Genomic DNA, 72089 nt, shown 5'->3' with positions numbered 1-72089 from the left:
TGACACATGTTCCGATTCAATTCAGTTGATCAGCCATTCGATATTTCAATTAGATTTTTTCGATGGGTCGATTCAAAAATACAAATCAATTCGAATTGATATATCGATTTATTGCACACGATTAATCGATACGAATCGATTTTTCCGACGAATCGAAAATCGATTAGTTATTCCGCGAATCGCACAGGCCTAGTCCATTTCTTTTTTTGATCGATCAACTTAGTGTTCCCATGAGCATTTTTATTAAACTGTATTGATCGTAAGGGTGGGATCTCAAATAAAAGTTGACATCGATTAAAAAATTTATCTAACCTCGCCCTTAAAAGGCTTATATAAAAATATTATTACTTACACTTATTCTTTATCTAGCATGTATTCCGAACATATCAGAAGTTTAAGACCACCCTGTAAGGATTGTTTCTAAATTTTAACATTGTAAAACAATGTTTAAGCTTGTTTCTGCTCGTCCCATCTTTATAAAAACAATTTAATCAATGTTCCTTGATAACTGGTGAGTTCTTTTTAAAATAACAGTGTAAGCAATAGAAAAAGTCAAATAAGATTGCTGATTTTTCTATTTGAGCATTCAGAAACCGCTTCAGAAATCACAGGAATTAACAAATGAAGGACTAAACATTATTTCAAAATGAAAGCGTTTACAAAATTTCCATGGTAAGTAATATTACAGGCAAATTTACTATTTGAAGACCACGGGAAAAAAGGAGGTATGTCACAATATATCGTAATGTCGGTTTACCATTTAGTAGACAAAACTTTATACATATTTTTTTACAACTTCATTGTAGAAAGCAATACAGTCGCTCAGTATTTGTTTGTTTAAAAAAAAATTGACTTTCCAAATGCAAATTTTAAATTAGCTGCCTAATTATGTCAAAAGTTAGTCTTATGTTCTCAATGTTTTTGTTAACGATGTATGTCGAAAAATATTCATAATCCGTGTATTATACAAGGTCATAATGTCATTAATTTATTGAAAATACTTTTTTTACCCTAAATATGCATTTAAAATTTCACGTTTTCGTGTTCTACTCATTATTCCCTATATTCCCTTAAAATTAATGGCAGTATGACTGAATCACCCTGTTTAAACCAGATAGAACAAGATTCGTACATGTGCTTGGTGTTACATGTGTACAGGTGTTTGAAATTTGGAACGTCGAAAGAGCATTTTGCAATCCAAACGGCATTCTGGGAAACTCAAGTTCAATTCTTGTTAAAAATGCTGTTTCAATATCACCAGGATCCATTGACATGTTTCAATACTGACCTCGCCCTTATTTATGCAACATATCATTTATGTTGGGTGCAGGAATTGTATCTGGTGCCGTTTTTCATTCAATTTTTTATAATCTATCACAATTCTGAACGTTCTATTTCCGATGTTACCAATTTTGTTGGAAATGGGATATGGGGGATCACCATGTTTTGTTCAATCAAGCATGAAACGTAGGTAATTGTTTTCTTTTGACTGTGTAAAACTGTTAAATTTTAATTAGTATTGTTAAAGACTATTTCCATAAATAAAATTAGTTTCGTGACAAACCTTCTTCTTCCCTTGCGGTCTTCATTTCCGTGATCTTATACAATTTATTGTTTGAACAGTTAAAAATACTCTGAAATACTTTTTGAAACGGCTTCTGGCCTACGCCTCGGCCGCGAACGAACTAAGAGGACCCTAACAAAAATCACAACTCTTAAAAAAAATGGAAGCATCAAATTATCACCGTTCAAATAAGTTAACTAGCAGTCCAACAGCCATACGACGACCTCCCCTAGCCCTATGAGGTAGGCTTGGTGGAGTGCATCTCCTGCAACTCCTCCTCCTCCTTGGTGAGGGGGACGGTCGAATGGTTGTACAAGCCTTGGGCCATCAGTTGGAGCGCCAGGGGATTCTTCTGTCCGGAGGCCTTCTTGATCTTGGCGCGCTTGTTCTGGAACCAGATCTTGATCTGGGCCTCGTTGAGACCCAGCTCAGCGCTCAGCTGCTGCCTTCTCCGTTCGGTGAGGTAGCGGTTCTCGGCGAACTCGTGCTTGAGTCTGGCCAGCTGGGCGCCGGAGAAGGCGGTCCGGGGTCGCTTTTCTTCCGGCACGGTGGTACCCGTGGTTTTCGTTCCGGGTTTCTTCGGCCGCCTCGTCCTCGGACCTAGAACGAAGAGAAAAGAAATATTAGTGACGGGTTCGACCATGTATTTGGAAAAGCGTTTATACAGTAATTGAAATGTTTCCAGAAATAAAATATATTGTAAAAATTAGAAAATGTATTGGAGGATGAACAACGGAAAAGAAAAAAAAACATGTTTAAATCTTTCAATGTCTTATTTACTATTCGTGAAAATTAAGATAATCTCTGTCCAAAAGTACAGATGGTGAAGTTATTAGTTTGTTATTTGCATGGTAGGACTGGACAGGCCCTGGTAGGGCCCAAATAGCCCTTACCAAGTGGACTGTATGTTTTTAAAATAAAAGAAAAAAAAATAAACACCAAAAATCTGATGCAATTGATTATTATCTATTTTTTGTGTCGAGGGTAGAAAGGAAGGATAAAAGGAAATGCGTTCGACAAATTGATGTGGTTCACTTATACCTATGTGGCGACATGTTACAATTACATTTTTATATTTAATTAGCAATAAATTTGTTTTTGTAATTAATATCACATTAAGTATAAAATAATTAATATCACGTCGGGGTCACCAATTTATGGGGTGCTTCGTGTTCATCCAAAGGAAAACGCAACGTGTAACAATATAACTTTTATTGACCGCTTCTTTACAGGACAGCACGACGTGATCTGCCATATAGAGAAGATAGTGTAGTTCAAGTGAACCTAAAAGTTTTTTTCACGAAATGCCTAACACCAACAGTAACGATAGCGACATCGCCAGAAACCTCGCGGAAGGAATGGACAGTGCCGAGCTACACCGCGTGAGTGTCCGCGTACCGCCGTTTTGGAGTGATAAGGTAGGACTTTGGTTTTGTCAATTGGAGGCACAGTTTAGTATCGCCGGCGTAAGGCAGAACGCGAAAGAGAGACACCCGACAACGACGCCGACGACAGCGGCGTACAATCTTAGAACAGGCAAAGAAGCGACACTATCAGTATGGGTTAAGTCTTGCTCCCGATCGGTCGTGCTGTCCTGTAAAGAAGCGGTCAGTAAAAGTTATATTGTTACACGTTGCGTTTTCCTTTGGATGAACACGAAGCACCCCATACCTAGTTATTAATTTTTACTATAACGAAATTTCTATCAAAACGTTATGAGCGAGAGCTTTATATACATATAAAATAAAAATAAAAAATTCTGCAAAAGACCGGTGGCCGAACGCAATCGGTTTGCCGGAATATCATCTTTACATAAACCGGGTGTATTCAAGACCGCTGACTCACGATTGCGAGGGGCCGAAGAACCTCCACCAGAGATCTAAAACTTCCGGAAAAATTGTGTGGAGAAAAATTTAAAAAATATAGAAAATCATCAGCCCATCTCAACTTTTAGAGAAAATAGTTATATATTTTGAATATGGCCTAATAAATTCTGGTAATTTATCAATATGAAAAAAAATAATAACAGCTTGCCAAGGTACCATGTATGTATCACCAAGATAATTCTTATGAAGGTACTCGTGAACTGGTTGAGATGTTTGCTCAGTATTTTAGTAGTACTTTTGTTTAAGTCCAGTTTCTCTTGACTCATTAACAGATACTGGCACTGCATTGTTTCAACTGAATCAGTTCACAGAAGCAGAGGTGATTTCAACCTTAAAAAAATTAAACCCAGAAATACTATGGGCCCACATAAAATCCCTGCAATTGTACTTATTCTTACCATCTTGTTTATTTTGTCTAATAGATGTAATATTTATCCTAGTGTATTAAAGAACTCTAAAGTAATTCCTGTTTATAAACAAGGTGAAAGAAATAAAGTTGAAAATTACAGTCCTAAGTATAGCAATTGTCAATAATTTTTCTAAAGCTTATGAGTTTCTTCTATACGATTTTATTTTTCATTTGAAAATAATCGATTAAGTGAAAATCAACATGTTTTATTAAGGGCAGATCCACCACCTCCATTATATTCGAATTCGCAAGTAGATGTAGTATACACCGATTTCACAGGCTTTTGATCGGCTTGATCATGGTGCTTTATTGCCTAAATTAAATAGTTTCGGATTCTCAAAAGACATACTACACTTCTTTTCATCTTATTTATTAAATCGGCATGCATTTATTGAATATCATGGTCGGCTGTCGAATGAATTTGTAGCTACTTCTGGTGTACCACAAGGATCGGTTCTTGGTGATCTTTTCTTTAATATGTAAATGATATTGTGGTTGGAACTGATGTTAATTGTTTATTATATGCTGATGACATGAAGCTCTATACTAGTATAAGTAGCGGAAATGACTGTTTAAATGTACAATAAAATTAAAGTTAAATAAAATTGTTTTATGGTACAATAACTTACAGCTTAGTATTAAAAAGTATTGTGTCATGACCTTCTCTCTCAAACAGCAACCGGTTGTATTTGATTACTGTATTGATAATACTATGCTTACTAAGCCACATACCATCCGTGATTTGAGTGTAATTTTTGATAGTAAATTGTCTTTTTCGTACCATGTTAATATGATTACGAACGAAAAGCTTTAAAATGCTTGGTTTTGTACTAAGCTGATCTAAGGATTTTAATGATTCCTCTACTTTTAAATTATTATATTCAGCTTTTGTTAGATCTAAATTAGAGTACCCCTGCATTGTGTGGTCACCCTACTATAATATTTACATAACTAATATCAGTGACTATTCTTGTTATAGTCACTGCTAATATTGAAAGAGTTCAGAGACGTCTCTTAAAGGCTGCAGTCTTTAGAGAGGATGGCAATTATCCACCTATTGGTATCTCTCAATGTGATCTTTTAAATAGATTTTTATTTCGCAGTTTAGAGGAACGTAGAACGATTGCACAATTGATATTTTTATATAAGTTATCACATAACGCAATTGACTGTCCTTCGTTACTTTCATTGTTAAATTTTCATACACCTAGATTATCATCTCGTTTTTCTTTATTGTTTTATTTACTTGTGTCAAGAATTAATGTTCAAAAATACTCTCCTCTTTTTCAAATGTTTGTTAAATACAATCTGTTTCAAAATCAGTTTGATATTTTTAATTGTAATAAAGGCATGATTAAAAAAGTTACAATCACAAATTAAATTATATTTGTTTTACATTTATCTCTTTTGGCTAATTGTTTAGGTATGTAATGTTTTGTGTTATCTCATACCATGTAGTGTATGATGTAGTTTTCAGTTCATCAGTTCAGCATCTACCCTGTAATTGGAATTTCTGTAGGGTAGTGTATTGTCTAAATAAATAAATAAATATGTTCAGGATAACCAAGAGCATATTGTTCTGGAATCAAAAGATTCAGAAGCATCAGATACGTCCACAGATACTGAAACGCCGTGGCTCCAAGATCGAACCTTGAGACACACTTGGCATCGCTCCAATTTTGTTGAATATGAAAATGTCAAATATAACCATTTGATGTATGGGTGAGATAATGTACTTTTTAACTTCAGCTGATTACCCTATTTTAGATTCACTATAAAATTTTGTTCAGCGAAATCATTACTGTCATTAGGTAAATGGTGAAGTGAACACTTTGAGCACCTATAAAACAGATTTCCAAAGAAAATATTAGTTGTTTATTAAAACTTGTTTTCTCTTTTTTTTATTCTGGCATGGCATAATCAAATCAAATCAACCTTTATTCATCCAATTGATCATACAATGATATGGGATATGTCAAAAAAATTTTTATAAATTTTTTTTTAAAAAGAAAAATACAATAAAACCACACAAAAAAGATATGTACAAACCAACACACTAAAATTCCAAATACTCCCTAACCGAATAGAAGCTGTTTTCTAAAAGAAAATTCCTTGCAGCACACTTAATTATCTACTACAAGTTGTTAGTGATTTTATACTAGTTTGTAATTTATTATGTATAAAGAGCAGCACCAATGGATCGGCTCTATACAATTCCAAACAATAGGCATCATATTGCAAATCAAGACCATATCGCGTAAAATAGGGCTATTGTTTTCATAAAATATCTAGGACATTAATTAAAAAATACATATTTTCGTTTCCATGCATTTTTATCAACCCTGAACTACTATCCTCTTTTATTTCCTGTAAAAACACTAATAATAAAATTATATCATATCCATATCGTCCACCTTGTATTATTTTAAACATAAATATCCATAATTTGGGGCCTATTTTTTTTAAATAAATTTGAGAATACCTAGTAAAAAGTTACTTTGAAAGTTCGATATCTCGAAAACGTTTAATTTAGGTACATGATACACTACAATTATGAATTTTGTTTAGAATTTCGAGAAGAATCGAAATATGGAATAATATACAAGGTGTTCCGTTACAGAAAAAGCAACTTTGTTTCGTCATGACTTTTTGACTGATCCTTTATACTTAAATGTTTCTTTATTGTAATAGATTTTTAAACACCTTTATATATCGTATTAGCCAGTGCTCTCTCCTGTGCGTCATATTTTTTGATTTTTTTTTAATCTATATTTTGAGATATTGTTGTTGAAAGTTGTTCATTTTAACATAGGTTTATATGGCGAAGATGGACGGTGCGGCTCTTTTTTGCCCATAACTGAGAAAAAATGTAGAAATTGTGAAATAAAACTTTTCCATAGATAGTAAACAGTATTATATTCTAATGTAAGTTTTGAACATAGTACAGCTGTATTAATTAGAAACGGAAACCAATAATTGCATTTCTGTCTGACTTGAGGATTAATGTGGCAACGTCGCAATCAGCTGACAGCAAGGAGGGGATACATTTGAAAGACTTAATAAAAACGAAATTGATTTCAAACATATACATTTTTCCTAAATCCCATGTACATTGTTATCAACAATAAATTATCCACAACAGATGTTTTTTGTAATGTTTTTAAAAAACTAGATTAATTAAAAAAGACTAGGAAGCTGTGATATATTTATTGGAATAAAAAATACAGTTGATAAATCCTTTTAATATATTTAATGGTTTATAAAAACATAGTAATCATTACCCAGCAATATTTAGGGTTACATAAAGTTTTCTTTACTTGATTAATATAATTAGTAATACTTGAGATAAAAGCATTTGTACGGAATAACAAAGGAACGTAAATATTTCTCAGCAAATTTTATATCTAAAAAATTAGTTATAGATGCAAAACTTTTGTAACATTACTAAAATAGAGATTAAAAACACGAACAGTGAGTAATAATGTAATTTCTATCATAGAACCTTCAAAATTGCATCCAACATTTTCTTCGACTTGGACGAGAGATGAACGCGAGTGTCATTTCATTTCTTTAGAACTAAATTAACATAATTCTCGTTGTTTTACCGGTACACATGATTTACGGATTTTAAATAAATGATACAAATCTTCGCGAGGATAATACGATATATTTGCTATATATAATAATTATATTTTACATAATTTACACACAATACATTTTTGAACGCGTACGCATCTTTACCCGAATTTGATGCGCAATATCTCCGATGTCCGAGGTCTGTAGGTTCGCAGTGTGTACAACTGCTAGTCAACTGTTGCCACATCTACATAGTCTTTATGCGTTCATTAAATATAATTTAAAACTACTTAAATATATTTTTATGTTATTAATTAGTCAATATGTAGTATGCTATGTGCATATGAGTAGATTTCTTTGCTATATAGATAATGTTTATCGCAAATAATTTCAAAAGAATTTAATTTTTTCAAATTGGCAGCGGGTTTTAGTCCCATAAGAAAAGCATAGGACCCCCCTGCGCTCCTCACTTCCCTCGGGCCCCGATATACCCCCTTAAGACGTTTTGTATCTCACGATTTTTCGATAGCTAGGTATCTTACTTTAGGAGATAATCGACCGTTTCCGTACGTCTCAGCTACCCTGTATAATAAAGGGACAAAGTCAAACGGCACTTCATTTTTTATATAATCTATTATTTCAATTACATTCAAACTGTCCAATTTATCCGTTGATTTATGCGTCTGTGTAAACAAACAAATAAAAAAGTGATTACATAAATCGGATTGGGTCCCGCGAAAGGTTATTCAATTCGGGGATCATTAAAATTCCTGATCAGTCATAAAGACATTCGGGTGATCCGACTAATACGCTCAACAATTTAACCGCATGACCCAGGACGGAATAAATTTCGTGAATTTACATTCCGTCATAAATTTCAATTTAGCTCCGAGATTTTTAATGCCTGAATAAATCTCCGAAACGTGTTACTAAAATATAATTAATCGCGTATTAACATCGGTGCGGATGTAAATATTAATTACGACGATTTAATTGTTTTGCTCTTACGTGGTCCGACATTAATTTGATTAACTTGACAAATACGTTTTATTGTCGGTACTAATGTGTCCACGGAAAATTATTAATGTCCTCTTCATTAAACAATTAAGCCAGAATACATTTAATCACAAGATTTATCTAATGTACAGCCATTAAACGCTATTAACATTTGTCTTTCGATATCTAAATCACTGAAGTCGCCGAAATATTTGGTATAATTGCAAATATGTTGAAATTGACTATTTTTTACTTAGAAGCAAATTAATGTAAAGGTATAATGGAAAAATTAAATAAATTACAACAAGGCCTGTATTCTACTTTCAATCTTTTAAAGAAATAGTTGGTCATTTGCATAATGTTTCAAGCAATTGCTATAATCAACGATCATTTCATTTTCCAGTAAAAACCTCAAATCACATGCTTAAATCTGTAAAGTAAATAATATGTTTTAAGTCTATTTTAACTTATTAAATTAAAATAATGCCCAAAAAAATCATATGGGCATCATATTAATTTTACTAACCATTCATTTTCACCTTTAAACAATAGCAAAATTCTTCATAATCATAATAATTTTGGTTTTCATAAAATTAATTTATTGGAAGACTTAGAAATTCTAAGAGAAATTAAAAGGAACCCTAATAACTGTGTTAATACTCAAGTCAATTTAAATTGTAATTTTAACCCTTTATATCAAGTATCTTTGGGAATCTCATTAATTCACAGCTGATAGTTTGTTATTAGTAGATATATTGGTAGTTTAACTTTAAAAATTTTTGTTTTCACTCAGTTGGTAATCCTTAGAATTGTAGAATGTTAATTTTCAATTTCATTTAACATTTAATCTCACTTTATTTCACTCCACGTATTCGACATTGTTAGTCAATTTCTGTTTCTTTCTCTTGTTATTTACCAGTAATTGATGTTATATTTAATGTTGTATATTGTTATGTCGAACTTATTAAGATTTTCAACGTTTCCTAAATATTTTTTGGTATCTAAAATTTAACGTAAGTAAACATTTTTTGCTTTATATAATGTCATTTCAACCTCTTGTTGATATTTTAGGAATAAAAAAAAACGAGCAATCAAATTTAATAAGTTTCATAGGCGCTCCTAGAAAAGTTTTCTGTTAAAAGTAAAAAATTATAATAATTTGTATATAATGTGTAGAAATTTTCTATTATATGTTCATTTGGCCAACAACATATTTTAATTTATATCCTCAAACAATTTTATTATATTGGTGGTAAATGTCGTTTTGTTCCGTTTGAAAACATCTCCAAAATGCCATGTTGTGATAATATTAGTAAACAAAATATCCCTCTTATTTCTCGCTTTCGCAATTGTAATATGAATGATTCATAGAAGGTGCCTATAATAAATTTAAATTACCTGAATCCCACCAAATTCCGCATTGATGTACTGCACTGCTGGGCAATTTATCAACCACTGCTGAGATTTATTGCCCAGTAGCCCAATGCAACTGTCTTTGTTTTCCTTTGCCCGCGCTCGCACGTTTAGTTCGACCAGACCTGTATATGGGTATGGCTAAATAAATATGGGAACAAGTTTTTCAAATATTTCAATGCCGAGTTGCTGCGTCAGCGACCGAACCTGATACATACTGTCAATCTGTTGGTTCTTCAGTTGATATCGAAAAGACTATAACTAAATTTGTTGTGGTCTTCACATATGTAACACAGCTCAATATATACAGGGTGGCATAAAAGTATGGGAACCCCAAAAAATCGCGCGAGATATGAATCTTCCCGAAAAATGAAATATAGGGAAAGTTAGGATTTTTCCCTGGCTATTCAATGGTGACCATGCCATGACCACTGACCACGTGGTCATTATGGGGTCAAAACGATTTTTTTTAATGGGAACTCCTCTTTTTGACCCCGGAAATGGAAAGAACGGAAAATTTTACGTTCAGATATGACCTTGACTATTTCAATAATTTCAAAATGGCGGCGAAATTAAGATGGCGGACGAAATTTTTTTAAGTGAACCGATTGTGACCAAATTTTGTATACGGAGGTTTTCGAGGTCGCTGATCACGTATCCGCGGACAGATTTTCAAAATTCAAGATGGCGGATCCAATATGGCGGATGGGGTAAGTTTAATCAATATGGACCAAATTTGATATACGGGGGTTTAGGGGAACACTGATCCCATATTCGTGATCAGCAACCCCAAAAACGGCCGTATACCATCTTTGATGCAAAGCAACAGGTTTTGAAAAAATTCGTCCGGCATCTTGAATCCGTCATCTCCAATTTTGCAAATTTGACCTCGTTTTCATGATCAGCGACCCCAAAAACCTCCGTATACAACGTTTGGTGCAAATCGGTTGATTTTCGAAAAATTCGTCCGCCATATTGGATCCGCCATCTTAATTTTTTAAATTCGACCTCGGATTCGTGATCAGCGACCTCGAAAGCCTACGTATACAAAATTTGGAGACAATCGGTTAACTTTAAAAAATTTCGTCCGCAATCTTGATTTCGCCGTCATTTTGAAATTTTTTAAATAGTCAAGGTCATATTTAAACTCGTGTTGTTCCTAAGAATCGCATCATGTGAGAACGACTGGACCGAATTGGCAAATTTTTTTAAATGTCCGAATAAGATTTTTAGGGAAAGAGAAATTGGAAAATTTGCCCGGAAAATTGGAAAATTCAGGAAAAACTAAAACTATGGGAATGGGATTTTTGTATGAACTCAAGATCATAACTCACGTTTTGAAGGATGGATATGCGTAACTCGTTTTATTGGTTTGTTCGTTACGGTCCTGAAAAAGTTTTCAGGAAAAAAAAATTCGGGACAATTACAAACGAGTCGGAAAATTCGGAAAAAATGCAAAAATCATCATTTTTATATGCACTCTCAATCATAAATGACGATAGCGACATATTTGGTTGATTCTTTTTTTGTTTTGTTCGTTATGCTCCCGGGAAAGAAAAAAATCAATTGAATGATTTCAATAGAAAGAAGATCTGGAGAAAATTCTGGAAAAACGCATTTCAGCCTAAATAAAAATAAAATTACAAACAAACGTAGTTATTTTATTTCTATTACAATTTGTTTTTTTATTTTACTTTTTATTTACTATTTTGCTATGTTAGCATTTCATCTAGAACAAGAAGGCACGGAAGCTTCAATTGACACTTCTACATTTTCAGTAACGTCCGTCGTCCGTGTTTGTTACTGTTTAAATTCTTTTACTGCCATCTATTGTTTTTTTGTGCAGTTCTTTTCACAATTAAACTTTTTGGCAGTTCGTCGAATTACTGATAAGTTGTAACAGAACAAAATTTTAAGTTTAAGTTAATAATATTTTTATGTCAGATCGCATTATACATTTTACTCCAGAACAAGATGCCTTTATTGCAATGGCTCATTTTCAAAGTGGAGCTCGAAATGGACATACTCTTTGCAACCAATTGACCAATTTAGGACGGAACTTCCAGACGTAAATTATAACACTTTCTTAAACCAGAAATGTGATATTGTCAAAAGATTTGAAACCAAACACTGCGGTTGCAAAGGAAAATCTTGCAAATCTACATACCCACAATATTATTTGAGAATTAACAATTGATGTAAGTATGGGTATAAAATTAGATCATTCTTTAAAACATTTTTCGAGGGTTTGGAAACATATTTCGGCATTTTTCAAACGATTCAATAGAGTCAAGTAGTAGCGAGTCAAACCAAGTAGTAATGCTAAGAAACGGAGGCAAGCTAAGTAGTGATTTTTTTTTCAATAAAGTTCAACTTCAAGTCGAGTAGTTTCCGGAAACATGAAGCCACTCGACTTGATGAATTTACTTCCAACTGTGCAAGTACGAGCACACAGAACCGAGAACACTTCCGCTATCGATTCCCCATCCACCGACCAACCGGCCGTTCCCAAACTCCCAAAGAACGCGTTTCTTGCAAGTCACCTCCGCGAGCAGGCGTCGGGCAGAAAGCGCGAGGCGGGCGAAGAGGAAACGTGCGAGGAGGGCACTCCGGTGAATTAGCCACCACGGGACCGGCCATTAATCACCCGGCACTGCCTTTGTGCCCGATGCAAATGCCCGAAGGAGGAGGCGGCGGCGGCGGCGGATCGCTTGCCGCTTCTCGCCGTGGCATGAAAAGCTGGAATTACCTTTATTAATTTCACTCGAATCGCGTCAGGAGGATAAATCGAGGGAGTCGTTTGCGCCGAATGGCCATTTAGATAGCGGCCAATTTGAATTATCCGCGTGGAGATAAATAAATCACTGGCAAATTAAGTAAAAAGCAGTTCCATCAACGAAAGTTACCTACACATAAATTATTGAGAGGCAACAATAGGGAACTCGCTTGAAGTTTAAATTCAATATACAGGGTGTATTTAAATGAAGGGGTACAAATGATACCAGATATTCCTTGGGTGAAAATAAGTCGATTTAACCTAACATACCTATATCCCAAGTCGCATAATAAAAAAGATACAGGGTGTCAAAGGGAAAAATAAAAAATGGTTTTTCCTTAATAATTCCTATAATTTTAGTCAGAAATGTTTCAAATTTTCAACAAGAGGCTTTTTAATGATGGGAAAAATAATATAATAATGATTTTTGAGTGTGGAGTACGAGGCGCCCTCTGCAGGCAATATTATGCATTGAATATGTAGTAACTTTTTTGCCAACCCTCGTAAACAGCTTTTAGTAACAAAATATGAAATATTGGACTAGCATGTGTATTTTATAGTAAGAAAGATAAAGCAACAACATTTATAGGGGGGATAGCTAGACCCCTACGCTTCACATCCATACTTTCAAAGTGGCTTAATTGCATACATTATTTTTTTTTTTGTACTAACAAACAACATACTGTGTATCACCGGATTGGGTATATAGCACTCCTGTACTTTTTTATTGTTGATTTTTCGACAAAAAGTTTTGCTTATCTTGGGAAGCCATGTCAGTAATCAAATATGTAATAAAAAATAAAGGGCCTCCAAAAAATTTCAAAACGAAGTTTTCCTTAAGCAAAATGCCTTTAATTTTTGTTTTTGTTAAAAACTGTATTTAACAAAGTTGTTCGAGAACTCAAGAAATGCTTAAATACGGGGTTTAGTCAAAAACGGAGATTAATCGCATTGTGCAAATAAGAAGACGCGATATTAACTATCTTAAAGCAGACAGAAATTTTTTAAAATAAGTACTTTTAGTTTAAAAACAATATAAAAATAGCTTGGTGGAACAATTTCCGGGTTGGTTGCCATGTCGTCGGTTTACGTTTCTTGTCGTTTCGAGAGACATAGGTATCACTCTCTGCCTCAGAAGTAACTCTGAAAGTTTTCGAATTTTTGGACGGGATCATTTCTTCGTTTATGGTGACAGCTGCCTGAATTGTTTGCTTAAGTAAATCAATGTTATCGTCAATACCGCTCCGATACACTTTTTGCTTTAGGTATCCCCATAAGAAATAATCTAATGGAGACAAGTAGGGTACCCGTGCAGGTCAAGGCATTGGTCCATACCGTCAGATGCACTTGTTTGGGAAGTGAACGTCAAGCCAGTTTCTTACTATTATAGAAATGTGGAATTCGCTGTCTAGTTCTACCGAAACAAAATTGTTGAGAACTTCCAAATACGAATTTCGATTAAGATTTTTGTCCAAAAAGTAAGGACCAAGTATTTTATGATACATTATGCCACACCAGACAATTGCTTTTTAAAATTTTTCACTATTAGTTATCAATGGAATATTTGGATTATCTTGAGCCCAGTATTTACAATTCTAAGAGGAAACCACGCTATTATTTGTGAATGTTGATTCGTAAGTAAATAAAATATTGTGATGAAAGAATCTGTTATCAACCGTTTTTCGCCCATTGTTAAACAAAGTCCAAACGACGACCGTCATCCCCATCAAGCAATTCATGATTAAACACTGGTTTGAATAGACTTTGTTGGATATTAAAATTTATTGAATGAGATCTTCTAATATCTATGTTTTCTGACCTTTTCCTGAGTGACATTTTTGTATTTCCATAACTGCAACAGTAGCAGCATCGTTATCATTGTATTCTTTTTTTATCTTTTTAATCGCACATAATTGAGAAAGACTGCTGAGAAATTGAGTCAAATTTTATGGTAATTTCAAATGGTTTTAAGAAGATTTGCAAGATTTACGTATGTTTCGAAGATTCTATCTATCGCATTTTTTATCTTGATCGTTACAAATAGATTAATCACGAGAACAAATATATATATAATAAGTTAGAACTATTATTAGGTGATGCTGTTAAAACAATACTAATGAAGAAAATTCTAATGTATCAAATATTTTCGAAGGCAGATGTCTGACAAAACTCATTACTCAGATTAGCATTCGCAGTAAAATGACGTTTTGGAATGGGGAGTGTTAATAATTGAATAATTATAAGCACTACTCGCGCAGGCGGAGGCCTGAGAAAGAAGGTATGAATTCATAACATGGGTAAAATATTCGTTCGTGATGTTGCCAGATATACGTATCGTTATTGTAATATTTTTTCGATATCATTCCAAAAACTTTTGCCTTTTCAATTGATTAATACTAGAAAAATCTGAAAATGTAATACTAGAAGCGCTAAAAAAAAAAGAAAAGAAAAACAAATTGATTTTTTCCCCTAAATCAGTCTCAGTTTATGCCCTCGCTGAGTTTTGAAGAATGAGCGGGGAGTAGAAATTAGTTTATTGATTTATTTGCGATTTAATTTTCATTCCTTTCAATTCATCTCAATTTTAATTTTGACGTCTTTTTGGAGGACAGTATTTGGGCAATTTGCCTCAACTACAAAGCAAAAGGAATGTGCTTTTCATAAAAATATATTTTCTGAATATTTTTGGTGAATAAATTACTAAAATGACATACCTAGTAATATATGTATTTGAATTTGAAATTTTTACTTTACATAAAAATTAGAAAAATCAATTTTGTGTAGACGTACTTTTTTTGATTTTTAATAAAAAAAAAATAACTGATAGGTTAGGTTTTTTATGTAAACGTACCATAAAGACCTAAACCGTAAAAATTATTCCAACAATGTTATCTCTAGCCTACGTGACATAAGAAATGCGCATGCGTAGTCTTGAAGCAAAGTATCAGCGGTCTAGATATTAATTTGATAAGCTGATATAATTTGATAAACTGATATGCCTCGATTTTTTAGGTTATTTCTACGTGTAGCTTCCGATAATTTCTGAAAATAGAGGAAAATCTTAAATAACAAGTACGGCCACAAAATACGTGATTTTTCTAATATCTAGAATTTCTGATTTTCATTTTTGTCTTATTTGTAATTTTTAACGACATCACTTTTTTTATTCCAACTAAAAACCTTGTTTATGTGTCAGTATGAGAGTGAAACTGACAATGAAAGAATTTGCTCATAAAAATGCAAAAGCAGTGATGTTGACTTGCGCATATTGCCACTACGATATAATAAAAATATTCTAAAAATTACCAATTTGGCTAGGGTTTTGAAATTTCAGCTTAGTGACGTCACACCACGTGTTTTAATTAATTTAGTATTCAAATAAGGTCAAAATTGAAAAAGAAACGGGTCCCACTTTTTTTAACTTGTTTTAAATTCTGGATGTGCTTAAAATTTTGGAAATTTTCAATGGTATGTGTCGTCAAGTTGTTAATTTGTGTCAAACTGTAAGAATCCGCTTTGAGAAGGCAGGGCAAAATATTTTCCCAAATAAATATTACTCTACAATCTATTCCAAAACATGTTTAAAATACAAAATTTTGAAAAACTCTGAACTTGGAAAGTGATAATAGTCAAATAAGCAACATAGCAAAGTTATGGAAAAACTTTTAGGTACCTTCTATTATACTGGTTGCTTCAATGCATGTGGGACCGTCAATTGTTTTTAATTTTTTAAAAGGACTTTCGGTGCACAAGCATCAAATATTCCAGAAAAAATGTAAGCTTAGTTTTTCCAGTACCATCAAACAAACAAAAAACGTAGGACATTATCTATTGTCATATTTTTCGCTTGTTTAAATCCGTGCAGATTCCAACACCGCCCACTTCGGAGACGTGGCATCGCTGTTTCCGCATGCAAACGAGCCACCACGGCCCACGGAGCAGGTACTAATAATACTAAGATGTGACTGCCGTGACAGTTATATTGGTTCATCTCCAGACAATGCGGCTGACAGCCGTTCGCAATTAGAGGGGATGGTGTAGTACGTCAGGAGGCCGAAGTAAGAAAGCACTTGATTAGTTGTGTGGATGACGGGAATATATTTCATGGATTGAATCGGGAAGCGGGACGTTATCATTTGCTGGTAGTTTGTTGAAGTGAAGCAAACGATGATTTATACAGGGTGATACATATTAGTAAGGCAAGCCGTTAACCACATTGACCGTTATGCCTTGAACTAAAATAATGGGACTTTCTTATGCCACTTTTCATTTCGGAGCCCCATGTTCAAAATACAGGGTGTCAAAATCAAAATTTTGAAAATTATTCTTAAATTTCGGTGATTTTAGAGTCATTTGTTTGAAATTTGGCACATATTTTTATCGTAAGTCGATACATTTTCTGTGTGATTTTGGTCTAAAATTACACAACGCAAACGAAGGAAAGGGAGTCATAGTCCACATGGACCCCTTCAACTTTTTTTAGTACGCCTATGGTTTCAGAATTATTATTATTTTTTTGAGAAGAGTGTTTCTCTACGAGATATTGCAACTATTTTGGATATATGTATGACATCGGTTTAGTCCGCTTAGTCGACGTTTTTTAAATTGTCCAGTTTCTTTTAAAAGAACTGTTTTAACAAAAAATGTTGCTATTTGCTTTCAAACATCGTTCTCGTATATNGAAGAGTGTTTCTCTACGAGATATTGCAACTATTTTGGATATATGTATGACATCGGTTTAGTCCGCTTAGTCGACGTTTTTTAAATTGTCCAGTTTCTTTTAAAAGAACTGTTTTAACAAAAAATGTTGCTATTTGCTTTCAAACATCGTTCTCGTATATTATGATGTTAGGAGAATAAGTGATACTTTATGTGCTAAGCGAGGAAAGTTCCATCCAAAATCCATGCGAAGCACATAAAGTATCTTATTCTCCGAACATATACTCTTTTTTCTTCAAACGTTATAAATTCTAAGTAAAATGATTAAAATAACTAAGAAAAAGACGAATTTAAAATAAAGATTGTAACATTGAATCTTTAACTTATTTTACTGTACCATATATACCTTTACTTATTAGATTATATTTGGGTGAATCGTATATCCACTGAGATTTTTGGCTTTTTGGCTTTCAAATATAATTAGAAATGAAAATTTTTCTATGCACATAAACGTGGGCTTAACTTTTGGCGACACAATATGTTAAAAAAATTCGAAAAATGTCATATTTTTCTTCCTATTTAAATATGTATCTTTTCAAGAGTTGATTTTAGGTGAAAATGGAAGAGGAACAAAATGTTTGTAATTAAATTTTACAAAATATGACTCGTTACAAATCGAATGAATCATGATTATTATTGTAAAAATCGAAAAAATCGCCAAAATTGGGGTTAAAAAATATTATCTTTTAGGGAATATTTTTGGAGTCTTTATGTTGGGTATAGGACCTTCATACTTGACTCAAGAAAAGTTCATGTTGTGTAGAATCATCACAACAAATTTCATCAAAATCGGTTCTATAGATTTTGCATAATGATTTTGCAATCCAGATTTTGAAAAAAAAAAAATGCAAATTTTCAAAATTTTGTACAGCAAAAACCAAGGTCCTTAGATACTTGAAAATTTTATCAAATATAGAAGGGTTTTCAAGCTTTCAAACGCTATTTGAAAAATTCGAATCCGTCAATTAGGAGAGCTCTGGCGCATGTTTAAACATTGGTCGAATTTTTATACTTATAAACAATTAGAATCTCTGTGAATATTCAATCAAATCAAATTTTTTAAAGCAGGTTTTAAAAGTTATTGGAAAGACGCTTCTTTAAAAAAAAAAACAGATCGATTGGCCAATTAGTTACGTAGTTATCGCCGATCAAAGTTAACCATCATTTGCACTAAATGTACTGGGACATCCGGGCTAATTTTTCGAAAAATACCTTTGGTATTCCGAGTACTTACCAGGTCTAAGTTTGCAATACTTTTCTTCATTGGCAACCTATTTTAAAACGCGTTTAAAGTTATTTATGCAAGCGAGAAATTCAAGAAAATCGTACGGGTGGTGGTGGTGGGGGAGCAGAAAGCGCGGCCGCTTCGGCCTGCTCGAAATTGAATCAGCGAGTTCAAAACCGCGACGCGCTTAAAAATTGTTAATATCTCAGCTTCTGGAGGTCCGATTTTGATTTTTTTTAAATCGATGTCTCGCAATTTAAAAATCAAATGCCTATCGTTAATAATTATTAGTATTTCAAGAGTCCGATAATTATTTATCTTTAAACTTCCTTTAAGTATCAACTTTATTTTTTTATTGTATCAAAGGTAAGTGCATAAACTTATATACTGTTTACAAATTTATTTAAATATTCTAAAATTGTTTAAACAACAATTATTTTCAAAATATGTCGAAAATTAGTAATTAATTAATTAATTATTAATTTAATCATCATTTCTTTTGTGATTAAAGTATAATTCAAATATTATTTACTGTTTAAAATATAAGCAAATGAGAAATTAACTCATTATATTACAAAAATGCAAAATTATAGTACAAAAATTCGACCAATGTTTAGCCAGAGCTCTCCTTTGAATTTTTCAAAAAGCGTTTGAAAGCTTGAAAACCCTTCTATATTTGATTAAATTTTCAAGTATCTAAGGTTTTTGCTGTAAAAAATTTTGAAAATTTGCAATTTTTTTTCAAAATCTAGATTGCAAAATTATTATGCAAAATCTATAGAACCGATTTTGCATAACCGAACGGCCGATGAACCATGGGGACTTTCCGACCCTGTAGGTATACAGTTATATACATATTTTTCCCTCTTCCATTTTCGCCTAAAATCAACTCTTGAAAAAATATATATATACAGGGTGTAACTAAATAAGTGTAAAACTTCATATAAAGAAACTTCATTGGAGCATCCCTTGTTAAGATACAGCCCCTTAAAGGGGGGTACATAAAATTTGTTTAACAATTTTTTTCACAAGACTAAACAAGTTACAATATTGAAATTAACCTGACATTTTCTACTACCAAAAAGACACTTAGCCAGTAATTTATTTGGTTTACCCCATGGTAGTAAGGGGTGGAAAACGCAACCCCTAAAATTTATTTCCAACGTAATTTTTTGTCTTATTATTTTTTTACCATTTAAAAAATTATTTCCGATAGCCTGTTTCATTCTAAAAAAAAATGTCTCTTGAATTTTTTGCCCAAATTAAACCAGTTCGCAGTAAAAAATTATTTTACGAACAACTACAGAGATACATCGTCATAAATGCGGACTGGATTTACTGTTATTTTGTAGTTACTACCTGCATTAAATGATTAAAGGGGAATAATCAAAACTAATTTAATAATAACAAAACATACAACATGTAGAAATCATAGTAAATGTTCAATATGTCTACCTTCAGACATTACGCATGCGTCTAGACGTCGGCGCATTGAGCCACGTATTCGCTCAAATATTCCTGGAGTCTCTCTAATTACCCTGCACGCATCGATAATGCGGTTTCTTAAGTCCTCTACATCGCGAACAGGAGTACGATAAACCAAATGCTGCAAATGGCCCCAAGTAGACAAATCCAGAGGATTGAGATCCGGGGATCGAGCGGGCCAATTCTGTGGTCCTCCTCGACCTATCCACTGATTTGCATATGTTTCAGTTAAATGCTGACGTGCTACTTGACTAAAATGGGCGGGAGCCCCATCATGCATAAAAACCATATCCCTTCTGACGCCCAAAGGAACTTCCTCCAGCAGTACGGGGGGATGCACTTTTCTTAAAAATTGAACGTATGCCTCACCATTTAATCGAGGAGGTAGAAAATGAGGCCCAATTAAATAATCCCCAATAACTCCGACCCACACCTTAAGAGAAAACTGTTCTTGATGGTTAGTTTCGACAATAGCGTGATGGTTTTCATCAGCCCATATGTGGTAATTATGAAAATTAATAATCTTGTCCCGAGAAAAACTACATTCGTCTGTGAATTCGATCGTCTTCAGAAAGTCACGATTTCTTCTAATCATTTCCAGCATCCAATTGCAAAATTCAAGACGGTTCGGAAAGTCTCGCGGTAACAGTGCCTGTACTCGTTGCAGATGGTAAGGGTATAAGAGATGTTCCTTTAAAATTCGAAATACCGTCATATGATCAACATTTAGCTGGAAAGCAATCTTTCTAGTACTGATAGTAGGTTGTTCTTCTATCAAATTAAGTACTGCTGCCTCAAGCTGTGGTGTTCTTACTTCTCGATGGCGACCACAATCCTGCGTTCTTTTGTTGAATGAACCATATTCACGTAATCGTTGATGAAGTCAGACAAATATTCTATGTGAAGGATGCTGCCGTTGAGGATACATTTCAGCATATCTTGTAGAAGCTTCTAACCCATTCCCCTGCGACAGACCGTAAACGTAATGCATATCAGCCATTTCCTCATTTGTGTATGCCATTTTAATAACAAGTGAATTATTAAAGTAACAAATTAAGAACAGAACAATACACAATTAGTATTACTTCAATTTCAAAAATTTACAAACTGACAGCTTGATTCCAATTTAATTGTCAGTATCGCTAATGGCGGCCTACTAGATAAATTAGTTTCGTATTTTCGTTTTATGGCGATATGTATCTTGTTCGTAAAATAATTTTTTGCTGCGAACTGGTTTAATTTGGGCAAAAAATTCAAGAGACATTTTTTTTTAGAATGAAACAGGCTATCGGAAATAAATTTTTAAATGGTAAAAAAATAATAAGACAAAAAATTACGTTGGAAATAAATTTTAGGGGTTGCGTTTTCCACCCCTTACAACCATGGGGTAAACCAAATAAATTACTGGCTAAGTGTCTTTTTGGTAGTAGAAAATGTCAGGTTAATTTCAATATTGTAACTTGTTTAGTGCTTGTGAAAAAAATTGTTAAACAAATTTTATGTACCCCCTTTAAGGGGCTGTATCTTAACAAGGGATGCTCCAATGAAGTTTCTTTATATGAAAGATCCTATCTTTTTTTCGATGAGGAATCACCCCCTTAAATGTTTTACACTTATTTAGTTACACCCTGTATAATTAAATAGGAAGAAAAATATGACATTTTTCGATTTCTTTTTAACATTTTGTGCCGCCAAAAGTTAAGTTTTTTTATGCGCGTAGAAAAATTTCCATTTTTAGTGATATTTGTAAGCCAAAAAGCCAAAAATCACCGTGGATATACGGTTCACCCAAATATGGACTTTTTGAAACAGATACCGCCTGGACTATTATAGTTAATAAATATTAATTTAAAAAAATAGTTAAATTTTGGTAAAAAGTCGGGAATCTTCATTGATAGCCGTATATAAACAACTTCACGAAAAAAAAAAAACAGAACGGAAGCTTTACCCATCCTTCTTCCAAGAGACGCCAGTCCATTCCAGTTCCAGCTAGAGGAAGTCGAGCCATATAGAAAAATCGTGGACGTTAACGGGAGCCATATACTGCTCGCCTCGAATTAGACTTTCAATGCTCCTTCGACCATAATTAAGAAGTAGACACGGACATTAATCTTAGTCTTGCACTGCTACGTGCCCCGAGTTGTTGGGAAGATAAGGAGTTCTGCGTGGACGTGGAGGGACAAAAAGTCGCTCTCCACCAGCCTAGAAATGGCGATGGCGGCCGCGTGATGTTCGCTACCCGCGAGCATTGCGCGTCTTCTTCGCTTTTCTAATCCATTAATCATCACCGACGATCGATAGGGGCAGTGTTTCACGGAGAGAGATGATTGGGCGATTTTAGCGGGCCTCATCTTGCCCGCGCCCCACGGCGGGGTTGCCCAACTGCTTTCGCCAAAAATGAGCACATGATATATTTAAATCAAGTTTTTTACCTTTGACATTCAAATAAAATTGTGAAAAAATGATTTTGCATTTATGGTATTTGATGATACGGTTCCATTGGACATAAAAAGAAATATTGTTGAAGCTGCTAAGACTCGTGAGGGTACAGATTTTAAAGCTAGATTTATAATTGATAAAAATGATTTGAATTTATTTACGCAAAAATATTTGAATGACTTTGTTTCTAAAAAGTCCTTGAATCTCTTTAAAATCTTTGGTCTACCGTATGATATTCTTGATATAGACACTGACTACCTACTAGTGACAGTTATAATGAAAATAAAGAATACTTTGAATAATTAAAAATTGTTCATGATGCGACGGAGCGAGCAGTCGCATTAGTAAGTGAATATAATCAATGCTTGGCAAAAAATGAAGAGCAATTTCAATTTTTATTGCAAATTGTAAAATAACATCGCAAAAATATCCGAACTGCAATAAAGAAATTTTTTTACAGTGAAAGTGTAAGAATATTTTATAAATGTTTGAAATTTTATAACTCACTTAATAATTAAATAAAAAAACTTTTTAATAACAAATTGAACATTTTATTTCTTTAAGATTAATACTTTTCATAATAAATTCATAACAAAAACTTTATTTTTTCAAGATTCATCATTCAGAAATAATGCACAAATTTTTTTCGATGTAACCAAACATGCTTACGACTAAAAAAAAACTAGAAAAATAGTTTAAAACATTTCTCTGTTCATAGAAACTCAAATTTGTATAAATTTCCCTGAAACTCGTAAACTAAATTGAAATTTTCCGAATTATTAATCAAAAACTGTTAAAATTGACGTGCATTGAAGATTGACGATGAATATCTCTTAAACGCTTTATTTAATTGACTAATAAAAGACCATTTTTGTATTTCCTACAAAACTATGAATTGCGCATTTCATAATAATTTTTTGTTAACGAGTTATAAAATTCATAAGCAAAACAGAAATTTGTCTTACAATAATCAAACTTCAACCTTTAACATCTTTTAAACGGTGAAGTTTACGAAAAAATTGTAAGAGACCTTTTCTATAAAGCGTTCAATTTCCTACAAGTATATGAGGAGAGATATTTTTAACAAACAGTTGATAGAGAGATATGAATTTTTTTTTCTAATACTGAGGAAAAAATGGAAAACTGTAAAGCGGAGAGCCTTCCTATTAAAATTAAGAGCTCATATTTGGAGAGAATTTTCTAGAGGTGTCTAGCAACATATTTTTCAGAGTATAAAGTAAAAAAAATAGTTGATTTTTTTGACCCACCCTAAAGCCACGTTATTTTAAAACAGTAAAAGACGTCTTCCAATAACAGGTTAAGGTGTTCTTGCAGTAAATGTAGGTATTTATCCCCATTTAAAGCATCAGCGATGATATGTGTTAAATAGTTTCCAATTATTTCCATCCATACATTAACGACAAATTTTTGTTAGTGTTTTGTCAGAATAGCATGAGGGTTTTCGTCACTTCAAATATGCTAATTCTATTTGGAAAGCGGTTGGCGTACATCCCAACAGCTTCAGAAGCATTACATTCTGCAATTTCCTATATTAGATGAATATCTGCAAATTCTTCATAGCTAATCCTCCATGATATTGAACAAATAGTGTCAAAATGATTTATGACAAAAATCTAACTGCTAATTATACCTACATATTTGTTAGCAGTCATCTCAATTTCCAAGATTTTTGCAAAAATGTTAATATCGCATATTTGATACATGTATGGTGTTAATAAAATTTGATTTTCTCAAAAACGGTACAAGATATACTGATATATGGGACTTTGGATTGCAGTGGCTGTTTTTTAAAAAGTTATTAACGTTTCGAAAAACTATGTGTTTTCGTCTTCTGAATTTATAATGACTTTTCGTTTTAATTACTTACGTTTGACAGTTTAATTGTGTCAAACTGTCACGATATAAAGAATACAATCTCTTTGTTTTGAATTTTGTATTTTTTCCGCTTTTTTCAGTGCGAGATTCTTTGGCAAAACTATCTTTTTGGCGCAAGGGTTAGGTTACTTAATTTGTTTAAATTTTTTCACAGGTGGTAAAATACCCAAAAAAGGATATCTTCTAATTGTATGACTATGACTAATTGCATGACCTCTAAATTTTCTATAATTTTTACTTAGCTTCAGTTCCATTTTACCACTGACACAAAATATATAATAATGTCCAGAAATTTTTCTCTTTTCCGTAATTTAAACAATTAAAATAGTTCTCATAAAACACCATGAAATATCGATATATCGGGTGATTCAGTTTGGTATTCGCGGCCCTGTATCTCTTTTATTTTTACAAATAGCTATAACAAACCCTATATATTTTTAAATCGCCGCTCAAACTCTATCAAATGACATTATTAGATCGTCTCCATGGTAACATATGTCAAAATTGCTATAGTCAACTGTTTTTGTTCAAATGGCACACTATATATTTTTTTATCAATTCTGGAAGATATTTTTTTTTGCGTTCAGCTATGTAAGGAAGCCTATAGCTTTATTAGAAATATTGCTAGAAAAACAACAAAAAAATGAACCCTACTTTTCGTAGCTTTATTCTGAAAGATGATAGCCAGCTACGGAAACAAGCTACTATGTTTTTTAAAGTAACATATTTTATTTTTAATACGATAATAATATAACAATTTAAAACAATACTTATTTCAAATGTTCAAAATGACCTCCAAATAATAATAATAATATCTCTACTCCTCATTCTAATTACGAGAATTAGCCCAGAAGTCGGAGACTTGTGCGGGAGAGGAGGCGGCATATTATTATAACGCAGGCCGCATTTGCGCCCAGGAACGACTTATGTTGGTAGGCCCTAACCACCATTCAGTGCAGGAATGAGGGAAACCTGGAAAACCTCATTAATTAGGGGGGTGGTCAAATGCCAACCGGTGTCAATATCTCACATTGACCCAAGCCAACATTCTTCCACCCTACCGTACCTGCACAGAGGGCGCCAATCCTCCGTACAAGTATAGATAATCTACGGTCACCGGCCGCGGGATTCGAAACCCGGGCAGTTCGACACATCGATTTAAGTACTGACCCCTTAAACCGTGCGGCTATCGACCGACATAAAATGCTTCCAAACACAGAACTCCCTCTCTATAAACACGTTCTAGTGTTTCTTCATTTAATCTCCGACATTCTACTCTTATTCTGCTTTTAAGGTCGTCAATACCATTTAGATAAGGCCAAAGAAAGAAATCTATAGGAGTGAGATTCCGAAAATTTTATGTGATAGAAGTTGTCTCTGGAAAACGATATTGCTATAAATACCTGCAGCTTTAGCGTTCTTTCGGTCCTCTCCATAAATTAAAATCATAACTAGTTTTTCTTGGTTGCTGTAAGTGTTCATGTTATAATTGTTATAGATAGAATAGGTAGGTACAAAATGTCAATTATTTTGACAAACCGTTGTTTAGGAACGTCAAAATTCAGTTGTTTCCGCAGTTGGCTATCATTTTTCAGAATAAAGTTATTGAAAGTAGTGTTCATTTTTTTTGCCGTTTTTCTAGTAATATTTGTAATGAAACTATAGACTTCCTTATATAGCTGAACGCAGAAAAAAAATATCTTCCAGAATCGATAAAAAAATATATAGTGTGCCATTTGAACAAAAACAGTTGACTATGACAATTTTGACATATGTTGCCATGGAGACGATCTAATAATATCATTTGATAGAGTTTAAAAGGTGATTTAAAAATATATAGGGTTTGTTATAGCTATTTGTTAAAATAAAAGAGATACGGGGCCCCGAATATCAAACTGAATCACCCGGTATGTTTAAAAAAAATAAATTACTGCAAACAAAGTATAAAAGTGACGCAATAGAAATATAATCAAACAAATCTCACGTGTTTTCGCACATCAGGGCAGAGCCGAATTCTCCGGTAGCAAAAAATACTTACTTCGTCCTAAAACAAAAGAAAAACACGGGATTAGTAAAAATAACAACACAATGCAACTAAAGAGAGATGGGAACGAATATAGGGGGATCGAGCGAAATAAAAATTAAATCAGTTTAATAGGAAACGTGTGATTTTATTTCGTGCGATAGTGAGATAAGGGAGTCGAGTTTTATTTGGTGTTTCTGCCGGGCCATTCGTCGCCAAATGTAGCGGTCATAATAAACGCTTTATCGGCTTCGTCATCGGTCGTTCCCGCTTCACTTGCGCCAAACTAATTTTAAAAAGTGTCAAGATATAAATTAAATCGCTACGAATTATGTACATATTTCCTTGGCAATATATTTTCTGGTCGAATTATAAAACCAGCCAAAATGTTTTGATTCATTTGTTTGGTTTATAGGAACAAATGTAAGTTTACTTATACTTATACAGCTCAATAATAAAAATAATAATTTTGTCCAATAATAAAAATATAGAGCTTGCATAAATATTTTCAAGCCACGTGACCAATAATTTTGTTTAAACCCGTAATTTTATATCCTTAGTGTTAGCTATGAAGTCAATAAGACCGCGATTATGTTAAAACAGAACACTGATTCATTGGCTGGTGATTTGTGTAATTTTTCAATCAACAATCGACGGTCGTATTATCTCGAGCAGAAATGCAACGGTTTGTTTACTGTTGTGACTGATGAGACTAAATTGACATTTGTGCATTTTTCAGTAGCGTCCGTCGTCCGTGTCTGTTATCGTTTCAGTTCAGTTTGTGCCATCATTTCATTATTTCCTTTTGCTTCAATATTAAATCTACATATCTCAAAATAATCAGTTGTTTTCAGTTGTTTTTGTTACTTACTGGTTAGTTGTAACAGAAACATTATTTTGAAGAATGCTTTATGCCTTTTACTCCAGGACGAGACGCCTTTATTGTACTGGCTCATTTTCGAAGTGGAACCCGAAATGAAGATGGGTCATGGATAATACCCTTTGTAATTCTGCATTGAGCAATTTATGACGGAAACATTGACTATGACACTTTCTTAAACCGGAAATGTGCTATTGCAGAAAGATTTGAAAGCACACACCGCATGTGTAAAGTAAAATCTACACAGACCAACTATATTTACACAAAATGTCGTCGATATAATATAGCAACAAATAAATCAAAGTCCTACAAAGTATGTATCAAAGTTGTCTGCTCAAACGGGTATTTTTTTTATTAAGATGCAAATACTCTCAAATAGAACTTTGAAATTTTTATTTGAAATTGAGATTGAGATTTATATCTTAATTTTCATTATTAGGACTTTCAACTCGAACATGCCATAAAATTTTGAAAAAACAACTACATTTACACCCATACAAGGTAAATGCTGTGCAGGAATTACCTACTTCCCATGGAAGACGATTACAGTACTGCGAGTGATTTATAGAAAACATGAATAATAATTTATTGGACTTGTCGTTTTTCACTGAGGTATGGTTTCACATATCAAGTTATGTAAATAACCAAAATTATAGAACCTGGACTGCAGAAAATCCTCATACATCGGTAGAAACCAGTTTACATCCTTTAAGAGTAAGAGTTTGGACAGCGATATCAAGATGTATAATACTTGAGAAAACCCAATTTATTGCTGAAGCTTTGGATGCAGGAAGTCAGGTTGTTGTCGTGTCTACCGATTTTTCCAAAGTTTTCGATCGGCTTGATCATAATTCCCTACTCTATTTTCTCTGTTTAAATCCTATTTTAGTAATAGGTACCAATTTATGCAATATCGTGGCTTTCGATTATGTAGATTCCATCAATCTTCAGGAGTTCCGCAAGGGTCAATCCTGAGGCCACTGTTGTTTGTTATTTTTATTAATGACTTAACTGAATGCCTCGATGTCAACTGTATGTGGACGACCTGAAGTTGTTCGTGGAAGTTGAATCCTCTAATGATTGCACTAGATTGCAAGATAATCTTGACAGATTACACAGTTGGTGTTCATGTAGGTAATAATCTACCTCTGAATGTCAGCAAATGTAAAATTATGGCTTACAGTCGACACAAAACTAATCTAGATTTTGATTATAAAATTGGTGAATCTTTTTTAAATAGAGTTACGCAATTTACTGACCTTGGTGTTACATTTGATATTAGATTATCGTTTAACGAGCACATTGGTTTAGTAACCAAATCTGCTTATAAGAATTTAGGCTTTATTTTGCGTAATTCTAAGGACTTCCAGAACGTAAAGGTTCTAAATATATTGTATGCAGCATTTGTGCGTTGCAAACTTGATTATGTATCCGTTGTTTGGAGTCCCATTTATAATATTTATAATATTCGATTAGAGAAAGTACAAGGGGATTTTTAAAGACTATTCATTTTATTAGTTATGGATTTTATCCTCCTCGTGGTACACCTGAAGAATTATTGCTTTCTTGTTTTAATTTTAATAGTCTCTGTCGTAGGCGAAGTATGTTTTCAATTTCCTTTTTAAAATTATAAATAACACTTTAAATGCAGACACGTTAGTCTCAAGCATTTTATATCAGGTTCCTAGACGTAATTCTAGATTTCACTCTGCTTTACAATTGCCCACACCTCGTACCAATTTACTAATAGCATCTCCCCTACATAAATGATTTCCAATTATCAAAGTATGAAGATCGACTTGATATATTTTTTAATTCTATGACTGACTTAAAAATATTGTTCGTCTAGCAAATTTAATCATTATCTTGTAGGTATATGTTAGTTTACTTATTTGTTTTATTTGTCTGTTATTGTTTATACTTCATTTCTTTTGTCTGGACTTTACATTTTGAGTCTCTATTTTGTGTAGTACTCATATATTTTTCATATTTAATGTTGTTTTCTTTTAAATTTAGTAAAGTTTTTCTGTTTTACCTTATCCTAAATTGGGACTTTGTCCCGTTGGATATTGTAATTTCTAAATAAATAAATAAATTTAAATTTAAAAAATTCACCTCACTTTCCATACTAATCACCGCAGTATGCTTCGCGATATGCAATTACGGGCCACCCTGTATATTGTGAGCACGAGTGTAACGACCAAAAATAATAGTTACGGCCTTAAGGACGCTACTAATGGCTCGAATTCGACGGATGGCCGCATATATTCGCGGGTGACGGCGGCGGCGGTGGGCTTTGACACGTCGTTTGGCGCTGTTTAATTAAACCGCCAAGTGACGGTAACCGAAAGTCGGCGGTGATATATTCGGAGGGGCACGGGATTGCGCTCTCTAAATATTTTACCGGAAACCCGGATAATTAAATTTGTACTGCGGAAAAGTCCGGCTGGTTGTTTTTTCCAGATGTTTTCCATCAGGTGTTTAGAAGCAAGCGCTGCGAATATGAAAAAAAGTTACGAATGTAGATTAGAATTAAATAACTCCTCATAATTTATGTAGATTAAAAAAATAAAGTAGCTGAATTAGTTTAATAATTGGATATTTATGTATATGTCATTAAAACACCCATTAATCGGGATATTTTATGTAATTTCAGCCAGGTGATTTTTATTTATATGAGATGTCATTTATTTAATAATAGTTATTAGTAATGCCAGTCCATTTGTCCCTTATATTTCTGTTTTTTTTTCCCAATTCCATTTATACATATATGATTATTCAACGTTTTTTAAAATAAAAATATATTTACCACGATAAGACATTTTCAAAAGTTTAAAAAATGTCACATTCTTCAGAATTATAAATACTTGCATGTCTCATTATGTCTAACAGAATATACAGGCTGTCTTTTTTCTTTAAATGAAACATCAAAGGTAGTTATATTTTTTGTTGGATTCCACTTTTTCTAATATTTCAGGAAACTGAATTTTTCTAATAGAACGATTAAAATGATATAAGGTTTGAAGCGTCTATTTCTATTTATAATGCACTAGCAACCCAAGGAGATGTAGCTTTCTGTAAAATTGGTTGAGTAGTTTTTGAGTTAAATCGTAACGAACAAAAAATCAATCATCTTTCATCTAATGTGACCCTAATATTAATTTTAAAATAATTCACGATATATCTACATATGTACCTAAAGACAACAAACGAACTCAAAACTAAAAATGCAAAACCTTTAAATTTAAAACAATATAGGTAACTACCAACAATGTGAAAACAAAACGAATTAAATTAAAGTACCTATGTTCAGGACTATCAATTTTAATTAATAAGTAAGTAGTTAGGTATCTAACTACCTAAAGAAAACAAACACGAAACAAAAATGCGACTATGAAGTTTTAAATGATTCACAATAAGAAAAAAACAAACAAATTATTAAAACTCAATGAAATAAAAGTATGTTTGCAAGTATCTATGTATGTTCCGACTACCTAAAGACAACAAATACAAAACAAAAATGTGACCTTAAAATATCGAACGCAATTATAACTTTCCAACAACACCCAGAAAGAAAACACAGTCGTCAGTCGTCACCTCCATTCGCTCCAAGTCAGTTTATTAAAGGATCACGCGCGCGTTATCGTTCGGCTTATTAGCTAAACAGTAGGCAAGACGGTGCGGGGGGAGGGTCGGCGATCGCATCAAGCGAAGCGAGGCGCTTGAATTTTATTCTCGCGTCCGTAATTTTTTTGCGATTACTCCTAAGATATTCATTTAAATTATATGGTGTAAAAGAGTAAAATAATGTGCATGAAATGCTTAAAGCATCTAACTTATTTAAAATGATAAGGATTAATACCGTATTTGTGTAAATAGCTTTTACATTACCGCTTTATAATTGCCAATTTTTTAAAGTATTAAAATGGATATAAGTAGTATATTATCTTTAGCATATAGACATATGCCATTGCGGACTTTTCTGTATGCATATATAAGAAACACAAATCCACCATACATTATTTTGTTATATCTCAAAGGGATTAGGCAGCGTTTTCGTTGAAAGCTCCCAGACGGCTTATTTTTTTCCGACACCTCCAACAAATATCGTTAGTGTATAAAAAAAACTTAACAAATTATATACTAAAACTTTCCTCGGGAACCACTCTATCCATTGATGAAAACAGCATGAAAATCGGTGCAGTAGTTTTTGAGTTTATCGCGAACAGACAGACAGACAGACAGATAGATAGACAGACAGACAGACAGACAGACGCGGCAGAGGACTTTGTTTTATAATATGTAGTGATTAGAAATAAATTATTACTATTTACTAGGCAAGCAAGGCCTTGTCTAACTTGTTATACTTAAGATACTCTTTTGGACATTGTTAGACAATTAGGCTCATCATACAGTATATCATTCACAAAATGACAAATTTATAGGTTGTTGCATCTAAAAAATAAAGTTCCCTATTATATCCGAGAAAGTAACAATCTAGCAACAATGCAGTCAGATGGATCATGACATTTTAGCCCTAGGTGTCACAAATATGATGTCAATCATGCAACACTTGTGAAAGTTACTTGGAGAGTATGCTTTTAAAAACATCTTTAGTTGTTAATTATTGTTGTTGTTAGTCATCTTCAATTTCTGAAATGGATATATGAAAAAAATCAAAAAGGACACTTCGACAATTATTTAAAAATATTTATCTACACGGCACTGGAATTTGGTCAACTCTAATACCTGCAAGCCATGCACGTCAATCGGCATGTAGAAAATTTTTAAACAAAAAAAAAAAAGAACTTAACCACAGCTATTTTTTGCGGATTCAATTGTTGCTTTTAATTTTTAATATTCCTAATTCCTACTATTGTTAAATGTAATCAGTAAATATTAGTTCGTATGCATTTTATGATCAAAATTTTGTCCACTAACTCGTAAACATATTTACGTCTGATCCAAGAAACATGTTCCTTATTCTCGCTGATCTTACAGTCGTAAATTACTGACAGCAGCTGTAATATACCTTATATGTTCAAGTAAATCAACAGTTTCCACTTCTGTATGATACACTTCATTTTTTAAACGTTTCCATAAAAAAGTCGAAAGGGTTTAGGTCAGGACACCGCGGTGGCCAAGCCACTGGTCTTTCTCGTCCAATCCAAAGTACATCTCATTAAGGTAATCAGGAAGATTTTGTCGAAAATAAGGACAAGAAGCACGTTTGTTGTCGAACAGCTAAAGCCGCGTATTCAAGAAGTCCAGGCTGAACATTCCGAATAAATTCGATACTGAAAACCATCTAGGTATATTTGGCAATATGACTTAAGCGAACGTTGAGTTCAAAATCTCAGACGTGTGTTCTGAATATTATTGATCCTATTTCGTAACTTCATTTGTAACTAAGAGTATAAATCGGGCCTTTCGGGTATTTTGTTGTAACAACCATTCATTCATAGAATCCCCGTAGTGGATAATCCGCTGGTACAAGAATTGGCACACGGTGTACATCATAGGAAACAATTGAGCATCATATCGTTCCAGGTACTTGTCGAATAGCTTGCCTTGTATTTATACGAAGAGAGATTTTCTTCTATTTCTTTCATTAATATTCAAAATTTATTCCTCGGCTGCTACAAATTGATGAGGAAGGTTTCAACATTCGTTCATGATTTGGCGGCAGATTTTGACGCTCTCGTTGAACCATAGCAGTATATGTCTTCTAGTAAGGAGCTGCTAATGCATTTTGTCCTGCATCGCAATAAATTCAGTTTTTTTATAAGTTTTAGGTAAATCATTCCGTATATTCTTTATTCTTAAGTATAAATCAATTTTTATATGGAAAAGGAAAACAGATTTGTCACGTACTGTAAAAGAATATAATTTCGAATCCAATATCACCCGCTGCCGCCCCCGTAGATGGTGTAATTGATATTTACAACAAAAGACCGAACTAATCACCGTTATTATCCTCCTTCTATTATCGAAACCATTAGCCGTTCCCCCGAAAGAAAGAAAGAACGCGGTAAATAATAAATTACGCCAGACCACAAGTGTTTGGACAACGAAAGAAAACACAATTAAAAATGAAAAGCATTCTTTCGTACGGAGCGGACCGTTTCGTTTTTCAACTGTTAATAAATAAAGCGTGGCACTCTACTAATATTTTATCACGAGCGCGCGACACGAAAAAAGAGGAAAACAGTTGTTGGGAGTTTCAACAGCCACTTTGTGAAAGCGTACGCTGTAATAACCGAGAACCGGGAACGCTGTCAGGTCCCCGATCGGGTTCTCGTATTTTAATTTCGCCTCCTCACAGCGGAATCGAACTCCGTTCGTGCTTTGTGATGTAATATAAAATATTTCATGGGCTGTATCATGAATATTTCTGAGCCGGAAGTATCATTTATGCGGAATGATTTATCAAAACGCGAGGCGTATCCTTGCCATCGGATCGTTGACTGACTTAGTTGCTTTATTTCGTGTGGCTCTCTTCGGTCGTAAATACCGCTTGATTTACTTCTTAATCTGCAGAAGACCGCATTTAAATTTATGTAAACCGAATACCTAAGTATTTATTTTGTACGGTCGAAAGGATTGACATTCTATTCGGAGAAGTCACGTAGAAGGATAAGTATTTACTTAAAACTACTTCCTTTTCTACAGATCATCATGAAGAAAACTTTCCCGATAAAAAATTTACAGGGTGTTGCAGAAAGGTTGGGACATCAATATACTGGGATCAAAATATGACAATTTAGACTGATCTACCATCCAAGGGTCGGCAACTGGCGGACCGCGGTCCAGATCCGGACCGCTAAGGTAAAAAACTGGACCGCCAAAAATTTTTTTAAAATATAATTACTCAAATTATTTAAAACATATTAGGCCAGTCATTATAGACATGAAACAGCCTGTTTCGGGGAAAAAATACTATTAGAAGTTTTTTTGCGGAATATTGTTCGGAAACCTGTTATAAATAAAATATGAAAAAATCTACTCGAGACTAGTTGGGAAACTTTGTTAAAACAATGGTCAAAGTTATGGAAAAGTGGTTTTTTGACTGGCGTAAAAAAACTATTATTCATAGCGAAAAAAAGTTTATACAAAAAAGGTAGGTATTAAATAAGGCTATAAAATGAGACAAGTCTGATAAAATTCCGATAATTTGTTTATGCGCAAGAGCTCAAAAATGGTCGAAAATGGCCGTTTTTTTCAATTGCTAATAATTAATGCAATTTTCATCGCAGACACTTGTAACTCAGGATTTTTGTGGCTTTTTATACCCTTAATAAGTGGTAAAAATTAATATTTATTAAATTGTTAAGCGCGCATTTTCCGCCTTGCTCTTCCCACTCGTTCGCTAAACCGAGTAATAGAACGCATCGCCGCTATCTTCTTATTTGCAATGAAATAGTTGAATTCACCTTAATGTTAATGTAAGACATGAAAATATAGCTCTAAATGTATACTCTCTTCAAATGTCGGCTCTTAATATTAATAAATTAAGGTCACTGCGATTATATAAAAAAAAACTGCTTCTAATCAACTTAGAACAACGATTTTTTTTTTAATTCGAAGAAAAATAGTACTAACTAAACTAGTATAGAGGTTACTATTTTATTTTATAATAATTACCTATCTTAACAATTTAACATTTTTTCAGTCATTTTTAAACAAATTAAATTTGAAAAATTTAATTGTCAGTAAATCCATATGTCAATACAACTATTTTGGTACAAAAACAACTAATGATCGAAACTCTACAACGCCTGTGAGCTTGGGAAAAATGAATTGAAAATAGCATCTTCTTAGATAACAAATTCCGCCAACGCCAAGCTAATGAAGCTTTCGGGCTGAAATTTTTACCACTTATTAAGGGTGCAAAAGCCTCAAAAATCCTGAATTACAAGTGTCTGCGATGAAAATTGCATTAATTATTAGCAATTGAGGAAAACGGCCATTTTCGACCATTTTTGAGCTCTTGCGCATAAACAAATTGTCGGAATTTAATCGGACTTGTCTCATTTTATAGGCTTATTTAAAACCTACCTTTTTTGTATAAACGTTTTTTCTCTATGAATAAGAGTTTTTTTACGGGAGTGGAAAAACCACTTTTCCATAACTTTGACCATTGTTTTAACAAAGTTTCCCAACTAGTCTCGAGTTGATTTTTTGATATTTTGTTTATAACACGTTTATGAACAATATTCCGCAGAGAAACTTCTAATAGTATTTTTTTCCCGAAAAAAAAACCATAATGAGTAGCCTATATGTTTTTGTAGATAACAATACGTTTGAGTGCCACCCTTATAATTTTTTAATGGTTAATAGGTTACTTAAAAAAACTGGCTCAAGACCGCAAATGTAATTTCTCCCACTGAATATTTAATACAAATATGCCTAACTATTGTATTTCATTTCATATTATTTTGTGAGTGCACATTAAAATAAAAAATTAGTAAGGAATATGAGTTTTTTCGGGACCTCGTTAAAAATTTTCAAAATTATCCGGACTCCACCTAAAATTACTTGCAGACACTTGTAACTATACCTATACAATACAGGCAGTCGATGCCCAGTGAGCTACAGGGTTACTTTTGAATGTGTACAGGGTGATCCAAAACTGACGACACGAAATCGCCATTACATGATGATATGGAGTGTCAAAAAATTCACGAAGGATTTGAAATTGGCGCCATTTGTGCGGTAAAGTGTTGCAAGGGGAAAAAACAGCGTGACGGCTGACAGAAAGAACAAAGCGTTTTCATTGAGCAACATTTAAAAAACAATAGTAAAAGTTTTGGCAGCTGCAGTCGCAAATTTTGTACAAAATATAGTCGTAATAATGATTTAACTTCATAGTCCAGGAAATATAGAGTTGGACGCGAATTTTTGTTTTCCACAGTCATAAAAATGGGGGGAAAATTGTGTATAGGCTAATTGTATAATTTTTACGTAAATTCACGTTTTCCGCCTTTAACTTTTTTCCGTTCATTTCCACGAGAAAACAGTAAGGTACTTTTTTTTCGTCTTCAAAAGACCTACAAAACTAACCCTCGAGCATCAAAAAATATTTACTAGATCAAAAGTTATAAACAGAAGAAGTTTATTTATGACTTTTGAATTAAACATTTATGAACTGCGTTATTATTACCATAACATTTTGGCATCGCATCCTCTCATTCTTTATCACTGTCTAATAACTCACACGAAATCTGGAATCGGTAAGTTGAATAGTTTACACGTTATGGATGGCCTCATAAACAAATTAACTAATTATTAGTCTGGACGATCCCGAGCATTTTCCACAATCACACTGATTTTTTTCATGGTAGATTTCATAATAATACATTGAAATCTATAATTTATTTTTTAATTTCAAATTTGCAAGCTGGAATTGTTTTTTTTATTTTTTGGCCTTAGTTGGTAAACCACACGTGGTAAAAAATCTCGAATTAGTAACGACTGCACCCGTTGGAGATGATAGGGATATAACTGTTGTTCTTTTAAAATTCTAAAAACTACCGAATGGCTTACATTTAGGACACGAGCTATTTTCCTGGTACTAGTTTCTGGGGATTCCTCAATTAAATTAAGTACGGCTTCATCGACAGCTTCAGTTCTAACTTCTCGGCTACGGCCACAGTCATGACTTCTCTTTTCAAATTTTCCAAGTTCCCGCAAGCGTTGGTGAATATTTGTGAACGTAGTATGGTGGGGTAATCTACGCTCTGGGTACTGTTCAGCATAAAGTCTTTGCGCTTCCAATGCATTACCGTTACCATACCCATATGTAAAATGCATATCTGCCATTTCTAAATTCGAATAGTTAACCATATTTTCGGTTTATTAACTAATATTTTCTACACAAAATCATGAAACTTGTGAAATAGTAAGAAACAGTAACAATAAATGACATTGACATTTGTTTCTACGGATTCCATTGTAAAGAACAGGCCACTAGATCTTTCGGCAAAATACACTCGCGTTAAACAGCTCATCTTTTTAAAAATACATTACAATACATTTATTTTTTTTGTCATAAATCCTTAACTTTTCGAAGAAACTTGAAGAGATCAAAAAGTTAGTAAATGAATGGGGTTTTTTAGACATATTTTTTAAAAGGAAAAAATTTTATCGAAAAAAAAATTATAAGAAAAAATGTCATAGGGGTTGATTATTTCAACCCCTTACAAAAATAGTTCAGGGTTGAAAAAAAAATCAAAAAGTGTAGTTTTATTGACAGATAATGTTCAGCAAGTTTGGTTTCTTTAGCTTGATGTACGTGGAAGATAAAAAAGAAGCAATTTTTTTTTGTTATTTTAGGAGGGGCGTAACTTTTCAGGGAAGTGTTTTTTCAAAAAATTTTATACCAAAGACCCCTATTAATTTTCATCGGAGAATCGCCCCTTGAATTTTTTCGGTGTTATTTAGATACACCCTGTATATTTACATTTATTTTATTTATATAGGTACGTTTCTAATTTAATTTCAAATTTAATTAATGTATTGCGATAGTTGAGTGAAATGGTAGGCACCTTTTCCCCGGGTATGGTAGGATCGAGGGTGGTAGGATGGAATAACATTGACTGAGGTTAATACGAGATTGATACTAATCAATGTCATCTAATTAATATGCATATTATGCATTACGCATATCGCAATGCATAATATGCATTGCGATATTCTGCATTACAAGACTGCCATAATTAAATACGATAATTCTTCTTTCTAAGCTCTCTTGTTCAGGCGCGTAGCTAAAGGGTGGACACAGGTGTGCTCTTGTTTCTATTCAATACTGTCTCATATTTTCATGGAATTTTTCATTAGTCTGATACCACTCTCGTCCCCTATTGTTTGTCCAATCATATAAATGTATATTTTCGTTTCCACTAATTTCACCGACGCCCCCTCTAAAACTTCTCGTTTTTTAATTAGATCCGTTATTCGGCACAGCTCAAAGTGTCACCGATTAAATTAGGGTAAAGATCCACCCTCCGTCTGCAGCGGGAACCTGTGGATTCCGCCATCAGAAACTCCGTTCGCCCCGAACATCCGAATTAATGTACTACTACCCGACGATATTAGCGGCTCGACCCCAAGTGAGCCGATAAGCGTCGTCGCAGGCGATTTGCAAGGACATTCAATTACGTCCCCAAGGACTCCGATAACAGCCGGAACGCATCCTGAATTTACTTTAGGAGTTCCGGTTGAGGAGGGATCCCGATCCCTTCACTCGAGATTGGAAGGGGGTATAAAGTCCGGGGGAAATCTTATTTGTTCTGAATAGACTCCGGAATTCGCACATTATTGCAGTAAATGATGCTACTGGATGTTTGACTCTTTTGGCCTAATTTTTTCCATCGTCATAAAGAAATCGTTGTTTACGCTGATAACATATGTATGTCAGTTCTATATCGACTTTTATTATAAAGGTAGAATTGCGTTTTAAAAAGTAGAATTTTGTGGAACAGAAAATAGCTGTGGAAAATGTTTCGTTGTAAAATTTGCAACAAACCAATTTCTTGTATTATCTTAGAAATGTATTGACACTTGCGGGCATTTTTAAATTTTTGGTATAGTCTTTCCGAAGTCAGTTGAACATGCAAAAAAACGTATGGTAATAAAATTTAATGAGTTTCAAACGCGTCTCAAAAAAAATTTTCTGCTGAAGGTAAAAAATTATAATAATTTGTATATAATGTGTAAAAAATTTCTATTATACAGGGTTATCCAAAAGTCCCGGTACAGCAAAAAAAATTTCGTAGAAAGCATTTTGGAAAAAAATGTTTCAGACAAAAGTGTAAGGGTTTTTCCCTGGCGATCTGATGGTGACCTTGACTTTGACCTTCAAGGTCATTTGAAGGTCAAGTTAAGTTTTTTAAATGGGAACCCTTATTTTTTATTGCGGATTTGGAAAAAGCAGGAAATGTTACGTCCAAAGATGGTCTTGACTATGACTTTGACAATGACTTCCAAAAGTCCCGGTACGGCAGAACTTTCGAAAAATGCATTTTGGGAAAAAATCTTCCAGACAAAATTGTAAGAATTTTCCCCTAGCTATCTAATGATGACCTTAGATTTGACCTTGACTTTGGCCTTCAAGGTCATTTTAAGGTCATGGTGATGAAACTACTGACTAATATACAGGGCGATTCAGTCATAATGTCATTAATTTTAAAGGAGCATAAGGAAAAATGAGTAGAATACGAATAGGGTTTAAAAAAAATAAAATGCATATTTATGCTCAAAAAAATATTTTAAATCATTATTTAAATCCCTTTTTGGAGCCGCTCCTTACTGCTGACCCACAAAGGTTTATCGAGAGTGAATTGACGACAAAACCTAGACACATAATATATATTTTCTTACATTTCAAATATTAACAAGTATTATTTATTTGTTAATAAAAACAGCTGCATAGGGATAATTGTTTTCGAATGTTAAGGTTACTTACTTAGTATTTTTAATATTGTTAACTTTTCCACTACCTATGTTTTATAATTGAATGTGTGTGTTTAGTATTATGTTCCATTAAATATTCAGTTTGTAGTACGTATTCCTTATTGCGTGACTTATTGTTTTCCGAAAAGAGTGCTATGGTATCTACCGATTTAAAATTACAGTACGGTTAAAAAAACAATCATTCGTCCATAGCACTTTCTTAATCAAGTTGGGATCCGTTGCACTTTGATTTTTAAACGCATTGCAAAATTCAAGACGACGGGGGAAATCAGCTGTTTCGCTTCAACATTCGAACGCTCTGTGGTCCGTCGGCGCGTTGCCGACCAGAAAATGTGATGCGAAGTAGAGCGCCGAATTAGCGGGAGTTAAGGGATAATTTGCTTATTTTTTAGAAAAATTTTTTTTCTGATTTCCTGTCTTTGTTAAGCTTTCCAAGTACGTGGTTAAAATTAATGACATTATGACTGAATCACACTGTATACAACATATTGTTTTCCGTCAGCAAAATCGTTTTCAATAGTTATATGAATGTTATTCTTCATAAAAATTTATGGTTGTTTTTTCCATTAAATTTATTTGTCTAAAAAAAATAGGGCACCAATCACCGATCCTTGAGGCACAGCGTCAGCTGTCCAACTTAAAAAATGGTGGAGTAATGAATTTTTAAAAATACGTTAAATTTTTCGATTTTTTCGGGTTTTCTTCGTGTCTAATTATCCGATCGGATGGATCGACCTCTCGTTTTATTTGTTTTTCAATTCTCTACAAATTGTCTCTTTACAACATTCAGATTGCTTCGTTAATTTAGGTTTTATAAGCAAAAAAATTTAAAAATGCGGTTTTTTTGCATAAAAATGTTTATAAAACATTAATTAATGATAAATTGGAGTAGGAAACATAGAACAAATATCTACACACTGTCTTTTACATTATGGTACAGCCCGTTTGCTACTAGTATTTTTGTCACGAAATCACTAATTTAATGCTCTATTAATTGGAATATATTTGTTAATAAAAACTAATGTATAAGGATAATAATTGTTTTCGGTTTTAGGTTATTACAATAATTTAGTTATACGTTTTCACTATGTTTTATAATTGACTCTGAGTTTTTTACTATTATGTTCAATTAATTATTCAGTTTATAGTACGTATACCTTATTGTGGTTAAAATTAATGACATTATGGCTGAATCACACTGTATAGAACTGTCACACTTCTAAAACTGAATATATAAAACAAATTTACATATAATGTGATGTGTTTTCAGAATTCACCGACTCGTACGAGGCAGATATGCGAAAACCTTTGTGAGTCAAACGCGATGGACGAGCCCCCAGACTAGACGTCGCATAAAAATAAACGATCCGGCATAGCAATAATTGTCACAAAAAGAGGAGAAGCTGGCTCATTTGAAGAGAGTCGCGGGGTCATTAACAAGTGCGATAATTCTTATTTAATATGACTTTTAATTATGTCGCCGAACACAAACGGCAGATAAATTGCGAGAGGATCGTATGATGTGCCTCCTTGTGATGTTCTGCAGCTCTCTGAAATGCTACACCGGCCGGCTGGCTCGGCTTCTATTTGGGTGGGCAATTCATAAATATACATCCAGCATCCAGTGCTCTACCGTTCAGTACAATGCGGATGGATAATGGGGTCTCTGTCGCTCGGCGAGGCATCCCAGTAATGCTTTTAATTCAATTATAAATATGATGTACTTAAGCGGGGTTCTCTCTGGGTGGGATCCGGGAGACAAGTGCCACAGTTGACGCAAATTGGATTCGACAAATTCCCTCTATTCCATCCGCATCTTGGAATCGATTTATACGACGGCCGTTATACAAGTTGCATATAATACCTCAGAGTGATTTTGCAAATTATTTTATGAAAAAAAATTGATATCAACATATTGTGTTCAATAACGTCCACTTTCCAAAAACATACCTCACAATAATCTAGATTGCTTATTGATTGCTACTGACTAATTTCTAGTTTAAAATTCCTAGAATAACGTCCAGACAAAATGTTACATTGTATTGTCGAGCGGTTAAACCAACATACTTATAAAATGTACATTAGATAACCAATATGCAAGGAATTCTAAAGTCCTCACAAACATGGAGGGAAAATTAAAGAAAATACAAGAGTTTACAATAAAATTTACATCTTTTTTAGGAAATTAAATGAAATTGAAGAGTAAACTCTTCAATTGGCCATTGCTCAAGCTGCACCATGGAAATCTTCAGAAATACCACAGGAAAGTCTAATGTCGTTTCTCCTAACACCAGCCACATCTGCCACAACTAACGCGATACCATATTTCTACGATTCTCTACAAACAGTGTACCCATTAGTTACAGCTCGACCAAACTCATCCTGTCTGCTAGATGCACTGGTCAAGAAGAGAGTCCACAATAAGAGTAACAAAGACGGGACAACTTTAGTAAATGTTCGTATACCTGCATAAAGCCACCAGCGAATATTTGCAGAATTGACGGAAATTCGTCTACTCAAGTGTTCAGCCTTGAGGTGAAATAAGGAAATAGTTATTTTTATATCTACAACGCGAAATGGTACTTTGGCGTTCAAGAATGGAAGTTATTTTGCCGAGCTCAGAAAGGCAAACTATCCATTCGAGAATGCAAAAGAATTTCGTTCGCGTTCGAGATGCAAACAATATTTTTTCGAAAACTGCAATAAAATAAGACAATTGCGTTATACATAATACAACAGTTTAATATATTGAAATATTTAAGTTACAAGTGATTTGATTATGCTTATTTCTGTACAGGTAAGTCCTGTGGTTTGTTATTTATACTTTACAAAGATTTGATGCGAGAGAAAGCATGATTTATTGGTGATAGCTAGCAATATTATAGTGCACAGTGTTTTAGGTACCTGGTACGTTGTAAAATTTGAAGTTTTCTTTGCTGGAAACGAAGTAGAGGCCTTGCAGACTATTTATGGGGCCACTGGAAACTGCTTTGGAACTGCTTTATACTGCTGGTAGCGGAAAATTTTCATGGGATAACAAAATAACTTTCTCTGGACTCTGGCAAACTGTGGATTTAACTGGTGAGTGTTTAATTTTCTTTCTTGGACTGTTTTTTCTTGCTTTATTTTTTATTTTTCGGGAGCAGCCTATCTACACTGTACATCTTGCAAAACCCAAGCCGTAACCAATCAATATTGTTTTGTTTTTCTCATCCTTCCTGAATATTCTGTCCCTAGCATTGCTTAAGGTCCGTACACAGAATGTTTCAGTCTTTGGATGACCTTTTCAATCACTTTTTCACAACACTACTTATAACTAACACATTTTTAACAAATGTTCATTTATTTTTATATACAATTCTATAAATTATTTAATAAAATATTTTATGTTTTTTTTAAGTCATCTCCGGGTATTCTTACAAAGCCACCTTTAGCTTTGACATTTGTGAAAATTTTCATGTTATGGTTTATGTTGGATTGAGATATCTATTTTAAATTTACTCGTCTTCCAACGATATGTATACCAGATTAATCTATAGACTTTAAACTTTCATTCCATATAAGTCATTCTAGGTTTAGATTAGTTTTTCTCTATGTACTGAGTACTAACAAGTGTCGACGTCATGCATTTTATGAAAATTTATTCTGTACTTGAGAATAAATTAAAAGATTATTATTTTTATACCACGTAATATCATTGATCATTACTAGTTTTATATCCAGAATATCCATATTGACAATTTTATACAAATTTGGTGTTGCTATAATAATAATTAAAATTTTTATATGACTTTAAGTTCGGTCAGGCAATATTGTCAATGAGTTTCTACATGAACATTTCAAATTCGTTACAATATATTTAAAATCGTTTGAACCGTGTTTGAATCGGGACGGTTTAGGCGCGGTAACTTTCATAACGATAGCAACCTAATAAACAATAAAAAAGTTTATGAAAAAGTAGTGTCAGAATTATATATTATAATTCAAATTCTAATAAAACAGATACCGACTGGACTAAAAAGAAATAGTAACTTATCTCAATTTGCCTCATCCGGATTTTTATACAGGGCACTCCTTTAGACGTTCCATCGCCACTCTGTTAGCCGACGCAGGGGCCGATATTACCACCATTAAACGACATGGGAGTGACGTTCTAGTACTGTTGCGGAGACATGTATAGAAGGTTCTATATAAAATAAAATTTCAGTCGCAAATAAATTGTTACCATCTTCAGCATAACCGACGGAAACGCGCAGCAGTAGATTTACATAATTACAGCAGCAGCCTCATTGAACACCCAGAACTAAAAGCTACCATAACTGACAGCACTGGATCTGGCATAAATTTAAGTCACAGCGATATCGGCACTTTCAATTGACATGCAGTGCAAAATAAATTGTAATCGTCCCGTTTATAATAGTTACTGTTTTGTATTGAAATGTTATATCACTTAAAATGTATATTGTTTAATTAATAAAATCATAAATAAGTTCCTAAAAAATGACAATTATTTTGTCATTTGTTTTATGTTCTAGAACAAAAAAGACTTTGGCGTTCTAGAACACAAACGTATTTTGTAGCTAGATGACAAAAAATACTCACTTTGTCAACTGAAAATTTAACGAAAACGTCGACTTTTGACGACAGTTTTCGAAAAGTTTTATTTCTATCGGTGGGTAACGGAAATAGCTGACCACGCGAACGTTGCCGGGTGAGTAATTGCATTCGTGATCGAGGCCTAGAAGATGGAATCCATTCATTTAAATAATTAAGATATTTTTGTTTATGCAAATATTATGTTTCCATTATGAAACGCTTTCACGCCATGCCCGACCCAATTTTCGTGAATGAAATATCACCTCTCACGTCTCTAAGGACAAAAATGTCGAGCGGCTGATTTATATTGTCCGCTCTATGAATTTATTCGAGTCAATAAAAGAACACGCATAAACCCGAACAATAGAGAAATAAATCCACTAAATTGGGTTGGATTATTTATGTCGAAAATAAGAATTATGTTCTTGCCGCGCCACTTTGGTATGACAAATATTCGCTTTTCATACATTTTACAGTAAAATGTAAATCTACAGGGTGTTAGAAGTTTGACTGCCTTAATTTTAACAGACGATAGAATACATTAAATTAAACAGAAAAACCTTATATGACATAATTATGAGTCCTAAATTCAACCATTTCCGACAAAAAAATTAAATTAAATTACAATGTTTTATCACTTTTTTAACTTCTTTATGCTTAAGTCAAAAAAATAATTAGCGTTATAATAAATTTAAAATTCGATAAAATTCATATCGAGCAATGTGACAACGGCGCGGCGGTTTATTAACACGAGGAGGTCCAGCAACGACCAATACGCAATTCAGTTGGTATCTGGATTCGACGGTGTCGGAGTGTTTTTTGCGTACCACTATCTCCTTTTCTTGAGGTGTTTTCCAGCGAGTGCGCGAACATTGGATTCGGAGGTGACGTGCGTGCATTGAAAATGCACGAAAACATTTTGAATATACTTATGTTGTAAATTATTTTTACCACGTATGATTATTTGGACGACGTGAATCTTTGGGTACTTTAATTACATATTTTTCAAATTCATAATTTGATTAAAAGTTAAGTTCCTCTTTAAAGAGATTCATAATTACTAAAATTCGAGCTAAAATTTAGCCACAACACTATCTTCGTACTACAAAATCGATTCATTTTAATTTCTTTACTTAAAAACTGGAAAACAATAGTCTTGAAATTTACTAAATGTTTCACAATAATAGCCGTTTACATTTTTTCCGTAGGACAAGTCTGCCGCGTGTACACGTGGTGTGCATCAGCAGGTTAAGCGATGTTGTCACGTTGTGATGAAACTCCCCAATATTAATACTTGCTGTATTTTGAAAACTGTTTACGCCCTTGTAATATATAGATTTTTTGGTCATTTATAATTACTCTATCTCCTCATTCATTACATTACATTCCTTCACATTTCAAAAGTTATTATTTTCAAAAATTTAAGACATCCTATAGGCAACTATTATTTGATGATCATTAATGTTATTTTATGTCAATATCGAATATGCAATGATAATATTAAAATTTAATAAATGTATGTATAAACTATGTCATAGAAATGATTTTCTTTAGGTTAAGTGGAAGAACAATTTATCTCAAATAAATTGAACTTCGCTTTACACTTTTATTTATATTATTATTATATCAATATAGGTACTTGTATGAATTGAAAAGTCAATTATTATTATTAATATTATATACACTAATGGAAAAAATTAAGGGATCAAAAAAAAATCTAAATGTTCGGCGATATTTCAAATGGCTGTATCTTTGATAAAAATGGTCGTATTGGAGTAAAAAAAATAGCAATTTGAAGCTTGAAATTTCTAATTTTTGGATCTTGCAAAAAAATTACAATTTTTCGGTCATGTTAAGTATAAAAAAAATTTTTTTCTAAAAAACCGTGCCAGGACCTTGTAGAGAATTCATTCAAGATTCTGAAACCCACCGTCGATTTTCTGTGCAACCATTGGTTTCTGAGATATCGATGAACATGATGAACAGAGAAAATGATCCATTTTCATTCAAAGTCCAATAGCTCAGCGAGAAATGGTCGTATCGAGACCAAAAAAAAAAAAGAAATTGAAGCTAAATGAACAACCTATCTAATCAATAAGGTGGTTGAGTCGGAAAATTTTTTTCAAGTTCGTACACCAAAAATAAGATCGAAAAAATTTGGAAACAATTTTTGTTCATGATATTCATTAAGATTGCGCGATGTGTTACTTGAAAATTTTTTTTTGCAAGATCCAAAAATTAGAAACTTCAAGCTTCTCATTTTTATCAAAGATTCAGTCATTTGAAAAATCGCCGAAAATTTAGATTTTTTTTTGATCCCTTAATTTTTTTCATTAGTGTTTGTTATACACATCTGCAGTTTTTGGTAAAATAAGCTAAAACCAATTGTCAGGCAAATAGTTACAAATAAGCTAATGATTGTCATTGTCTATTATACACGCACAAATATGCGCCCGAATCTCATAAATAAAAATAACCTCATGTGAGCTGTCAAAAGTAATGACACGCTATTAGGCTTCATTATTTCTATTCACGGATAAATTGACGATTATTTTACGGGAAATTTTATACAATCGAGAAAGAAGTCACTGAATTAATAAGCACTGTTTACTGAATTGTTTTGGTATTACCGAGCTCTTTCAAGGTTCCCAAAAAAAAGCTGCATGTATAAATCTTTTGTGTCTAATACAATTAAGCTCTGTAAATTTGGGAATGCTTCACCGGAACGAATCCCTGATATTCGCCTACGTTGATGTTGTGACAGCTTCGTTTCTCGGCGTGCATAATACGAGATTATTTTTTGACAGGGCTGGGTACACACTCAACCGAACAGTAGTTATTTTATCTAAATCTCCGATAAAAATAAAGCCATACATGAGCCGTCCCATATAAGCGGCCGAGGGCCCGTAAATGACGAGAGGAGCGTAGCTGTGTCACGGCAGTGGCGGTTCGTGCGTTTCAATAAAATATTCAAAATATTAGAAAAAATAAGTAAAGCACATCTGCCTAATATAATAAAGTAAATTTAATGGTCCATTAAACTGTTCCGCCATTAGGCGTGATTATTTATTTATTGGACTAATGCTTTTATAATGTTTTTTTAATTTACTAAACAAAATTGTTAATTCCACTTTTTTATGCCATGACCAAAGCAAAAATTAAAGATTGTCAATTAATTATTGCAAAATGAGAGATTTAAACATCCAATCCTAGAAACATTATTTTTATTCCAATTTAAAGAATACTAACATAATAAATTGATTAAGTGAGATTTGTAATAAGGTAAATTAATCAAAATCGGTTTATTTTCATCAAAGGAAGCTACCCTTGAATATTTCATTCTTTTCTAAACACACTGTAACATTACAAGTAAAAGTGCTGGTTGATTTCGGGACAATCAAATGCGTTTTTCTCAAAAACAGGCGGCAGACTTGTCCTACGGAAAAAATGTAAACAGCTATTATTGTGAAACATTTAGTAAATTTCAAGACAATTATTTTCCAGTTCTAAAGTAAATAAATTAAAATGAATCGATTTTGTAGTACGAAGATAGTGTAGATAGTGGATAAATTTTAGTAATTATGAATCTCTAAAAAATTAACTTAACTTTTAATCAAATTATGGATTTGAAAAATATGTAATTAAAGTACCCAAAGATTCACGTCGTCCAAATAATCATACACATTAAAAATAATTTGGGGACTTACCAAAAAGCAAAATTCAGTAATTTTTAAACGCATAAGTACAAAACAAACTGCAACATATGCTCAAAATGTACACCACCATTTTCGATGCACGCACGACACCTTCGAATCCAATTTTCGCGCTCTCGCTGAAAAACACCTCAAGGAAATAGTGGTACGCAAAAAACACTGCGACACGGTCAAATCCAGATACCAACTGAATTGCATATTGGCGGTTGCTGGACACCTTAGTACCTCGTCTTAATAAACCGCCGCGCCGTTGTCACATTGCTCGATATGAATTTTATTCACTTTTAAATATTACAACGCTAATGATTTTTTTAGGATTATGCATAAAGAAGTTCAAAAAAGTGATAAACATTGTATTTTATGGTATTCTATGCACGCAGTTATGTCAATATTCCTTAAGGAGGTTTATCGGGTACGGTGGTGCGTCTAAAAGTCTAACGAGAGTTTCTGTACATTCGCTAGTGACTAAAGTAGTAAGCCTTTAGATTTGGCATCGTTGCACTTGCTTGGCTTTGTTTGGATGCCTAAGCTTGAAATATACACCATATATCACACCTGGGAATTTCAAATAATACGCTACGTCGAGAACCGCGGCGTTGTCGCTATCACGCATATGGACGTTAACAACAGCAGTTTGAAGGAGAATTAATATAAATTATATATCTTACAAGTACCTAATCGATTTCTACGAGCTGTCATAGGGTTCCTCAGATATCGGTTTCCTATTTATACAAGTTGCTGTAAAAACTTTTTGTCAATTGCTGCGCATTGAGACCAAAAGATCAAAAAAAAATCTGCATTCTCATAAGACTCTGTACTAAATCGTGAAAAATTATTTTATTAATATCTCGTCTCTTAGGTATCCAAACTAGTCATAATTTTTTTTTGAGGATTTTCTTCATATTTTTTTATGAATATTTGTTCGTCAATTCCAAATTAGATAAACCTCCTTAATTAATTGAACTTTTGAAGATTTTGATATTATTTTTTTCTCGGAAATAGTTGAGTTAAGGGTCCTACCCTTATGTCAAATAAGTTTTTTTTTGTTTATTTTAATGTATTCTATCATCTGTTAAAATTAAAAATTCTAACACCCTGTATACTGATTTATTTTATAATAGTATATTCACTGTCGAATCACCTGATCAATTAATCAAGCGTTAACCGAGACTCAAAGTAACGGACCTACGTAAATTAAAAATAAAATAACACATTCATTTCGTCTTTTTTTTAGTAAGTATTAACTTCATTTCGCTATGGAAATTTAAATTCAACATAAATGAATGATTTTCGAGTCTTACGACCTGTTTTCTGTTTATTATTATGATTGTATTCTGAATTGCAATGGGAAACTGAAGCTACCCATTTACGATTTATTGATGATATTTAAGTAGTACCTAATAAAATGTTTAATTTAACTCAGTTGTGATACCACATTCGACACTCACTTCTTTGGAGAATGACTAGCCTGGTCTGTCATTTTTGTGGGATCTAGGTCATCGTTCGGAATTACATAAAATCTAAAAAAATGCCAGGCGCCACCAACTATAATAAAAATATCTAAGTCTAACTATAATTATCTCTAACAACTATAAAAGACCGAGAATCTAAAAGATTAACAATTCTACTACTGGATCTCCACCTGATTGAATGAACTGTACTGATTGGACCTTTCTCTGAGTCTCGCTTAAACTTTCCATGGGGAGTGAAGACTTCCAGAACGAAGAAAGGTATAAGGAATATTCTAAATACTTGCATCTGTCATAATTTTTATGAAATGTCGATTATCTCGAAAACAGTTTGATTTAAGTACAGGGAAGCTTTAACATTTTTACTTATTTTTAAATTATCTTGTCGATAATGCAATAGGGTATTCCTTTTAAAATAACGAAATAGGTTGATGGCATTGAAGAGATAACCCTCGTAAACAAAATTTCAGTCACATTATCTTTGGTTTCTCTCAAACGTTTAATAGGTCGCTTACCATGAAGAAGCCTGAATATTACTACTGTTTATTTATTTGATTGCCGCCACAAACTTTCCAATGTCTACTTATAACATCTTCTGTGGAAATAGGCGAGCTTTCAGTGTGTCTTCAAAATGTTAAAAATGAACGGCAAAAAAACATTTTTCTGAATTAACTAAAATATATCCCGACGTGCCCGTTTCCCAAATTAAGTCCGCCACTGATCTGATGTTCACCCATCTGTAACCGAATACTCCGACAGGCAACTGCCAGAAAGCAAGGTGTGCCTTCAATTAAATCTTGACTTTTACAAATGGTCTTTTTTGTCAATGAATATATTCATTCTGGGTATATCGTAATTTAATAAGGTCTTTGTTTCTTGGCGTCCATTGATAATAATAAATCGACTGTTAATTCGGACATGTTTATTTACATATTCGCTGTCCGCGCGAATGTAAGATCTCGATGGAGATATTGCTTTGTTTAAAGATTAAGTAATCCGTGATTTATTCGGATGTTTAATTGAAGATTTATTTATAAGAACGCTGGATGGTGTGTTCCTATCCGACAACGCTAATGACGCGATGTGTTGGAAATAATTTTTCTTCGCGTGTAAATTTGTATATTTTTTGTTGTAGCGTCAGACGGTACGAGACGATAAGGATTTCGTGAAATATACATTCAGCGATGAAAATATGTTTTAATTAAGTTGTATGGTTGGTTTTTGCGTACATTTTAGTTTTAACTTTGGAGCCCATTATTATCCAGGCTATACTCGTGTATACCTAATCAAAAATATAATTTATTTACCTGAGGACTTTTTACAAAGCATATGAATAAATAAGAATTTAATTTAAATAAGTTATCAATTTATAATTACTTCAGCCAACCCAATAAATATATTAAGTCAAATATAGACGGTGATTTAACAGAAATATTACTAGGCAAAATAATTAAAGAAACAGAAAATTTTCCAATTTTTTTAATGATTTTTGATAGGCTGTAATCGAGGCTGTAACTCCCTAGGGAAAAAAGCGATTTTGAGTTAAAAATGCATATCCTATGAACAAATAAATAAAAATATTTTATGAACATTACATTTTATTAATTATTATAAATGAATATTTATAATAATTGTACAGTTATTACATTTAGTAACATTTATAAAATCTGGATAATTATTCCCCTCGCGTTTACTAATTGTCATATTTTTCTCAAAATGATTTGACTGATCCATTAAAACATGCGACGTATTACTAGAACCTGGAGTAGAAATGTCATTGTAAAGAATCTTGTTGGTTTTTTCATTTTTGTCACTTCAACTATCAGCAACATGACTTTCTGCAATTGTGGCTGATTTCCACCCTTGATTGCTAATACATCAACTACTGTAGTAGCCAGTAACGTTGCCGATACTCTTCGGAATGAATGGTCTGTATATATTTCAGGATGATCTAGTTTCAAAAACTGTGCAATATTATTAGCAATCATAGAAAGGGTATTTTTGCCGACTGGTTGGTTGTAACATCTACCTGCTTGATAGCGTATAAAAAAGCGTGAAATTTCAGTTTTAATTTCCAATCTAATCTTGATATATTTCTTTAGAGTTTCTTGGTGAGAAACAGAACCCAGACAAGATGTAATTGTAAACGTAGGAGACATACCTTTTTTAGAATCTGTAACTACAATAATGTCATCGAAATTTTTAAAATTGACGTTGTCCAAAGTAATTTTGCATAACTCATCAGAAGGACATTCCCCTGAACGAGAAAATCGTTGACTTGTTCTCTTGTAAAAATGTTTGACTTTTTAAGTGTATAGCCGTCATTCTTATTGTTTCAAAAATGCTCTCAGCTTGGGGTATTTTAATATATCCTTGTTTTCCTCTATGAGAATAGTTGACTTAATCATTGAGTATTAATTCCACAAACTCACTTGACTTTAAAATTCTTGACTTCTCCTTGAAATATGCTAGCAGTGACATTTCAGAAACACCAGTATTTTTGTTCTACCACCAATCTTTGAAATTTCTATATGCTCGTCGGTAGCGCACTTTCGACTTCTCGGGCAATAAAAATTCGCAGGCAGCATTTGCTGCACTTTCTATTTGAAAATCACTCTTAAGTTTTCTAATTGGGTATTACATATTTGACAGTAGCTCCTCCGCATAGCTTCCAGTTTGAGGACTTTCTCTTCGAAAGAGACATTCACACCCATGACCTCTAGTAGGATCTACCTCTACCAAAACCAATAATACTCAGATGTTTCCTGAGTCTATAAGAACTGTCATCCTTATTGATCTGCGACTTTGATTAAGTAGTCCGCTGTGAACGCCACAATGTCCTTTTTAAAAACTCTTTGGCCTGCTTCTATCCAGTAGTTCCTTCTTGCCACCATTTTTGGGCCTTATATCTCATCAAGGAGTGTCTTAATAACATAGCATACACGCAGAAGGTTCTTCTAGGACTGTAGATGAGCTTGCTCCAGCATCAGCATCTCCGTTGGAAAGTTTCTTTTATATTCAATATAAAATAGATACATTTCCTTATTCGCAACTGTGAACGTTTTACTGACCTTTTTTTATAACAAATAAGGTCTTCACGCTCGCCGTATTGCTTTTATTTTGTTTATATTGAAATGTGACGGAGGATGTACTACCATTAATCAAAAGAAACGGATGGTTTCGTAACTCTTAAATATTAAATAAATAAGTGCTGTTGAGCAAGAAGTATTTTTCAACCAATTAGACAATTAAAAACATATTCGCTACGGTTTAACACAGGAATTACAACCAGATACTTAAAAAAACGACTTCCGCGTCGGGCAAATGCAGAATATGTCTGGCAGTCTACTGATCGGTCCAGTTCCAAACGGATATAATCCGTGTCTTTCATTTTGATAACTATCAGATCCTGCATTCGCAGGGCAAAAAATTACGATTGTTTATATTAGTACCGGTTATGTAACGACCGGTAGGTTTGTTTCATNCAACTGCATTCTTTACTTTTCGTCCGATTCAATTATTAATGACGCTGCTTCACAAACTCCCGATTTTCTCAAAAACCGTTTTGTAAGAGTAGAAAAATTTCTTAAATTAAATTTCCTGTATTACTGGTAATACTATTTTAATAATTGGCATACTGATAAAAAAAAATCGATATTATTTTAAGGGCTCCCTACCCCTAGTCCGGCCCTTATTAGGCTTCCAACAAATTCATATTTTTACCAAATAAAAATAACAATAAACCGAGCAATAAACTCAAATTATGACCAAATTTGGTTGCTCTATGTTAAGGCATTGCTGAAATATTATTGTTTTTCAAAATTTAACACTCATCTTCAGAGACCAATTTCTTCAAGGATACATCCCAGAAAAAAATGTTACATAACAAATCGGCATATTTTAAGATCCTCCACACGTGCCCGGTAGAGTTGTGAAACAGTCAAAATAAAAGAAATTTTTTAAGTTTACTCAATTAATTCAATATATTTTTTTAAACGTTTAATTTTTAATTTTGGTAGATTATCCATTTTCTTTTAAATTAAAAATTACAGAGATTTTAAATTTGCTCTGAAATGAAGAGGAATTGTTTTCAGGGGGTATGTCAATAAATATTAAATTAATGCAGAATTTGCCCTTTTAAAACTCTCTGGTTCAGTAAGGATCAAAATAGCAGGTAAATGCAATGCAATATTAGCTGTATTTACTTTTAAGTGATATTTATTGACAACATTTTGTAAATAAAAATCGAATACAACTGAAAGCCACAACTTTTTAAGGAAGTAAAACTGAGGTAACTTGAACTAAATCGTTTTATTTTCATCCAAAGAAATACGGCCCATTCACTTACAAACACTCCGTACAGTACCGCGGAAAGGACCATCAAAATTCCGCTTTAATACCTTTTATTATATTGAAAAAGGACTATTATTGAAGTTTGATGCATGGGGGCGCCGCAAGGTTCCCTTATTAATCGCCCATTCAGCCAAAACAATCGGACAGATATCCCGTTCCACGGTACGCCTTTCTTCTAATTACAGAAACGGGGCCGAATTCCATCCACATGAAAAAAGAGCCACGCCAGAGGTATATCGAACTATTAAAAAAGCAGCCAAGAAATCATTAAGCTCATGTTTAAACAAAAAGGCCCCATTAGCCCGGCGTTTATCTAATATTTGTCCACGCTGAGCCGAAGATAGCGAACAGCGAGTAGGACGAGGATGGAATACCAGCACCCTAGGAGCGTTAGACAGAGATAGAGGCGGCCACACAACTCGAAAGTCCGACCACCAATTAAGGATGTAAAGCACATTAATTTGCTGATGGACCTCCTATATGTGTAAGCTAGCTCTAGCCGAGGCTTCACGTCGTCTATCTCAGTCCCTTTCCACCTCTATTGACATTGTTGTCTGCGGAAGAGAGAGGGAGAGTTTTCGGTGGTGTGAGGGAGTTTTCAACCGAGACCCGTTTAGGTTTTGAGATACGGAAAGAGTTGGATTCGGTCGTTTGTTTTTTTTTTGTGGTGGTTCTCTTTAACTTAGTTCAATGCGGTTTAATTTGGCAAATTTAAATATAGAAAAGCTGATGAGGACGGATTAGGTGTATCTGATAGTTTCGGTTCGGATTTTTTTTTAAATTAGCGTGTTTCGTTTGGGTACCAGTTTTTTTCAGGGGCTATTATAAACCAGTTATTATCGTTATTAAACGTTGCGGGTATTTTTTTAAAATTAAGCCGTTGTAAATCCAATCAGTTTTCATTTTTTGTATACAATTTTTTTAGTGCAGGGTTTCCTACCCAAAATTATCACCCTCGGTAACTTCTTTAATCTGGAATTTAGGAAAAACTTTCTATACAAATTACATGAAATTCTGAAAGCATTCTTATTCTTCAAGAGTAGGTAATAAAAAGGGGTTGTGTAAATAAATGGGTTGTGTATTAATAAAAAAAATTCTATATACAGGGCGTTCTGACAGTAACAATTAATTTCTCAAGAGGAATCTAATTGGCTCAAGCTTTTTAGAACAAAACTATAAGAATTAGGTATTGTGTTATAGTCATATCTAAAACACAATATTAGTGGATAAATTAAAGTTTTACTTGGAATAATCTACTGAAGCAAACATTTTCGGTAGGAAACCCTGTATATCTCAAATCCTACACAAATACATGGAAAGGCATTATGTAGATTTAAGTTTATAAACAGTTATCTTAAATTTTGAAACGTGTATAGGACATAATGTGAAGTTGTTCTATAGTATGATTTTGGAAATGCATTAGTCTTATCTATTAAGACCTATTTTCATTTAAATTTAAATAGGACACATATTGAACCTTACAAAATTATAATTACATATACAGGGTGGCCAAATGAAAACTAAACAGAGCCATTTTCAGGAACTGCGTCAAGATTGTAGAAAAACGCTCAGATCCGTCGATTTTAGATTAAAGCGGGGATATTCTTTGCTGGTATTTTTGACTCCGCCACTTTCACCCCCCAAGCAAGGGTAAGCATCACCCCAAAATATTTAAATGACATTGAGGGTTGAGTAATATTTCTTTTGAAAGTTCTTACGGTTCTCTTTACAACAGACTTTAAATTATATAATTCCGCCCAATACTTTACATTTTAAAATTTAACTTACTACTTAGTTGATTAAATGTTCAAACTGATGACCGCCCGCTTCCATACAAGAATAAAGATTTTGTTCGAAACGTTCGCGCACATTCCGAAACATTTCCGGGAGTGATTCGACGGCATTCGTTGACGATTCTTTGTCGCAAATCTTCCAACGACGCTGGCTGTGTTTTATAGATTTTACTTTTTAGGTATCCCCACAAAAAGAAATCAAGAGGCGATAAATCCGGTTATCGTGGAGGCTACTCAATGCTGCCTCTTCTCCCAATCCAATTGCGTAGAAAACATTGGTCCAAATACTGACGGACAATTAACGCATAATGCGGAAGAGCACTGTCCTGTTGAAAAATCAAATGATCTTCATCATACATTTTCAATAATATCAATGAAGGCAGGGTCAATAGCGCCTGCGTCATTGGGGGGAGCAGGCGGCCGGATACGGGTTACGATGCTGGAAGCCGGCAGCGGGCTGCGGAGGGCGGCGGCGGCAGTGGCGACGGCCTCTTGGTATCAATCTTTTTGTCATAAGGTAGAAAATTCCAGTAATTGCAAATACATTTGGCCAGTCAAATTACCAGGTAGAAAAAAAGGACCCACCAGCCGGTCACCGAAAATTCCAGCCCATACATTTAATTTTTCCGGTTGCTGTGTATGCACCTCGTGAAAAACTCTTGGGTTTGAATCGGACCAATAGCGGCAATTGTGACGATTTACCGTCCCGTTCAAGAAAAAACTGCATTCATCAGAAAAACAGATGTTAAAAAGGAACTGTGGATCGTTCCCTGCTCGCTCACTCATTATTTCGCAAAATTGCAAACGGCGGTCATAATCATCCTCATGAAGTTCCTGGACTAAATGTATTTTGTATGGATGGAATTTATTCTTCTTCAAAATGGTTTGTATGCTAGTTCGATTGATCCCAGACACAGATGCCAGCTGCCTCGTACTTAATGTAGGATCAAGATGAACTTGTCCCAAAACTGCAACTTCACTAGCTTCATTAACTATAGGTTTTTCAATTTCTCGTTTTTTATTGGCTACGTTCCCTGTCTCTTGAAATTTTTTTACTAACTCTAGAACATACTTCCTCCTGACATGTCGATCTTGATGTTGTTCATTAAATAGCTGAGCTGTTCTATTCGCACATTTATTGTTCATAAAGTAAAGCGAAATGATATCTACCCTTTCCGCAATGGAATAAACCATAGTGTTTAATTTTCAAAAACACAATTAAATAAACTACCAACCAACGCTTCCAAATAATACTAGAAAATAATTTGGAATCCACTAATTTTACGTTAATTGTGTGTGTATAGCATTCATTTCTGTTTTTTACAATTGTGTTTTTTTATGAAAGTGATAACAAATCGCCAAAACCCAATGTAACGCAAGAAATACTAAATTTATACCATTGGCGTACTTGACTGACATTTTTACCGTTACTAATTGTTTGTACATAAGTTTCAACTTTAAAATCTAAATTCTTATTAAATATTGGGCGTAATTATAAAATTTAAAGTCTGTTGTAAAGAGAATTGCAAGAGCTTTCAAAAAAAATATTACTCAACCCCCAATGCCATTTAATATTTTGTGGTGATGCTTACCCTTGCTTGGGGGGTGAAAGTGGCGGAGTCAAAAATACCAGCAAGGAATGTCCCCCTTTAATCTAAAATCGACGGGTCTAAGCGTTTTTCTACAATCTTCAGGCAGTTCCTGAAAATGGCTCTGTTTCGTTTTCATTTGGCCACCCTGTATATTAAAGAATTAATTCAATTTTATGGATTTATATTCTCCAAAACTCATTTGTTTTCTATTAATATAAACGCTATAAATAAATCTTGTTACTATATTGAAGTCAATAAAAACTCATCTTTATTGCATTTAATTATCTAATGAAATATATTCTTTATATAACTAAATTATCTTCAAACATTTAAATTCTATGACTTTCCGGAATCCGTGAGAGAAGAAAAGGTTACATATTATTTTTGGATATGTTATTACTGCCATTGCCCTTTCTCCTTACAAAACCGTTAAAAACCTTGGTGTACTTTTGATTATAGTTTATCTTTCCGGGAACAGATATTCAGTAAAATAAATGAAGCAGCAAAACTGCAGGAACTTTAACACCATTAAAACTATAAAAACATTAAGTATACCTATAGACCAGGCGGTATCTGTTTTGGTTTGGGTGAATCGTATATCCACGAAGATTTTTGGCTTTTTGGCTTTCAAATATCACTAGAAATGAAATTTTTTCTATGCGCATAAAAAAAACGTGGGCTTAACTTTTGGCGGCACAATATGTTAAAAAAATTCGAAAAATGTCATATTTTTCTTCCTATTTAATTATGTATCTTTTCAAGAGTTGATTTTAGGCGAAAATGGAAGAGGAAAAAAATGTTTGTAATTAAATTTTTTACAAAACATGACTAGTTACAAATCGAATGAATCATGATTATTATGGTAAAAATCGAAAAAATCGCAAAAATGGGGTTAAAAAACAATACTTTTTAGGGAATTTTTTTGGGGTATTTAAATTGGGTATAGGACCTTTATACTTGGCTCAAGAAAACTTCATGTTATGTAGAATCATCACACCAAATTTCATCAAAATCGGTTCGATAGATTTTGCATAATAATTTTGCAATCCAGATTTTGAAAAAAAAATTGCAAATTTTCAAAATTTTGCACAGCAAAAACCAAGGCCCTTAGATACTTGAAAATTTAATCACATATAGAAGGGCTCTCAAGCTTTCAAACTTTTTTTGAAAAATTCGAATCCGTCAATTAGGAGAGCTCTGGCGCTTGTTTAAACATTGGTCGAATTTTTGTACTTATAAACAATTAGAACTTTGTGAATATTCAATCAAATCAAATTTTTTAAAGCAGGTTTTAAAAGACGCTTCTTTAAAAAAAAACAGAACGATTGATCAATTAGTTACGTAGTTATAGCCGATTCAATTTCGAGCAGGCCGAAGCGGCCGCGCTCTCTGCTTCCCCCACCACCACCACCCGTACGATTTTATTGAATTTCTCGCTTGCATAAATAACTTTAAACACGTTTTAAAGTAGGTTGCCAATGAAGAAAAGTATTGTAATCTTAGACCTGGTAAGCACTCGGAATACCAAAGGTATTTTTAGAAAAATTAGCCCGGATGTTCCAGTACATTTAGTGTAAATGACGGCTACGATTCACCCAAATATGGCTTTTTGAAACAGATACCGTCTGGACTACTACTACTCGTTTGTTATGTGTAATTGTAAATAGAGTATGGTTGCACCTTTTGGAAACCACATTATTGTGTACTACAAAGAGGTGTACACAATATAATACGTTGCTGATATAATGTTGGATCTAAGAAGAAAATGGTTGCTAAATACATTATGTTTATCCAGGAAACAACTCAAATGTACTCGCAAATGTACATACATGCTTGAAGTACTGAACATTTTTATATCCTTTTTTTAATTAAAAATTTCAGTTTCCACTGGATCATTACGACACTGCTTTCGCGAGGCAATGTTCTAACATTATTAAACACCAGAAACGGTCACAAATTTCAATAGATTTGAATGTTTCTGTCTTCTAATATCACACAATCAAGACAATCCGGAGATCGCTCCGCTGCGTGTGGCATATGTATCCGAAAGACGTAAAAAATCATTTAACGCCCGGCGTAAAAGCTACGAGGCAACATGATACGGATTAATCCCTAATTGTGTCAGGAGATAAACAGGCCCATTTTTATGGGATCTAGCAATAAAGTGCCGCTTCAAAGGCCTCTAGCCGGTGGTAGACTGACGCGCCTTTTTCGATTTTATTCGCGGGACGACTAATTCCGTCGTTATGGGACGATTCAGCTGAGTCCAACTGTTGTTGATCAAACAAAATAAGAGTATAAAACTGGTGTTTATAATGAAGTCGAGGTAATAGAGATGTAAATATTGGCGATGTCAATAAAGACGTACAAAGCTTAAATACCACTTTACTTTGGCGTTATACAACGTGTTCTAGATAAGGACCTAGGTATCACAAGAGGATATTGCTTACAGATAGTTTTGTAACGTTACCAACAAAGTTGGTGGTGCGTGGGCTTTCCGGATTGACACTCGGTGATACTGCTTTTATCACCTTCATCGGAAGAAAGGAAAGATGGTGCTGATAGAGTGAGCTGCGAAATGTTAAAGATGTTAGTACCAAAAATGTCACTACAGCTTCGCTTCTAATCAGTAATTAATCTGTTGTTATTATTTATAGTTAAACCTATTTTTGTAGGGTTTATCTTGGTAGAAAAATTGGAAGAATTGTATACTTACAGTAAATACTGACAAAAGTCTAGGTTAATTTAGCAACAGGTTTTAGTAATTTTTTTTATTACAACAAAAATATTAGTGCATAGAACTCCCCTTACCTGTGAAACAACACTTAGAATGAGGAACATCATCTATGACAAATTTTCAGAGGAAATAGATATATGTATAAAAATATTGAACAAACTATTAGGAAGATACCTAAAAACAAAGAAAACAAGAAATATCTATCAACAATCTATCTGACAAGATAGACTACTTCTTAAAATACACGATATCAATACCATTTACGGGCCTTTATGAAAAAAGCAGCTTTTCCCTGATGAACTTCATGATCCCGATGTATACACCATCCCTTGTATGTGCGGCAAACTATGATACATTGGATAAACGAGAGACACGTCAACACAAGGTTAAAGAAACACAATGGTCAGGTGACAGAACAAATGGAGAAATTACATCGATTTGGTTTTTCTAAATCATCCATACGAGTTCTTAACAAATTATTCGTACGAGTCAGATATTTAAATGTTACCTTTTGTTCTTCTATACTTCTCCACGTGTACCACAAGGATGTAATCTAGGACCACTATTATTCTTATTTCTCAATAATGACTTCCATAATGTGAAAATTAATGTTTACAAAATGACTTCAAGCTATATCCTGCAATGATTTCTCCGTTTGGTTTTTACCAATTCAGTTTAGTATTGATCGTATATGGTGTGAACATAATCCCTTATCGCTCAACACATCCAAATGTGTCTTAACATTTGTCGTTCTCTCATAAAATGAATGTCATTACTTAGGACTACTACTCCGTTAAAGAACACATTGTTAGTCATGTTGAATTATTCAAAGATCTAGGAATTAATTTTGATATTGGTATTTCACTTTCGTCAGCATATTTATGTTATATCTAGAGCATGTGGCTTTATATATCTTAATTGTAGGGACTGTGGGATGTGCGCATATTTAAAATCTTATTTTGTTCACATGTCAGATCTAACAATAAGATGGAGCATGGTTCAATAATATGGTACCGAATACATAATGCGTATAGTCAGAAGATAATTTCTGCTTTTACGCACGAGTTTCTACCTAATTATACAGATCTAAATCGTTTCGATTTAAAAAATAAACATAATATTGATCATTTTAAACTATTAAGTAGAATTTATTTCCAGGTATCACGAAGAACCTATTTAACAAATTTCGAGTTTATTAATGTGCAATTTGCTATAAAATAATCACATTAGAATATGGTATTTTTTTTAAATGTGTGGTTTAAATGTTGTGTGTGATTTGTGTGGACGTATTTTTTTTTAATTTTTATTTGTATAGTTCGAGGTATAGTTGTTCTCTAGTTACTGTAATCTCTTTTATTGTTTATATAAAAATTTAATCATTTTATCTTTGTGTTTAATTAATTTTGTAATTGAGATTTTTTCTTGTTAGAATAATAAACTTTATCATTATTAATAACAATGTAAATAAATCATCAGTTACAAAGGCATAAGTCAGAAACACTGGACTAAGTGACGAGAAAAGTAGAAAAACTGATGGGGAGGGGGGAAGGAGATAGAGAGGATAGAAAGTGAGAGGAGAAGAGAAAGGGGGAACATTGAATCAAATTAAATGTTGAATAAAAATTCAAAAATTTGAAAAAAAATCAATTCCGAACAAAAAAAATTCAAAGTTTTTTCCGTTATCTCTTTTATAATTTCACATTGAACATTTGAAATGTCGAAAATTTTTTTTTTTTTTTCAAAATCAGAAAATTATAACGACTCATTTTCTGTTCATTTCATCGAAGTAAAATGAATTACATTCATTTAAATTGATACCCCCAAGTGAACATCCATGCATTTTACACGCATACGACTTATTGATCCTTTTGTCGAGTTCTCAACAAGCCTTAAATAAAAAAGTTTTTTCAGAACTACCAATTTTTTTATTAAAACAATTTTTTTTTCGACATTTGATTTGATACAATGTCAAATTGTCAACAAAAGTAGCCCAAAAACATTTTGATTTTCCTCAAAAGTTAACGCGAAATTTTGAAAAAAATAACGCAAATAAATTTGGTCATCTTAATCATCGTTAATTGATGTTTAGGGAGCAAGAAATTTTTTATAAAACTGACTATTAAGGTATGGAAAACGGTTCGACCGATTGATTTCAAAATTTGCTGGCCTTATGGGCAAGTATTTAGCTAAATAAAACTCTACAAATATTGGTACTTTTCGCAATATTTGCAAAGTAGTCGTTGATTTTCCAAAAAAATCATTTTTTACCAATTTTTCAAATTAATATGTACTGACTATAATTTTTTTTTCTCAAACATAACAAAAGGCCCTTGAAGAGGATTGATTCCGTCCGTTGTACGATATTTAGCTTATGAGATACTGATGATTAAAAAAAAGGTGACCTTTCATTTCAATGAGAAATAATCGTACAGAAAATTTAAAAAAACCCAAATTGAAGGACTCAGGTTAAATCAACCTGGCATTGATTAAGCCAGAAAAAAAATGTCTGAGCCCATAGGCAGTTTTGAAAAAAAAAATTATTTGTAAAATTTTTGCCTTGCATTATTTCTTTTCATTGTGCCGATAGTGATGCTGAAAAAAATTTTGATCTGAACGTTTCAGAACTAGTCTTCAAACTTCAAGATGTTTTTTTTTCTCGACCATGATTTACGAAGTTACTTTGCTACGCCATTAATTTTTTCGCCGAGTGTATGTGGATCTGTTTTACTGAAACTTATTTTCAGTAAAGAACTTGTAACGCTATTAAACAGTTTTTTGGGACATAGGATCGTAGGCTTCTTAAGATTGATGGCGTCGGAGACCAGCACAACTAAATCACCGATCGATGATCGGCCACGCTGGCAGCTAGGCCGATTCGGAATGCCCAGCCACACCTTGGGGTCGAAAATTTGACGCAAATGAATTCGAACGGGTGACCGTAAAGACGCAGGTAAATTGTCACCTGCGCGTCTCGAAAAATATCAGATTTCCTGGGAGAATGCGATATAATTTCGTAATGCGCAGCGACGCGACGTGTTTATTAAACTTCGAGGCAATCGGAATCAGGGGGGCCTAATAGGCATCGACAGGTGACGCGGTCCCTCTGGAACCGTGAAGTGTCGGTACAGCGGTTATTCCGGTACAGGTAAGAGAGTACAGGTTCTTTCGGTGCATACCTACAGATGGTACAGCACAATACAGGGTGTACTGCAACATACAACGCACGTGCACAAGATGCGCAGGGTCGGCTTACATTTATGGTTAATATACGTAATCAAGTTTTTCGTAAACAGAGGCAAATTAGAGTTGCTTAATAAAAGTTGGTTATTTTCGTGTCCTCTGTCACCCTTTTCAAGGAACGTATTTATTTCACAGACACCCTGTATAAATTAAGTAAAAACGACAATATTCTTAAAGCGTGAACTTTCTCTCAGAATTTTCTCAGACTTCGTGTTATAGTTGTTACGATGTCAATTGGAACCTGTAAATCTTAAAGCACAGGACCGTATGCACTTCTCCTGAAATTTCTTCTTATGCTTTGACCATGATGTGTCTCGTAATTTATACTCGAATCGCAATTCGGCGAGTCCGGTGTTGGTAAACTAGTCCGCCTGATGAAGAATTGACGGCGGCGCGCTGGTCATCAAAGCAAACCTGTATTGGTCCACTAGGTCGTAAATAATTTTTTTGTATGGTACACGGGTTCATTTAGCTTTGCCGTTTTGCCAGTGCAGTGCAGAACATTGTTTGGCGGGGTATGTTGTTGGTATAATACGTATTATTATTTATTAGTTGATATTATTATTTGTTCATATCGTAACCAGTAAAGGGTAATAGTTATTAAAATAAATGTTACTTATATGTAATTATCTAGTAATTTAGCGTGGCTCTCTGGAGACTCTTTGAAGCGGAGTATAATGAAATAATTCGGGAAAATCCCCAAATTGTGGAACGGGTTTTTGTCGACGCACAATTTATAATATGTATAAAGAAAATAAAGTTCCTACTTTAAACATGATTCGAGATAAATGAAGCGATTATCTTGAATATAATTATAAATCTTTAGATATTTTACGACATATCTAGACGAGACAGGGCTAAATTTTTCTGGACGTCTATGGATTCAGTAGAATTTATAAGTTAAATGTTTTTATGCGGTTCCAATTGAGATCGTAACAACTATACTTGAGCGGCATAGACCTTAATAACTGCTTTTTTAAATATGGACCACTTAAGAGTATTTTCAAGAATATTAGTCATTTTCACGAGTGTTCGACAATAATGAACGTTTTTATCATATATTAAACAATCATAATAAATTACATGTGAATGGCATTATACTTCAGAGAAACTTCAACATCTCCGAAATATCGAATACCACTTTATATTTCGAAATAGGCTTTTCTCTATTATGTTAATGTTATTTTCACGGATGGTATTTTTCTCATAAGTGCTCTTAAATGAACTGATGTATTCAAGTGAAATACAACTGTTTAAAAGTGAAATGTTAGATGAGTTAAAGCCCGTTTTCTGTGCAATGAATGTGCACATGTGGCAAAAATATTACGAGGATAAAAGAAATATAAAAACTAAATTAAGGAGTAGACCATTTAACACTTCTTTTTCTAAAAGTAAACAGATTAATTACGTTTAAAACATACGCACATATTTAAGATTTGCCCTGTATTTACTCGAGAATATTTTCAATAAAAACGTGAACCAATTCCGGTGAAATTTATAGTAAACTGCAACGAATCCAGTTTGGCGGAATCGAAAACATACACCGTTTAAACAAATAATCACGATTAGCTCGGTTTATTTTCAAAATCTTAATTAAAAGCGCTTTTACGTCCTCCCACTCGTCGGAGTATTAGAACGTTTGCGTTCAGCATCGTAAAGATTTTATTTCCGCTCGTTTAAAATTTCCTAATGCACTACCGACTGCCGATTTAAATCGGTTAATGATTTTTGTCTTTTTTATATGCAGTAAATAAGTTAATAGACGGCCGTGGAATCGAACATGGCAATTTCCTGGATCGCCATTGGCCGTAGCATTAATAAAATCTAGCGTTGACGTTTTACGTTGTAGAAGCAGTTCTGATTCATAAAAAGTACGTCAGTCGTTTATAATAAATTATAATACAGAGTGTATCTCTTTTGAGGAATTAACAGACCTCTTCAGAATATTAATCTTTTTATTATTAATATATTATGAAATACAGGGTCGGAAAGTCCCCATGGTTCATCGGCCGTTACGTGAGAGCGATAAAGAGTCATAGAAATCCGTGCATCCGTGCGATAGAGAAAGATGGCTAAAATGAAGGCGTCTAATAGTCACCGCCCATTTCGCCCTTCCACAAATAAGAAGTGGATTTTATTTGTGGAATGGCGAAATGGGCGGTGACTATTAGACGCCTTCATTATAGCCATCTTTCTCTATCGCACGGATTTCTATGACTTACTTTATCGCTCTCACGTAACTGCCGATGAACCATGGGGACTTTCCGACCCTGTATAAGTCTTAGTAACTATTTCGTAAACTGTCATAAAATGCTGATATTTTAATACTGTTTCCTATGTGTCAAAAAGACACTAGTTATAAGGAATGAGACTCTTCTCTTCTAAAATAGTATTTTTTCGTACAGCTGTTACTAATTTAATTGGATAAATTGTTTCACTAATATGACCATTTCAATACCATTGTTGTCTTTGGTCCAAAATTGCAAATTGAGGATTCCAATGTTACAGAGGATTAAGTGTAACCTCTTAAAACCATATCTTGTTCTAAAGCTCCAATTATAGCCCAAGTCGATGACGACGGAGCAACTGAATCAGAATCTTCAACCACTTTCGACAATATTCAATTTAAAACATGAAATTTATTCTCAATATAGTCTTCAATGTACATTTCTGTCACTGAAATAGACTTCCAACCTCTAGACCTTTTGATGAAGGTTGCCCCAGAATCAGCTCAAATCATCACAAGTATAGCATCTGAAACAATCGTCTGTATAATCTTTCGCATGCGTCAATTTCAATTATGTAGCGATTTCTATTGGAATGCTTCTTGTTTTATTTTATTAACATCAATAGCTTGATTGGCTGGCGGTTTTTCCATTAAAATGGCTAATGAAAAAAATCATCATTTATTTGGGGACTTAAGATTACAAATCAGAGTATTTTCCACACAATACAGTATGAAATACATCTGAAATCACAGATGTCCTCTGACTATGTGTCTTGCTGTCAGGAATTTTGATGGTAACCTGTCTTCTACCTACATCTTGTACTGTGAATATTTTATACTTTTTCTCATCCACAAGCCCCGTGAACCGAATAACAATTAGAGGAACTAATTTGTATCATACAGAGTAACCCGACTGACCTTCATTAATAAAAATTCCATTTTCGTCAAAATTTTAGACTTCTTTGGACGACAATATTTTTTTTAAACATAATTTTCTTTTCAGACACCACTTTCTGAAACCATTATACGCTGTTTCATATTGTCTTGCAGCTTTTAATAATTAATTTTCTGCAGCTTTCGATAACTGAAGAACCAGAAAATCTTCGCAATCCATTTTGCTGTCCATTTTATTCATATGGTCTTTCCGATATCAACTGAAGAACCAAGAGGATGACAATAAGTACCATATTCGATCGTTAACGCATCAACTAGGCATTGAAATATTTGAAAAACTTCTTCCATATTTATTTAGTCATACCCATATACAGGTCTGGTCGAACTAAATGTGCAGGTGGTAGAAATGTATACGCCCAGTTGAAGAACGAGCGTGCGGGCAAACAGTAATACGCACTGTTGCTCTGGTCGACTGCGTCATAAATTTCAATTGTCGACGAGTCGCCTGGCAGTGCAGTGCAGCAATGCGGAATTTGGTGTGATTCAGGTAATTTTAATTTATTATAGGCATCTTCTATTAATCATTCATATTACAATTGCGAAAGGGAGAAATAAGAGGGATATTTGGTTTACTAATGTTATTACAACATGGCATTTTGGAGACATTTTGAAACGGAACAAAACGAAATTTACCATCAATATAATAAAACTGTTTGAGGACATAACTAATTAAAATATGTTGTTGGCCAAATAACATATAATAGAAATTTTCTGCACATTATATACAAATTATAATAATTTTTTTTAGAGGCGCCTAGGAAACTCATTAAATTTTGTTACCAGACGTTTTTTCGCATATTCAACTGACTTCGGAAAGACTATAATACATACTTAAGCGCAACAACTAATTTTCTTAATATTCACAAAATCAACAGATCCAAATGACTGTTTTCTGTGTATTGATGATTGTGTAGTATTGCGATTACATTTTTTTCTTTTCAATTTTTTTTCATTTATTTGTGTTTCGCAAAAGTGACCATTTCAATCAATAGGATCAGCAGCGTTTTAAACTATTGAGGTTAAAAGAAAAACCAAAAATGTCCTTAGTCTATTCATTATTTGTAATGTTATCTCAAATAAAGCGAAAATCCTTAATTTCTTTGAATCAAGTTTCTTGCATCGAAATTTTTTTATCAGAAAACGATAAGAAAGTCTTATAGAGAAGTGAAGTTTTCAAAACGCTCCTTAGATTTTCTGTACGGCCATTAGTTCCCGTGTAATTCAAAGCCAAAAAAAGTCATTTTTGATTTGAACGACGACAATGCTTCAAGCTTCAATTTGCTTTTTCTTATTCCTCTACGACCATTTTTCGTCAAGTTACATCCTTTTTGAAAATCACCTAAAAATGTAAGGTTTTTTCAATCCCTTAATTGTTGTGACTATATAGTGTATAAACGTGAATGCCAAAATTTTTACTACTTTTTCATTAATTTTAACAATATTTAGAAGCAGAAAAATATTGTTTCATATACTGTTCAGCGAAGTCGCTTTTGCATCCTCGATTTACGAGCTGGTTCTTATAAAAAAGCTCTTCATTGTTGAAAACAAAAGCGGTACTTCGCAACCTATATTAAAAATAGCTATTATTTTAGCATGAAAGCCAATACTGCTATAAGTGCTATTGCAGAAACTTCGATGGCTCTTACGAGAATGTCACAAAACGCTGAACATCAAATATGCAATGTAGAACAATCTCAAGTGTTGCAAGCGCTAGCACATACAATGTCATCAGGTATTTACTTTTTATCCAAACAACTCGATAACTTAGAAGAATCGCGAACATCTTACACGTCTTTCCGTACGATATGTAAATTCGTGGTGTCTTTGTCTTTCCCCCAAGACTCGCCCGTCGTCCTCTTCCCACGATGACGTCACGAATAGTTGCTTGATGAAGACATCTCCGGCTGGCAGCTCCGTGTGTGGCATTCTGTATTTTACCCGAACGACCGTACTGGCGTGCATCCGTCTTTTTAAGGCCGTTTCGAGGAGCCAGAGAAAGACGACGACGTTCGGCTTAATTTAACTATCTAGTAGGTCCGCGGTGTAACTACGAATAGGCAACGATAAAAAGTCGATCGTGCCGAGGAAGAATTTGAACTGCAAAGAATGGTACGAGTGGCCTCGAAACGCCTCTATCGGGTGTTGTAATTTATAAGTTACTTTACGCACAAATTATCGTATATTGTATACATATAAGAGACTGTGGTCGAGAAAAAATGCTGATAAGACCACCGTCTCGAATACATATTCCACGAATTGTCATATTTAATCACTGTAAGAAATAACACAGCATATATCAAAGTTAGTTATTTATAAGTGAAATTATTTTGGTGTTCAATTTTGACCGAACTTTTTAACAAATAGACAAGGCGAAAACCTCGCATTTGTGGGAGAAATTTTCCGACTCGATTTTTTTGCATATTCAGATTCGTGAGATGTTCCTTAACATGAATCAAGATGATGCCGGCCGGAAATCTGGTGCCCATTTGTTTAAACAAACTTTTTTTAAACATATTGTAAAAATTTTTTAGGTTTCTTGGCACATTGTAAACAAAAAAGATCCTATGCATTATGCCTCTAAAATTGATAGTTTTAAAGTTATAAACAATTTAAGTTGCTAAAACTAAAACACTACTAGTTCCGATAACAAATACTTTCATTTAGTTGTAATCAAGAACTGATTTTAGTTACTATTATAGAATACCAATATGAAAATATACTTTGCAGTATCCGAATTTAAAAACGATTGTCATGAAGAAAAGAATATATAAAAAAACCAAAACGCATTTTGGAAAATACAACTAAAAAGTTCAATAAACTTCTATTTTTGCCGATTTTAATATGTCAAATCAAGTATGTTGTGATTTCTGTGATAATACCAATGTGTTACAAAACATTTTCAGTAATTTAAAATTCAAAAAGTGGCAACTATCATATAACAATTTTAAAGAACTGTAACTTTTCAGCAGAATTCTATTCACATGAAATTTAAACCATAGATATAATATCTCTACCCCTCATTCTAATCGTAAGAAGGGACGACATATTATTATTCAGTATTTTTATGAGTCATGAGCCTTTCAGAATTAATGCACTTTGAAAAGTTCTTAAATATTAGGCTACACTGAGGCTGTCGAAATGTTTCACATAATATCGAGCTGATGGCTAAGAATTTTTTAAAGAAATTTATTGATATACCATTTATTAATAAATTGACAAAAAGCGTGATAATTTAACATCAAAGAAAGTAGTTTAAGTTTTGAATAATTTTTTAACTTAATTTGTAACAAAATATTAGTGACCACATAAAGATGCTGTTTTTATTCAAATTTAAAATGGAATGGGTCACTACACATTTGAAAATTTGTATACATAGATATAGTTTTTGGTGGAATAAAATCAATTATTTATGATACACGGAATTATTGTATAATTTTCTTACTTACAAGTTTTCCAAAAAAAAATCCCTTCGATCAAGATTGTGATATTTACCTGCAACAAAATATAATATTTTAGTACACGAAAATATTTTTATGTACATTATTTAATATTGTAAACAATATTCAAGTTCCAACAAAATAGAATTAGGTAGTACTTTTTTATTTTTTCAATATAATTACTGATATTTGTAACAAAAAATCTAAGGCATTTGCCGAAATTATACATTTTCTGTATGTTGGAAAAAATGTCCAAATTTTCTACGGTACTTTAGAACATTATAACAAAATAATACCTATGAATTTTTTCATAGATCACTAGAAAAATTTAAATATTTGTTTAATAATATATAATACTCATTGTATTATATAAATTAATATGGAAGTCAAGTTTCTAAAGTTACTTATTTCTGGCATAAGTTTCGTTTTTTTTATTTGTAGGGTATTTTACCAATTGTGGAAAAAATTTAAAAATTATAAGAAATATGCGCTTGCGTCGGAAATATCAGTCATGGGTTAGTTTTATTAAATTGACTACCAAAATTTTAACGCTAAAAAAAACAGACAAATAAATAATACATCGTTGACGTTTCGAAAAATCAGTGTACTTTCGTTTTCAGAACTAAGAATGACGTTTCTATTTAGTTAATGACATAATACCCAATAAATAAACAAAAAACAAATTGCTAATATTTCTAATTAAATAGTTATTCAAAATAGAAAAATATAATCAATATTTTCTTTAAAAAATTAAATAGATGATCGCTAAGTTTTATAGTAGCTTCCGTACATATCTTTTAATATAAAATTTTTGTAATATTATGAAGACAAAATGTCTTCGTGCAGAATGTTCTATTAATCAGTTACCTATTTTCCATATTATGGAATTCCGTTCAAAAATATTTCAGTTTCAAATTAAAGTTTTAATTGAAGATTGCGGAGAGCAACAAAATGTTAAACTAGAAACCAAACTATACTTTTCCGAGTTTTTGACGTTCTGCATCCTAGTCTGACCTCAGAATTGCACCATCACGTCAGGTTTTCGAGATATCCTAACCTAAAAAATGCAAAAACTCGATTTTTCGCTATATTTGAGGTTATGTTACATCACGAGGCAATTTCCCCGCAAAAAAAATTGTTCCAGCATCTGAAATTACTACTTTTTCCATTTTGAATCGTTGGAAATCTTCGTTTACTCACTAAAAGTACGTATGTTGAAATTAATTCGTTCATATATTCGAAAATTGAGTAGCATCAGGTGAATACAGAAACAAAGGAAAATTACAAACACTTAAACTCCTACAGATTCCTCTGATTGCTAATCTGGAGTCAGATTTACAAAATGACGGATTCAATATGTCGGATTGAATAAAAAAAAATTCCACTTTGAATTTTGTCATTCGGACCTCAGATTTGTATTCAGCGACCCCGAAAACCTACAGAACCATTGAGACATTAAATGTCTGTTCAAAATGGATTTTTCAGATGTCATAATAAGTTTGGTGTTACATAACCTCAAATATAGCGAAAAAACAAAATATTCACTTATTTAGGTTATGATATCCCTAAAACCGGATGTGATGGAGCAATTCCGATTCAGACTTAGAGCACCGAAAACCTTTGAAATTATCGCATTTAAAAAGCAGCTCTATTAACCAATTTGGTAAATAACAGCAGTATAGTCTTTCCGATATCAATTGAAGAACCAAGAGGTTGACAGTATGTACCAGGTTCAGTCGCTGACGAACAACTCGGCATTGAAATATTTGAAACACTTGTTTCCATATTTATTTAACCATACCCATATACAGGTCTGGTCGAACTAAACGTCCAGGTGATACAAATATATATGCCCAGTTGAAGAATGCGAGCGCGGTCAAACGAAATACAAACATAGATGCATTGGGACACTGGGCAATAAATCTCAGCTATTGACAAGTGGTTGACAAATTGCCCAGCAGTGCAGTGCAGCAATGCGGAATTTGGTGTGATTCAGGTAATTTTAATATATTATAGTCACCTTCTATTAATCATTCATATTATAACTGCGAAAGGGTTAAATAATATTATTACAACATGGCATTTTGGAGACCTTTTGAAACGGAACAAAACGAAATTTACCATAAACATAATAAAATTGTTTGAGGACATAAATAATTAAAATATATTTTGTTGGCCAAATGAACATATAATAGATATTTTCTACGCATTATACAT

The 72089-nt window shown here is 33.3% G+C and overlaps 1 protein-coding gene across 1 annotated transcript; it reads right to left on the bottom strand.

The window, feature by feature from the left end:
• Positions 1 to 1783: 1783 nt before the first annotated feature.
• Positions 1784 to 2207, bottom strand: LOC108912400 (homeobox protein E60-like). The gene has a single exon (XM_018717601.1). It carries the CDS (start codon positions 2205 to 2207, stop codon positions 1800 to 1802), a length of 408 nt encoding a protein of 135 aa, XP_018573117.1. The 3' UTR covers positions 1784 to 1799.
• Between the last annotated feature and the right edge of the window lie 69882 nt (positions 2208 to 72089).

Source organism: Anoplophora glabripennis, unplaced genomic scaffold, assembly GCF_000390285.2.
Source record: "Anoplophora glabripennis isolate ALB-LARVAE unplaced genomic scaffold, Agla_2.0 scaffold655, whole genome shotgun sequence".
NCBI lineage: Eukaryota > Metazoa > Arthropoda > Insecta > Coleoptera > Cerambycidae > Anoplophora > Anoplophora glabripennis.
Note: the sequence above shows the minus strand (reverse complement) of the source record. Positions and strands in the feature narration are given on the sequence as shown.

What these genes read in the sequence shown, in the direction of transcription:
- LOC108912400 (XM_018717601.1), bottom strand. Translation starts at nt 2,207, where the DNA reads ATGGTCGAACCCGTCACTAATATTTCTTTTCTCTTCGTTCTAGGTCCG.